This window comes from Polyergus mexicanus, unplaced genomic scaffold, assembly GCF_030449975.1.
Source record: "Polyergus mexicanus isolate NDT 795.1 unplaced genomic scaffold, iyPolMexi1.0 SCAF_7, whole genome shotgun sequence".
Lineage (NCBI taxonomy): Eukaryota > Metazoa > Arthropoda > Insecta > Hymenoptera > Formicidae > Polyergus > Polyergus mexicanus.
This window is the reverse complement of record NW_027223327.1, coordinates 6,428,679-6,487,653: the sequence shown is the minus strand read 5'-3', so window position 1 is coordinate 6,487,653 and position 58,975 is coordinate 6,428,679. Positions and strand designations below refer to the sequence as shown.

At 43.7% G+C, this 58,975-nt stretch overlaps 3 protein-coding genes across 3 annotated transcripts; 2 read left to right on the top strand and 1 right to left on the bottom strand.

Annotated features, from left to right (window-relative positions):
• Positions 1-392: 392 nt before the first annotated feature.
• LOC138934968 (uncharacterized) lies at positions 393-2,020 on the bottom strand. The gene is made up of 2 exons (XM_070299153.1): positions 1,284-2,020; positions 393-876 (listed from the first exon to the last, which is right to left on the bottom strand). Exons 1-2 carry the CDS (start codon positions 2,018-2,020, stop codon positions 393-395), a joined length of 1,221 nt encoding a protein of 406 aa, XP_070155254.1.
• Positions 2,021-21,516: 19,496 nt separating this feature from the next.
• On the top strand, positions 21,517-23,288 carry LOC138934967 (uncharacterized). Its single transcript, XM_070299151.1, has 2 exons — positions 21,517-21,646; positions 21,724-23,288. The coding sequence occupies exons 1-2, from the start codon at positions 21,517-21,519 to the stop codon at positions 23,286-23,288; spliced, it is 1,695 nt and encodes a 564-aa protein (XP_070155252.1).
• Positions 23,289-25,802: 2,514 nt separating this feature from the next.
• On the top strand, positions 25,803-26,396 carry LOC138934966 (uncharacterized). The gene has a single exon (XM_070299150.1). The coding sequence runs from the start codon at positions 25,803-25,805 to the stop codon at positions 26,394-26,396; it is 594 nt and encodes a 197-aa protein (XP_070155251.1).
• Positions 26,397-58,975: the final 32,579 nt, after the last annotated feature.

The window sequence follows — 58,975 nt, the reverse complement described above, 5'->3', positions numbered from 1 at the left end:
ACAGCACGTACCATATAAAAAGTAGAAATATGTTTATAATTATAAGCTTTTTCATCTTCTTTTTCTAATTATAAGCGATTACAGCAAGAAATCACAGTTGTAACAGCCTTTTCTTAAATCTTCTTCTTCTTCTTCTTCTATTATGACTTCAGACTTCCCAAGGAATTATCTATACGCCAATCACTAGTTATGCTGTAACTATCAATGAATCATATAAGTAAGTCTTTCCTCACGGCGAAGCCGTGCAATAGACGAAATATCCTAGTATTATTTGAGAAAGCCAATGTTGGTATGTCCAGTGTAATGTCCAAAGCGATTTTACGCAGCTGAGTGATAAGCAGGTTCGAGTCTTCGTGTAGGTTTGGGCAGTGGAAGAAGATATGGTTCATATCCTAGAAAAGGTGCCCGCATGAGCATTCCGCAGTGTCAGAAATGTTTTTGTCAAATAGATGGCCCTTCGCTGTCGTATGGTAAGATCTCAATCTTGAGATGAAGGTGACAATAGGTCTAGTAAGATCCTCCCTAATATTCTTGTCGTTATACCACGGTGGCGCGAGAACGTCACGCACGTGATTGAAATATCTTTTCCCTTTATGAAGACTCTCGGTAAGAATTATATGTGATGCTCTGTCCTTAGATATGGCTTTAAACTTGGAATAGAGGTTGGTGTAATGGCATTTGCTAAGAAGGAAAATATCAGGAAGGCGTAAGGACTCCTTGGCCAGAGTATCCGCCCTCTCGTTGCCGGGGATGCCCCTATGACTGGGGATCCAAAAGAGATGCACTATCAGAGCTTGTTTGAAACATTCAGAGAGCAAGCTCCTGATTTTAAGAATTCCATGGTGAGTTATACCGGTGGACACCGGATTGTCCAGGCTAGACAGTACACTTAAAGAATCCGAAAAAACTACAGCTCTTCTAGTTTTCCGCTTCAGAACAGTACCAATCGCGTTTTGAATGGCGAATGCTTCCGCCTCAAAGATGGTGCAATTATTGTTTATTCTTTCTTTATGCTCCAAGTCGAGCTCCGGAGAACACAGCAAATCTAGCTATGTCATCCGATTCTGACCGAGATCCATCGGTATAAAATGAGGCATCATATTTTAAAGAGGATGTGAGGCGTTGGAAGGAGGAGGCTGGGTCAATGTCCGCCGCAGCGCGATGCCCTAGATTGGCGAATGCTTCCGCCTCAAAGATGGTGCAATTATTGTTTATTCTTTCTTTATGCTCCAAGTCGAGCTCCGGAGAACACAGCAAATCTAGCTATGTCATCCGATTCTGACCGAGATCCATCGGTATAAAATGAGGCATCATATTTTAAAGAGGATGTGAGGCGTTGGAAGGAGGAGGCTGGGTCAATGTCCGCCGCAGCGCGATGCCCTAGATCCATGTTAATTGCAGGGTCTAAATGTCTGCATTCGTACGGGAATTCGAGGTAACCCGGCAGATGAAAAGTGTCCATCTGCTCAAAGAGCTCGGCATGTGCAAAAAAGGTGTCAACCAGGAGGCAAATGCTTTCTCTCTCGGCAACCGGCAGGTCGCAGAGATCCACCATCAACCGCCTCAATGGGTGAGAACGCCTAGCCATGACCTTCGCCAGGAATCTCAGAGTGAGGCCCCGCCAACGTGCCTCCAGCGGGAACTCTCCGTTGATATCCAGAAGCACATTAGTGGGAGTGGTGGACATAAGACCGGAGACTGCTCTTAAAGCCGCATATTGTAGGCGACTGATTTTCAAATAAAGGATTTCATCCAGAGGATTAAAGGACTGGCATCCCCATTCTAATAAAGGTCTAATAAAGCCTTTATAAACATTAAGTAAGTTGGTGGGATGAGCGCCCCATCTGATACCTGTCATAGCTTTGAGGATGTTTAGTCTTGGCATGACTCGATTCCTTACGTGGTTAATATGTGCCTTCCAGTTGAGTTCGGGATCCAACACGACACCCAAGAAGCACGTCGCCGGCGAAAACTGTATGTTGCCATTGCCAACCTTAAGCTGGAAATTATGTTTCTTCATGAGTATACGAAGGTTACGTGGCCTGAGTGTTGAGAAGATAACGTAGCTTGACTTGGAGGGGGAGATATCAAGCCCCAGGTTTACAAAAAATTGATATAACTTTTTCAATGCATCGTTCATATGATCCCTGACAGACTCCAGCAGACTATCCGAGCAATATATAGCAATATCGTCCGCATAGAACAATATATTCACAGTATCAGGCAAGACCCTGTGTGACAAGGCGATGTATAGATTGAACAATATAGGGCTTAGGAGCCTTGAGGCAGACCGATGGTGGTGTCACGACACTGTAAATTAATGCCCGCAGCGTAGCCAATAAGATGTCTACGGAAAATCAATGCTTTAATAAATTTAAGAATTTTTGGGGGAAGCCCATATCTCGAGAGAAGCATTGTTAATATCTCCGGTCGAACCCTATCAAAAGCTCCCTCAATATCAAGAAATGCAGCACCGGTAAATCTGCGAGCTTTATTAGAGATGTGTATGCTTGTAGTCAGCATGGAGATGCTATCCGTGCAGGAAAGCCCCCTCCTAAAGCCAAACTGAGAGCTGCAGAAAAGCGAGCCCCTCTCTGCCCACCATTCAATTCTTTTGTGGATCAGCTTTTCGAAAACTTTTAATAAGTTGTTAGCTAGCGATATAGGTCTTAGAGAGTCCTTACGGCCAGGCTTCGGTATAAAGACCACAAAATACTCGTTCCATTGATGCGGGTATATACCCTTGTTAAACATTAAATTAAAAATTTTTAGGATGAGAAAATGGAGTATTTCCGGGAATTTTTTGATTATTTTGTTAGATATAAGATCCGGATCAGGTGAGGTTTTTATTTTCAGCGTAGTAATACCTTCGAAATATTCTTGTTTAGTGAATGGGGTGAGGAGGAACTCCTTGCTTCCATTATAGCCCACGTTAGGGAGGCCCGACACGAAATCCCGGATATCAAGCGCGGGTTCCGGGGTTAAGGGGGCCAGCTTATTAAAGGCGTCAATGAAAACGCTCTCCGAGATATGAGAATGAGGCAGGTTGTTAGAGTTTCTATTTACGAAGGACCTGATATATTTCCATACGGTTGTGATAGGCGTATTAATATCTAAGGAAGAGCAAAACTCTCGAAAAGCGAGTTTCTTTTTCCTGTTAAAAAATTTTGATGAGTATTTCCTGTATTCTAGAAGCTCTGATAAGTTACTTAATGATGGCAATGACTTAAATTTTCTAAAGATCTGATTCTTTTTTAAAATTATCCCCCTGCACTCTTCGTCCCACCACGCGGCAGGAGGCTTTCCCCTAATGTTGTTGGAGGGAAGCTTTTTTGCGCCGGCAGTTAAAAGTGCTAGATGTATAGCATTGATTAGGCTATCGTAGGCGTTATCCATATCCTTGCCGAGATCATGAGTCTGCTCTACATATTTAGAGCATTCTAATTGAAAAACAGGCCAATCTACCTTAGATATGGTGAAGGAAGGCCGACCGTAAGAAGGCCTTGTATGATTACTGGCAACAGAAATCATGATAGGAAAGTGGTCGCTACCATAATTATCTTCGAGAACACACCAGGAACACCTTGAGACGATAGAAGGAGAGACCAAGGTTATGTCCAAAGCGGAGGCGGTTGAAAGATCAGCAGAAGCCCACGTATGGCTTCCGTCATTGAGACAGGAAAGTTCAGCCGATAAGATAGCACCTTCCAGCTTACGTCCCTCCACATCAGGACCCAACTGTTCCGGCGACCATAGGGCACTCCTCCCGTTAAAATCTCCACACACTACGATCGGATCATAATTAGACAAGCAGCGAAAAACAGATTGCCAGGCATATGCTTCGGTATGCAAGCAGTTACTACCACGCGGTGGACTGTAAAGTGAACATACAAAGATGAACCTATCTGGTCTAAGCCATACTTTACCCAGTATATACCCTATCTTATTGCGATTACAAATGAGATTCATATCGTTGTCAGCAATTTGTGTAAATCTAAATCTCTTATCAACGAGTATGGCCACGCCTCCTCCGAGACGATTTCGATCTCGTGAATACAAGTCAAAATTATTAACACAGGGACGAAGATGTTCATCCAGTCTCGTTTCGCAAAGAGAGGCAATGTTGACATTATGTTTGTCCAGGAGAAAAACAAGTTCTGGCATTCTCCTTTGCATAGAGCGACAATTCCATTGCAGGATATTAATATTCATACTATAAATTGTATAGAAAGGGGTGATGTTATGCCAGTTGTCAAGAGTAGAGGGTATTCCTCAGAAGAAGAGCCCCCATTTGTGACAAGATATCTGTCTGTATGTTTTCAGCCACAGCAAACTTCTTTTGGCAATCACGGATCCAATCATTTAAAATTTCAGAATTAGGAGCAGGTACGTTACGATCGCCGGCCCGAGAAACGAGGGTTGAAATAGTGGGGCTCTTACGGTTAACTGTTTTATTACTTGAACAGTTGTTACTGTTTATGTCCTGTTTGAAGTTACAGGAAGTAGGACGGAAAAACGTGGGTGGGGATTTAATTACTGAGAACTCGAGTCCACGACTCTTGTGTTGTGCTCCAACTTCTTGACTCTTACGGATAGTAGATGGCTTAGCGAGTAAGCCATCTGAAGGAAACTGAGGTTTGACAAAACTAGGGAAACGTTTCACATTAACCTCCGAAGAGGGTATAGAAGAATTGAAATAGCTAGCGTTATTATCTCTAGACACCGCTTCCGCGTATGACTTTGGAAGAGCGTATGGGAGAAATTCCCCTAAAGTGGGAAGAGGATGCGAGCGGGTATAATTATCCCCGGCTTGTTGTGATTGGGGATCTGCTCTCTCCAGCATTGACATGGCTTCGGACTGTGAAATGCCATGAAACGCCATGAGCTTTTTTATTCGCCTCTGTTTTTGGAAAATGGGGCAGGAATTGGATGATGCCTCATGCACAGTTTCGTTATCTGGCAATTTATGCCTTTTACAATTGATGCATGACGGACTTTCGACCGTACACGACTCGTTAACGTTATTGCTGCTCTCATGAGATGATACAAGCTTACCGCAACGCTGGCACACTGCATTCCTGTCCGGAATTCGACAGAACTTGGCAACATGCCCAAATCGCTGGCATCTTTGGCATCTTCTGACCTTCTCAATGAATGGTGTCAAAAAGCACCTCTTTCCCATGTATATAACGCTGGGCGGGACTGATAGTGTTCTGAAACGTACAACATATGTGTCAGACTCTATATATTTAGTTGAGGAAATATTCTTGTTGTCTCGAGTACGAATAGGTTTTTTGAGTCTAACAGCCTCGAAAGGAGGCTGCCATAGAATGTTCCACTCCGGTGGTGGACGGACATTTTTAATTAGATCCTCTGGAGAGTCATCGCCATCAACGCCTCTTATTATGAATTGCTTTATGACTTTATAATTAGGCACGTATGCTATCCATGTCTCGGAGGGAAATATGTTATTAGATTTTTCGTTGAAAGTATCACAGAATTTATTCGCCGCGTTGCCATCAGGGAACGCTACCGAGAATTTATTCTTCCCTATTGTTTTTAAGTCGAAAGCGGACAAGAAATTAGCAATATGTCTATTTATACGTTTACCAAAAGCGATTATGCCGTACGTTCCGTTATTGGATGATAGGTTAGCGTTGAAAGTGTTATTGTCAAGGTTATCTATGTTATCTATCTTATCCTGTTTTTGTGTTGTTGTTTGTCTCGATGGCATCGGAATGTCGAGCCTGAGAGGGGGGAGGAGGCCTGGGGAGCATTTTTTCCATATGGATTATGAAAGGAGATTTAACATTTAGACCATACTTATTTTGCAAACGAGAGTCTGCAATACGAACAGAATCCAAAGAGGATCTCTTGGGAGGGAGAGGACTTCTTAATGCAGAAGGCTGGCTCCTCTTACGATTGCGATATATTATTTCGCGAAGTTGTTCTGCAACCTCATCTTCATGGCTCGTCCCTATGGACTGGGAAGCGTTTCGCGGAACGTTTTCAGGAGGACCATCTTCCTCCACCTCCATGTTTATGTGTATTATGTGTTGTAGATCTCGTATAATGTGCGTATGTGCGAATTAGTACGCAGTTTTCATCCTAGGACAATGGCCGAGGCCACACTTACGCGGCAATGTTAGATATTTCAGACCGGAAAGCTCGCTCGCACCAAACTATACATGCCCCGTCCAAGGGACGGGAAACCTTCAGCAGAATATCACACTCTCGGGACCAAACGATGGCCCGCAAATCTCCAAAGTAGCAAACTTTTGATTAGCACTAAGTCACAATGTTCTCTCGCCGAAAGAACAGACGGAAGTCCTCCTTTTCTTAAATATATCAACAGTCAGAATGTATGAATATTCAGATGCGATACGCTTGATCGAAATGTGCGCGAAAGAACTGTGCGCAAAAGAAATGTGCGCGAAAGAAATGTGCGCGAAAGAAATGTGCGCGAAAGAAATGTGCGCGAAAGAATTGTGCGCGAAAGAACTGTGCGCGAAAAAAATGTGCGCGAAAGAACTGTGCGCGAAAGAACTGTGCGCAAAAGAAACGTGCGCGAAAGAAATGTGCGCGAAAGAAATATGCGCGAAAGAACTGTGCGCGAAAGAAATGTGCGCAAAATAACTGTGCGCAAAAGAACTGTGCGCGAAAGAAATGTGCGCAAAAGAAATGTGTGCAAAAGAACTGTGCGCAAAAGAACTGTGTGCAAACGAACAGTAACAAACATTTATTTACCAAATGAAATTAATAATAAATGTCAAAAAATTTCAAAATTATACATGCATACATGCGTGTGTATGTATTTTAAATTATACAAAAATATGTGTTGTGTGCAAAAGCAACGTGTCCAATTGAACGGTGCGCAAATAACATGTGTCTAAACGAACCGTGCGCAATTGAAATGTGTCCAATCGAACGGTGCGCAACTTTATGTGTCTAATATCACAATGTGCAATTGCAACGTGTCCAATTGTACTGTGCGCAAGTGAAGGCTTCTCAGTCTTTACCATTAATATTACGCGGACAATCTTGATCATTAATTAATAGTAGTCACAATAACTACCAAACGGGCAATCTTTATTCCTTTACGCGAGCAATATCTCTAACAACCGCGAGTGTCAAAACGAGTATCAATAATTATTATAATATTGAATAGCCACGCAGTCGGCAGAAATATATACGAAGAAGCGAGAGGCGAGTCTCGAGACCGAAACTCGACTCTAGACACGCGCACGTTAAGATATCCGTTATCGCGATACGCGACGCGAGCGAAAGTGCGGGAACATTGTAATCAAGCCAAGTCACGAATAAAATAGATATTAATATATTTATTTAAATGCAAAGGTGTTGCTTCTAAACAAATAAAGACAGTGAAGTTCTCGGGCGGAGCCCGAATTCCTAAATTCCTTCCGGCAAACGATCCCAACTACCGTGCCTCTCCGGAGGCACAACACATGATATGCTATCTATAACAAAGATATGATTCATCACTGAAAATAAGAAAGATCTATTACTTCTTGGACTATTGCTAGGAATATCATTAAACTGCATTCTTGTCTTATTTCGAAGTATTTGAATACACAATATTTACTGAAATTGTGATGTATCTAATTGAAGCTCAAAGAAGAATTTATCTCAAATGAAAATTACAATTAATTTAACTTTATATTTAACTGATGAGTTTTCTTACTTCCTGATTACATTACGTTGTGTCTGTTACGTGTGCAATGACACCGACCGGAAAAGAAGATTTGGAGAATTTACAGTCAAGTTTGACTCTTTAAAAATAAAAAATTAATTATTACGCTGTGTCATTACGAGAGGTTAGGAAATCTGTCATAATAACTATGTCCAAGGCAAAGATACAAAATGGTATAATAAACTTATTAATTATTATTTATGGATAGCACGTACCATGTAAAAAGTAGAAATATGTTTATAATTATAAGCTTTTCATCTTCTTTTTCTAATTATAAGCGATTACAGCAAATCTGACAGCAAGAAATCACAGTTGTAACAGCCTTTTCTTAAATATATCAACAGTCAGAATGTATGAATATTCTTCTTCTTCTTCTATTTTTTGGCAAGGAACAGAGTATATCTCCTTTCATGCTGCCAGAGAGCCATCTCAACTTAGTTTATAAGAAGGAGAGCACTGCGCATGCGCGCCAAAGTAAGGCTCCGATTCGTCGAGTCAGATTGAAATGTTATTCGAGCGCAGAAAGGAAACAATAGGAGCGAAAATTTTATAGGACGGAAATTTTAAAAGCTCAAAGATGTCATAGGGGGGAGGAATTCCAAGGCCTCGCTCGATGGCAGAGAGGAGCGAGCCACGCTGTGCGGAGAGCAGCGGACAGGACCAAAGGACATGGCCAATATCCTGTTGGGGAGCCCCGCAATCGCATGCAGGGGAATCCACAATGTTGCACCTAAAAAGACTATAGTTTAGATTATAATGATTAGAACGAATTCGTGCGACAGTCACCACCCCAACGCGATCAAGAGAATGACTGCAAAACCATGCATTAGGCGAAAAAGATGGATACAATCCAAAGTACTGGGAGCCCTTCCGACCCGCCTGGGAAGCAAGAAAGTCCCCTGTCTTAATATATCTATCTCGAGCAAGTGAGTAGAAGTCCGTATGGGGAGGGAGATACTCCGAAGACTCACCCTCCCTCACAGCCCGCCCAGCAAGGAGATCCGCCGTTTCGTTACCCAGGATACCCACATGCGCGGGGATCCATATTAAAATAACATCAATGTCCTGGAGAGAGGCCGACCTCAGCTTATTTTTGAGAACAAGGACGAGATAGTTATAATCTCTGTCGATTCTGCCGGAAGAGATGACGTCTATCACATTGCGGGAGTTCGAGAATATCGTCACCTTGTTGATACCATTTTCGAGGATGTATTCCATTGCATGGATGATGGCCATGCATTCACGTGAAAATACAGAGGAGCTGCAGTCAGCCCTAAACATTTTTTGAATGTGGAGAGACGGCGAAAAGACTCCAATGCCAACACAGTCCCCAGGTTCCTTCTTCCTCACAGAAGCATCCGTGAAGATTAGGTGTCTACCATCAATTAGATGGGGCAAGGACGACTGAAAAGTAAGCTGGGGAAACGGAGCCCGGCGAATCCCCTCCACCACAAGAGGAGGGGTGACCTCGGAAGTTGGAAGTGAAAAATAAGGTTTCATAAGAGAAAAGATGCTTAGGAACCTTAGAAAAAGAGGCGATTCTACGCTTGTATTCTTTATTCAGGCAAAAGGCTCTATACAGAAGAAATCTGTTGAACAGGTTATATTTGTTATTGTTAAAAAGAGCGGCCTGAAGGTCATAGAGCTTTTCAATAAGAAGATTGTCCCTAAGTGCAAAAGATCGAAAAATATCCCCTCCGATGGTGCACCACCTTGCCGTGGTGGAGGGGCTCCCCTTCCGGTCTTGGAAGGGGTCTAAGAGGGCACCACACATCTCGATCGTCGCGAGAATATGTTTTATTTTTATTTATTTTGGATGTATGTGTTGTGGAATGGATTGGGGTATTGTGGGGGGTTATTGAGGGGTTTATGGGGTTTTTATGGGGGGTTGTGTGGGATTGTGGGGGGTGTATGGGTTATGGGTGTGGGATGTATGTTTGTTAGGGAAGGGGTGATCGAGTGAGGTGGCGAGGTAGGTAACCTCTACAAAAAATCCCGGGTAGGCCGAGCTCGTCAGGCGTGGTGAAGCCAATCGGCCTAGGTGAAGGAAAACACCGAAATCAAACCATCTTTCCTTGATACGCAATGGACAGTACAACGAAGGATAATACGTTTACTGCCGCAGTGGGCTTCGGATCCCACAGCGACCGGCGGGGGGGGATACAGTCCCGGTTCTCCCTTCGTCGTCATCCAACGACGGGCCACCAGGGGTGTTGCCGACGAGCACCCCTGGCGAGCGGACTATCGCCGATGATAGAGAGGTGAGGGTGGTCGTGCGGAGGATCGACTGGCCGGGCCCGGCTTCATCAAAGTCGGGGTCCCGGTCGCGCTCGGTCACGTCTGCGAGGGCGCACCCGTATAGTCGGGACGAGGCGGGTCGGGGCCAGAGCCTCACCCACCAAGATGGCGGGAAGGTGGAAGGTGCGTCGCGGGGGGGCAGCAATCGCTCCACCCCCGTCTCCTCCTCCAGGACCTCGCTGGCCAGCGAGGGTACGGAGGACCACGCGTCTCCCGAAGAGGACGCAATGGAGGTGGACGACCTCCCAAAGAAGAGGGGACGCGGGAGACCGCCCACCACGGGCGAGTTCGTAGGCCTCCGCGAGAAACGCGAGGAGGAGGCCGCCCGCAAGCAGGAGAAGGAGAGGGAGCGTAGGGCCCAGAAAGCCCTATCGGAGGATGCTCCCCTCCCTCCGCCAAATAGGGGCCTTCGGGCCTATGAAGCGGAATGCGCCGAAGAGGTTTGGAATGCCCCGACCCCGGATATCGCGGCGCGGAGTATGGAGCAGACGGCTGCCATAGACCGTATCGCCGTCTGCTCCGGAAATCTGCAGGGCTCTCTCCAGAAGAGGCTCAGGGAGGCCGCGGCCCTTGTCAGGGTAACGGCCAGCACCCTGGCGGAGAGAGCCCAACAGAACGAGGCGAAAGGGGAGCTAGCGGCCCTCCGCAGGGACATAAAGTCCCTCGGAGACCGCAATGCGGATCTCCAACGGGAGATCCGCGAGCTAAAGGAGAAGCTCGACGCGACTCGTCGCGCGAAGCCCCCCTCCCGGCTAGAACTTCCCGGTTCGCCCGGGGGGTCTCCCCGCAAAAGGCGGGGGGTTCCCCGGGTGAAGTTGGTGGAGGAGCTGGACGTTCCAATTAGACTGGAACGTCCAGCCGCGGGAAGGGGACAGAGGTCCCCATCGCCGGGGAGGGTTATGGGACGGGGGTCCCCAACGTCTTCGGGGAGGGGGGGGGGGGTATGGGACGTATGTCCCCAACGTTGGCGGGTGGCCGGGGTAATGCGGCGATGAGGCCCCCTTTGAGGGGTACCTCTGCGCCGCTCTCCGAGAGCTACCCGCCGGGAGTGGTCGGCGAGGACGAGCGAGCTTGGTATCGGTGGTACACCGATCAGATCGCCGCCCTTGTCGACCTGCGGGCGGCAATAGGCCGGGGTGGGCCCCATGGACCCACCGCAACAGCCGGCCGCCCGCCTGGAGGGGTCTTCCCACCTCTCCCCCCTACCGGCGCTGTAGCACCGGGTCGGGGGGGGAAGAGGAGGAAGAAGAAAAAAGGGCGTAGCACGGGGGGAAGGGGGCTCTAAGCCCCCCCCCTCTCCCTGCCCCGCGAGGCCCGCCGGCAAGAGCGGGAGGACGGGGGGGATGCCTCCCCCGGCGACTCCCGGCCGGCAAGGCCCATGCAGGAGGTCCATCCTCCCCCCCCCACACGTACCCGGCCAGGGCGAGCCCTGGTCTAAGGTGGTGGGGCGGAGGGAACGGACGGCTAGGGCGAGGGCCGCACAACAGGCCCAACCCCTAGCCAAGAAGGGAGCTGCCAGGCAGGCGCCTCCTCCCCGACAAGCCGGGGGGACGCGCCAGAGGCAGCGACCTAATGGGCGTCGGGGAGGAGACGCCTCTAGGTGCAGAGTGCCCCGTTCGGCTGCGGTAACGATTACCTGCGCCGACGGGGCATATCAGGAGACGATGACCGTGGCCCGGAGGGAGATCGACCTCCCCAAGTTGGGGATAGACTCCCTCCGCGTCCGTGAAGCCGCCACGGGGGCCATGGTCATCGAGCTCACCGGGTCGGGTGAGAAGGACGGGCCGACGGCGGCACAGAGGGCCGACGCCCTCTACGCGGACCTTTGCCGGGTATTTGCCGGCAAAGAGGAGGTCCGACTCGCCCGACCTGTCAGGAAGGCGGAGCTGCGGCTCCGCGGCCTCGACCGCTCCCTTACGGCCGCCGGCATAGCGGCGGCCGTCGCCGGGGGAGGAGGCTGTGCGGCGGAGGAAGTGCGGGTGGGAGACATTAAGTTCCCCACCCGCGGCTTGGGCACTGCATGGATGCAGTGCCCTTTGAGGGCCGCCAACAAAGTGGCGGCAGCCCGGGCCATCCAAGTTGGATGGTCCCGGGCACAGGTGGAGCTGCTGGACAAACGCCCTCTCCAGTGTTTTAGATGCCTGGAGAAGGGACATGTCCAGCAGCACTGCAGCAGCCCCATAGATAGACGGGGCTGCTGCTACAGGTGCGGCAAACCGGGACACCTGGCGCGGGACTGCGCCGATAATGTCAGGTGCCCGGTTTGTTCCGGACTGGGTCGTCCGGCCGACCATAGGGTGGGAAGTGCGAGGTGCACCCCCCCTAAAAAACGGCCGGACCGACGACGAGAGACGCTCCCGGCGGCGAGTGCCGCGGCGGGATCTCGGCCGGCAGAACCGGCCGAGGGTACCGCAGTACCCTCCGACACTCGCAAACGCGGGGCGGAGGATAGCGGGGCCTCCTCGGAGGCCCCTAAGGAGAAGAGGCCACCAAAGGCCCGGTCTGCAGCCGCCACCCTACCCGCCCCTATGGCGGAGGTGGAGATGGCGGAACCGGGGGGCGTCAAATAATGCCCCCTCCCCTTAGGCATACTGCAGGCCAACCTGAACCACGCCCGCCGGGCGCAAGACCTGTTCTTGCACAGCCTGGCGGAGCGTGGTTTCGGGTTGGGGATCGCGGCGGAGCCATATTATGTCCCGGAAGCCAATCCATGCTGGATCGGCGACCGGGCAGGCTCCGTCGCGATCACGTGGAGGAATGACCCCACACTCCCGCCTTGCACACCGGTCGAGGCCGGGGCGGGAGTGGTGGTGGTCAGGTGGGGGCCCATCTCCGTGCTGGGGGTTTACATCTCCCCCAGCGTGGGCCTCGCCCAGTTTGAGGCGTTCTTGGACGGGGTGTCGGCATGCTTCCGCCGACAGATGCCCCGTCCCATTATTGTGGCCGGGGACTTCAACGCAAAGTCAACGCGTTGGGGCTCCCGGTTCACGAACGCCAGGGGCGAGGCCCTACAGGATTGGGCGGCGGCACTCGGCCTGTGTCTTATAAACACAGGGTCGAGGAGCACCCTAGTGCGGTGGGAATCGGTCCTGGACCTTACGTGGGCCACCCCCTCCGCCGCACGAATGATAGTAAGTTGGCGGGTGGCAGAGTGCGAGACGCTCTCCGACCACCTCTATATAGAGGTGGTCCTAAATGCCACCCGCCACGGGGTGCTCAGTCGCGCCCAAGACCGGGGAGATGCCCGGCCGAAGAGATGGGCCCTCAAGAAGATGAGCCCGGACAGGCTGATCGCAGCCGTCCTTGCGGCCGACTGGCCGTGTCCCGGGGGGGAAGGGCGGGGGATTAATGAAGAAGTTGAATGGTTCCGGGGCGCGCTCAGCGACGCTTGCGACTTCGCGATGCCCCGGATCAACCCCCGCCCGCGAAGGGCGGCGTACTGGTGGAGCGAGGAGATCGCCGAACTCAGGCGAATCTCCGTCGCCGCCAGACGCCGTTTCACCCGGGCCCGGCGTCGACCCGACGCCGAGAGGACGGCAGAGGCGTATGGGGCGTTCCGTGCCGCTAGGAACGACCTCAGCGCCGCGATCAGGAGGGCCAAGGCCCGAGCATGGGACGAGCTCCTGCGCTCCTTGGACGCAGACCCATGGGGGCGCCCGTATAAGCTTGTTATGAACAAGCTGAAAGCTTGGGCGCCCCCCGCGACGGAAACTCTGGAACCCCAAGTCCTCGATAATATCCTGGGGACCCTCTTCCCATCCGAGGGTCCCCCTTTTGACGCGGGTGGTCGCCAAGACGCGACCATCCCGTGGTCGGAGGACTTGGAGGTTTCGGAGGAAGAGATGGCCGAGGTGATCCGGCGGTTGAGACTCCGGGGCAACAAGGCCCCAGGTCCCGACGGGATCCCCGGCCGGGTCTGGGTCCTGGCTTTGGCCCAACTGTCCGGGCGCCTGAGGCGGCTGTTTAACAGCTGCCTCAGGGAGGGCATATTCCCCCCAGCATGGGTGAGGGCCAGATTGGTCCTCATCCCGAAGGGGGGCAAGCCCAGCAACGTCCCTTCTGCATACAGGCCTATCTGCCTGTTGGACGAGTCGGGGAAACTCTTGGAGAGAGTGTTGGCGAACCGTCTCGTCCAACACCTGTCCCGGGGAGAGATGGACCTCCACCGAGACCAGTATGGATTCCGCGGGGGGCGATCGACCGTTGACGCGATCTTGCGCGTCCGGTCCCTCGCGGAGTCCATTATGGAGGAGGGCAGGGTGGTACTTGCGGTGTCGTTAGACATCCGCAACGCATTTAACACCCTGCCCTGGAGTATGGTGGGGAAGGCCGTGAACACCTTCGGCCTTCCCCCCTACATGGTGGAGGTCCTGAGAAGCTATTTCCGGGACAGGTGGCTGGAGTACCCCAACAACCGGGTACTCCTAAGCAGAAGGGGCGTATATTGCGGGGTTCCACAGGGGTCCGTGTTGGGCCCCACCCTGTGGAACCTCGCCTATAATAGGGTGCTGGGTATTGCCCTCCCCCCCGGCTGCAGTGTCGTCTGTTACGCCGACGACACTTTGCTGTTGGCCGGGGGAGAGAGCTGGGGGGCTGCGGTTCATATCGCCAACGTCGGGGTAGCGTGCGCTGTCCGCGCGATCCGTGGCATGGGCCTGCAGGTAGCGCCTCATAAGACCGAGGCGCTATTCATGCATAGGGGGGAGCATGGGGCTCCCCCCGCCGAGGCCCAGGTCATGGTGGGTGACGTCTCCGTCCGGGTGGGAGACAGGTTAAAATACCTTGGTCTCTACCTGGACGCGGCCTGGAGTTTTGGCGCGCACTTTGAGCTTCTGGCCCCCAGGGCGGAGTCGGTGGCACTTAGCCTCGGCCGACTCTTGCCCAATCTCGGGGGTCCGGATGGCCGGGTGCGGCGCCTATACGCGAACACCATCCGGGCGGTGGCCCTTTACGGGTCACCGGTGTGGGCGGACGCCCTGGTGGCCAATCGGCGCGGCAGCATGCTGCTGCGCAGAGTATTTAGGAGGGTGGCCATCAGGGTAGTCCGAGGTTATAGGACGGTGTCGCACACGGCGGCCTCATTATTGGCGGGGATGCCGCCCGTCGAGCTCTACGCAGATATGTACGCGCACGTTTACGCGCGTACGCGAGAGCTCGGCGGGCTCGGCGTGGTTTTGACCCCTAAGGTCAAGGCCGCCGTGAGACTCCAGGCTAGGCGACGCGCTCTGGAGAGGTGGGACGAACACCTCTCCAACCCCCAAGATACATCGGGGAGGCGCGTCGTCGAGGCCATCCGCCCTCATTTGATCAAGTGGGTCACACGGGCGGGTGGCGAGATGTCGTACCGTGCGACACAGGTATTTACGGGCCACGGGTGTTTCGGCTCGTACCTGTGTCGCATCGGTAAAGAGGACAGCGCACGCTGCCACCATTGTACGGGGGGGGGGGACGAGGACACGGCGCAGCACACGCTGGAGGTGTGCCCAGCGTGGGCAGAAGAGCGCCGTGTTCTCGTCAACGTAATAGGGGATATTGACTTCTCGCTCTCGAGCATCGTAGCGGCTATGCTCGAGAGCGAGGAGTCCTGGAGGGCGGTCTCCTCCTTCTGTGAAGCAGTTATGCTCCAGAAGGAGGAGGCCGAAAGGGAGCGAGAGCGGCTTCCCGGAGAACACCCGGGGGGCCGCAATCGCGCCCGACGGGCCCCCGGAGGTGGGCCGATGGGAGCCGGGGCAGCACAAGCCTCCGGGCATCCCAGAAACCCACCCCAGCAAAGGGGGGGCGCACGCAGGGGGAGGGGACGTGGTCGCAACCGTCCCCATCGAACTCCCCCAGCGATGCGCGGGGCCCGGACAACTCGGGGGGACGTCCGCTATTTCGTCGCGGACGTCTCACCCCGAACTGGGCCCGGTGGTCGGAACCCAGGTGGGGTACCTGGGCCCGACCACGCCCTCCCCGGGAATAACACCGGGATGGCGGCGAGAGGGGCGGTGGTCCCCCTCTCGCCAAGATAGGATGATGTCCCCATCAACAACGGGGACACTGGGGGAGACAGAAACCGCTCCCCCAGCGGGCACGGCCCGTGGGCGGGGGGTCTCTCTGATGTAGTGCATACGCCAGTTTCCAGAGAGGCCCCCTGAAACGCCCGAGATAGGCCACCCGGAGGGGTTTTAGTGGGTAGTCCCCGGCCGTTTGTTTAGGCCGGGGGTAGTCCCACATAACCCCGCCTCGAACCCCATCGAGGCGGGGTATGCGTAAAGGCATTTCCCCTCCGTTAAAAAAAAAAAAAAAAAGATCGAAAAATAAATTTCGATGTCAAAAAAGTAAAACGATGTTTAATTGGGCTAATGCCCGACTCCGCATAAACCACATTAGTAGGGGTAGTCTGTCTCAGGCCCATACAGTGACGAAGGGCCCTACGCTGAGTCCTCTTCAAGAGTTCCACTAGACCAGAATTATGCAAGGGAAATATAAAAGAGCCATATTCAATAGAGCCCCGAACAAGAGCTTTAAAAACGCAGAGCATGGTTCTGGGGTCCGCTCCCCACCACACTCTCCTCAGCGACTTCAAGATGTTGGAAAGTTTCCCACATTTATTCACCAGATAAAGGGCGTGAATTTTGCCGCTGAGAGCGGGATCAAGATAAATGCCAAGGAACTTGTGCGATTGGACCGAACCAATAGCAATGCCGTTCAGCTCGATTGAAAAACTCAAGGGATTGACTCTTTTTTTGGTAAATACCATGAGGGCTGACTTAGACGGGGAGACAGACAAACCTCTAGCAAGAACCGCGACAGGCCATCAACCGATCTTTCCAAGGATCTGAGGGCGATCCCGGGATCAGAGGATCAGTATAGAGCGCAATGTCGTCCGCGAACTGAACGATCCGACAGTCGCGAGGGAGATACTGTTTACAGCCAGAGACGTACAAGTTAAATAAAAGAGGGCTCAATATGGAGCCCTGTGGAACTCCCTTATCCGAAACAAAGTGAGGGGAAATCTCGCCGTTAAAGACAAATTGGATATTTCTATAATTAACTAGTTGACATATGAACCAGCAAATTTTCGGGAGGAGTCCCAAGTCAACGAGATCCCTGACCAAAATATTAGGGACGACATTATCAAACGCCCCCTGGACATCCAGAAACACACACGCCATTGATCGTCCCGAGACAAACCCACCATAAACATCAGTCGTCAAGACACCCAAGTTGTCCGAACACGACCTCCCTCTACGGAATCCGAATTGAAAAGGGGGGAGAATCCCCGAGGATTCCACCCACCAGTCCAAACGAGTCAAAATAAGCTTCTCCAGAACCTTCAGAAGGCAAGAGGTGAGAGAAATAGGCCGATATTTTCCCGGGGTGGATTTTGGGATGAGAAAGACCAAAGAGTGATGCCACGAAGCCGGGAAGAGACCATCCTCCAGGAGTTCATTAAAGATGTCAAGAAGAATCATATTGTAGTCAATTTGGTCCGGAGAGGAGCGTATTTTTGCATTTCGAATCACTGACAGAAGTTCCCCGAGGGTGAAGGGACTGTCAAACATCCTGCAGGAGTAACCAGGATGGAAGTCACCAAGAGAAGAGTAGACCCTACGAAGAGCGGATGGAGGACATAAGGAGTTGATGGAGAGTCGAATCTCCTCTAAAATGCGGCAGTTAAAACTAGGGGAAGGAGTAACAATGCCCAAGTGACGATTTTTAAATCGCTTGATGATAACTTTCCAGATGTAGGTGACAGCGGTGTTAGGATTAAGGTTTTGACAAAAGTCTCTCCATCCTTTTCTTTTTTCAGATTTTAAAATGCGTCTAGAAATAGCTTCCTGTTTTTTAAAAGCAAGAAAATTAGAATATGAGGGAGACCTCTTGAAAGTAGAGAGAAGCTCACGTCTAAGGTCAACCGCCGCCTGGCAAGAGTCATTCTACCAGGGGGCCGGCAAGATGGTCCGTTTTTTGTGGTGACGAGAGGGTTCCTCAGAGGAACCTCTCCCCGCTTTCCGAGGCAGACAGCTCCTCAAGTGGCGGATAAAAATCTCATATCTATTTTCTGCGTTTAACGCAGGGCTGTTTAAAGATTCATTAAGGGCGCACAGGCCATCACTCAAGCTCTCGGTGAATTGCTCCCTTCCAGCCGCGGGCAGTCTAATTCTATAGGAGAAAAATTTCCTCTTTATAACGTGGCAGTTAAATCTAATTTCCGTCGGAAAGTGGTCACTAAGATGACTATCGTCGAGCACACTCCACTCGCACAAGTCGATGACAGAGGAGGACACAAAAGCAAGGTCTATCGCCGACCTTGCCTGATTCGGCCGAGTCAAAAAAGTGGGGGACCCATTATTTATGCAAGTAAAGGACGCGGACAGGGCCGAAGAGAGAAGAGCATTGCCCTCCCTATCAGACTGGCCACATCCCCACTCACGGTGATGAGCATTAAAGTCTCCCACAAGAATAGTATGAGGAAAAGAGTCACAGAAGGCAAAAAGTGAATCGTACTCACGGTCAGAGAGGGGCTCATGGGGGTGCCTATAAATGGAGACGACAGTCAGATCAAGGTTATCAAAATGAATGGTGACCGCCATGCACTCCAAACCTCCGCTAAACCGGACACCAACCTCCACAAGACTATACGGAACAGGCCTGCGGACGGCCAGGAGCAAACCTCCGCTATTTTGTGTTAAAGAGTCCGTTCGGAATACATTAAAATTAGAAATGTTCAAGTAGGAGTCGGGGCTGAGCCAGATCTCGGACAGGGCTAAAACATCAAACTCCTGGAACAAGGTGTAGGAAGGATCAATTTTATTCATCAGAGAGTGACAATTCCATTGAAGGATCCTTAGAGGATGATGCTGAGAAAGACGACTTCGTGCCGAACTAGACATTTGAGGGCACGGGATTAGAGGCTGGGCCTCGCGAATTCAATGATTGGAGGAGTGAGTTAAGAAACTCGGCAACGGAGTCATACAGGCCCAACAGCCTAAGGATGGGAGCGAATTTTTCCATTAGGACATTAAAAAGACCAAAGAGCTGGTCACACAGTTCTGGATTGAGATTAGAATCAAAATTAGAGGGATGAGAGGAAGGAGGATACGGGGCAGAAAAATGAGGACTGTGAAAATCGGCCTTCTCATCCGTAGAGAAAGGGAGCCTTCCATGGGGGATATGAGGAGGGAGTTGTGATTAGGGGGAAAGCTAAATATTCGTTCAGATTTATTTTTTTTGGAAGGAGCGAGGGTGGGAAGAGGCGCTGCCGTTGTTATTATTATAGTCTTTAGTGCAACATTTTGGATTTGAATAGGATAGAGACGGAGTTGAGAAAGGAGAAGGGAGAGGAGGGGGAGGAGGAAGAGAAGGAGGCGCCGCGGAAGCAATTCTTTGAGATGGAGCTTTTGAGTGAAGAACGCTCGAGAATGATAACGGAAAGGAGGGGGAGGGCAACGAGGAAGGGTGAGGGTGAGAGGACGAGGGAGGGAAAGGAGGATTGTACAAAGACGGAAATTCGCCGATATTAAATGAAGAGCCAGGAGTCTTGCTTGCTGAGCAACCCCGAATACGACCTCTAGCCTCCGCAAGAGGAATATTGTCGTACGCCGCAAGTTCTCTAATCCTTCTCTGAATATTGTATTCCGGACAGCTCAAACTAGTGGTTCTGTGAGGACCCTTGCAGTTTATACAGAAGGGCGGCCCGTCCTTTTTAGGGCATGATGTAGGGTCCTCATGCGCCCTTTCCCCGCAATGCTGACAACGGGGATGTCCCTTACATTGGGCCTTTAAGTGCCCATAACGAAGACATGTGAAGCAGAGAGAAGTTTTTGTAACGAAAGGCTCGACAGAATGTCTAACCATAAACAAATATATATGTCCAGGGAGCGATTGGCCCTTGAAAGTAATTAAAACGGTCTTACAAGGTATCAATGTAGACTCCTGACCATCAGAGGAGGAGGACTGCGAGACGTCCGTGCTCCTCCACCTTCTGTTGAGACTCTTTACGGAGATGACCACAACACCACTGTCAATGCCCCTGCGAATCTTCTCGTCGGGCAAATCGAGAGGAACATTATGAATAATGCCCTTCCTTGTTGTTCTGAAAAGAGGAATATAAGCATTGTATCTTTTTGTTTTGAGGATGGGATTAGAAATCAGGCTGTTTGCCGCCTCTCGAGACTTAAATTGTATGCTTATCTTAGAAAAACCAATTTTTTTAATTTCTAGAATGTCTTTTTTCGAAATAAAATAGAGAAAGCGACCAACCACGATAGGGTCGATTGAAGACGTGGAATTTTCCGCAGATTGAATAATAACATCGAAGGGGCCCTGCGAGGTTCTATCATATTTATTTATATATGAAAGAGACGAAAGGTCATACTCACTTCCATTAGCGAGGGAGTCACAAACATGTTTACCTGAGCTCGAGTCATCCGCCCCCCCCCGTTCCGTCGCTACCACCTACTGTATAAGGCAAATTCCTTTCCATTTTATTGCGCTTATTAGGAATATTACATTTAATGGACTTATAATTTAAAATATCACAGGCTTCCTTGGGCGGAACGGATCCCCCGGTCAAAACATGAAAGTCGGACTGAGAATTAGATGCAACATTGTTGGCAGATTCGGATTCAGTTTCCATAACATCGTCAGATTCGGGAGGGAAGGGGAGAAGGGAAGACGCAATAGAGTCAAGTCTGTCCTCGTCATTAGCAGATTGCAAGTCATTAATTACTAAAGAAGCAGTTGCTAAAAGCTTTGGTTTAAGCGAAGTACCATCCTTAGGGTCCTGGGTCGGCATAATAGCAGGAAGAATCGCCTGGCCGGAAAACCGGCCGGCGGCAATGGCGGGTTACCACGCACCACAAAAGCGCAAAAGCACGCAAATAATAAATAGATAAAGTAAAAGATGATAGTTCACAATCAGATTCGAGCAACACAACATGCAGCACTCTTCGTTCGTCCACTCGCAATCAACGCGACACTTCACTACCTGTCATACGAGATGATCCGTCCGCGATCGCACGCGACTCCAGACCAACTTGACTTCGTATGAATATTCAGATGCGATACGCTTGATCGAAATGTGCGCAAAAAAAATGTGCGTAAAAGAAATGTGCGCAAAAAAAATGTGCGCGAAAGAAATGTGCGCGAAAGAACTGTGCGCGAAAGAACTGTGCGCGAAAGAAACGTGCGCGAAAGAAATGTGCGCGAAAGAACTGTGCGTAAAAGAACTGTGCGCAAAAGAAATGTGCGCAAAAGAACTGTGCGCGAAAGAAATGTGCGCAAAAGAACTGTGTGTAAACGAACAGTAATAAACGTTTATTTATCAAATGAAATTAATAATAAATGTCAAAAAATTTCAAAATTATGCATGCATACATGCGTGTGTATGTATTTTAAATTATACAAAAATATGTGTTGTGTCCAAAAGCAACGTGTCCAATTGAACGGTGCGCAAATAACATGTGTCTAAACGAACCGTGCGCAATTGAAATGTGTCCAATCGAACGGTGCGCAACTTTATGTGTCTAATATCACAGTGTGCAATTGCAACGTGTCCAATTGTACTGTGCGCAAGTGAAGGCTTCTCGTCAATCAAGCCGCTCGATCATTCAAATCGCTGGGGCGGCCAGTTGATCAATGGGACGACTGGTTTGTGCATCTACTCTTGAAAAAGCTCGATGCTTCCACCAAACTCTTATGAGAGTCATCCTTGAACTCTACTCAAGAGTTTCCGCGTTTCGGAGAACTCACAGAGTTTCTGCAAAATCGGGTACGCGCGCTTGAGGCCGCCGGCTCGAAACAACACCTGATTGCAATCGGTTCACCTCCTCCGTCAAAGAAGCACCAACGAAGATCGGATGTGTATGCTCACGCGACTGCCGCATCTTCCAAGTCGTGGGACTCACGAAGCTCGTGCCCGCTATGTCAAGAGCTACACGCTCTCCGAGCATGCGCGAAATTTAAGGCTTACCCAGTAGAGCAACGGCGCGATTGCATACGAAAAAGGCGGGCATGCTTTAACTGCCTCGGATCGGATCACAACGCCTCTTCGTGTCCGTCGGCAAATCGGTGTCGCCAGTGTCAATCGAAACACCATACCCTACTCCACTTCAAAGATGATGCCACTGCAAGGGCCACCGCGACGGCAGACGGAACGCCGGATCACGAGGATGGCATAATGACCCCGGAGTCGTCGACGACAAAGGCCTTCAACTCGACGATCTCGGTTTTGTCAAGCTCAACAAGAGGTTGCGTTCTGCTAGCCACCGCCCGCGTCGTGCTGATGGGAGAGTCGGGCCGCTCGGTCAACGTCCGAGCCCTACTGGATTCCGGTTCTGAGGCGTCCTTTGTCTCCGAGCGAGCCGCTCAATTACTGAAGCTAGCGCGGAGGAGGGTGCGAGTCGCCGTGTCGGGCTTGCAGGGTGCTGCAACGGGAACAGCTTCGCATACAGTATCGGTCATGATCGGTACTCACCGATCGCCATCCGTGAGAATCGCGGAGCCACGAGCATTAGTGTTACCCAAACTCACGTCTCTAATTCCAGGGCATCGATTTGCCGTAAGAAACTGGCCACATCTAAAAGGGCTCGACCTTGCTGACCCGGAATTCGCCGTGCCGGCGGCAGTCGACTGTGTGCTGGGAGCAGACATATACGGCCTACTGTGCGAAAGCGGACATCGGATAGGACCCCCGGGATCACCGTCAGCTCACCAGATGATATTTGGCTGGGTCCTCATGGGCCCGGTCTCCGACATACGACCAAAGTCCGACACCAGTGTATCGTCCCTCCATATCACAACCTTCCACGACCTCAATCAGGATCTACAACGGTTTTGGAGGTTGGATGAGGTTCCCGAAGGACGGATCTTGACCTCCGAGGAAAAAGCCTGTGAAGATCTCTTCGTAAAAACTCACACCCGAGATGCTTCCGGCCGGTACATAGCGCGACTTCCCCGCAAGAAAGACCCGTCGAATCTTCTCGGGGCCTCGCGGCCCAGCGCGTTCCGATTACTTCAGAGTAATGAACGTCGGTTTTGCCGTGATGAGACGCTGCGACATCAGTACCGTGAGTTCATGTTCTCGTACATATCCTTGAGCCATATGGAAGTGATCCCCCGAGGAGACAGCCAAACAGCCGAGTCATTTTACATGCCCCATCACGCGGTCATTAAACACTCGGATAGTTCGGACAAAATTCGAGTCGTATTTAATGCTTCGTATCGAAGTTCAACGGGCGTCTCCCTGAACGATTTGCTGGTGCCTGGACCGAAGCTACAATCGGAACTATAGCTTGTTCTCACGAGGTGGCGCATGTCCCAGTTTGCTTTCAGCACAGACATCGTCAAGATGTTTCGCCAGATTCGCATTCATCCCGACGACGCAGACTTGCAGCGAGTCCTATGGCGGGCGGAATCAGAAGCTGAAGTTCGAGACTACAGGCTTACCACAGTTACTTACGGGACCGCTCCGGCCCCGTATCTCGCTCTCCGCACTCTCCTGCAGCTGGCTCGGGATGAAGGAAACAGATTCCCGCTGGGCGCAAACGTTCTTCAGTCTCATACTTATGTCGACGATGTACTGGCTGGAGAAGACTCTTTAGCAGGCGCCCTCGAGATGAGGCAGCATGGACCTCCTCGCCGCAGGTTTTCACCTCAGCAAATAGGCAGGCAACCACGACGATTTGGCCCCAACAGGTAACCCAGCAGATTGTCTAGTTTCAGGCGGGGCGGCGGTTAGTACCTTGGGGGTGCTCTGGTCTACCCAGGCCGACACGCTGGCTTTGCGCGTGATTCCGACTCCTCCTTGGCTACCTGCACCAAGAGAATGATATTATCAGATGTGGCTAAGTTTTTCGATCCGCTTGGATGGGCGGCCCCGGTCATAATTGTCGCCAAGGTTTACATCCAGTACCTCTGGACGACGGGCCTGGACTGGGACCAGCCACTTCCCGACGGACTCCGCCAGAGATGGGTACGCTACGCGTCGGACCTACCGACTTTAGACGAGTGGCCTTCACTTGGACACAGTACAATTGGACACGGTGCAAATGGACACGTTACAAATGGAGGGAGTGGTGCACTTGGACACAGTATAATTGGACACGGTGCAAATGGACACGTTACAAATGGACACGAGATTTTGCACACGGTTCAATTGGACACAGTGCATTTGGACACAGTAATTTTGGATACAGTAGCTTTTGGACACATAAGAAAATACGCATCGTTTACTTGGACACCGCTCAATTGGACACTGTTCATTTGGACACCGTTCGTTTGGACACCGTTCATTTGCCCACCGTTCGTTTGGACACCGTTCATTTGCCCACTGTTCGTTTGGACACCGTTCATTTGCCCACCGTTCGTTTGGACACCGTTCATTTGCCCACCGTTCGTTTGGACATCGTTCATTTGTACACAGAAACATGCGCACTGTTTGTTTGAATATGTAACAGATGGAGAGAAATAAAAATCATTTTGGGAAAATATAATCAGTATTCTTATAACACTTTATACTGGTAAATCTATGTAAAATATGAAATCGTGAAAAGGAGATACATTTGAAGGTTATAATATCTGTCAAAATAAAATATATTCATACGTATATATCTCTGATACTGATGTCATTAATTTTACATTGCTTTTAGCACTTTGTTTAGCCTTTCGCATATTTGGATGTCATGCATGGATACAGTGGGTTCCGCCCCCCCCTGCGGGGGGGCTCCACTTCCGGAAGATATAACCTAACCCAAACCTATTTCTTATTTAAAACAAAAATTTGGTGTGGATTACGTCGTATAATTTAAATCAAATTTTGGTGTCCAAACGAACGGTGTCCAAACGAACGGTGGGCAAATGAACGGTGTCCAAACGAACGGTGGGCAAATGAACGGTGTCCAAACGAACAGTGGGCAAATGAACGGTGTCCAAACGAACGGTGGGCAAATGAACGGTGTCCAAACGAACGGTGGGCAAATAACGGTGTCCAAACGAACGGTGTCCAAATAAACGGTGCGCATCTTTCTGTGTCCAAACGAACGGTGTCCAAATGAACAGTGTCCAATTGAGCGGTGTCCAAGTAAACGATGCGTATTTTCTTATGTGTCCAAAAGCTACTGTATCCAAAATTACTGTGTCCAAATGCACTGTGTCCAATTGAACCGTGTGCAAAATCTCGTGTCCATTTGTAACGTGTCCATTTGCACCGTGTCCATTTATACTGTGTCCAAGTGCACCACTCCCACTTTAGACGGCCTCCGTATTTCACGATGGACAGGGTCGACCAAAGAGGGCCCCATCCAATTACATGGGTTCTTGGATGCCTCGAGTCGAGCCTATGCTGCAAGCGTCTATCTACGGTCGAGCACACCACGAGGGGATCGGGTCGTGCGGTTGATCGCGGCTCGAACCAGGGTGGCGCTAATCAAACCAGTCTCGATCCCGAGACTGGAGCTCTGCGGTGCTCTGCTGCTGGCCCGTTTGCTGACCGCCATCGCACGGGGCCTCGGCCTCCAGAACGACGCCATGCACGCGTGGTCTGATGCTAAGGTAGCGCTGGCATGGATAAGAGCCCACCCGTCAAGATGGCAGCCATTCGTGGCCAATCGGGTCGCCAAGATTCAAGAAGTGGTGACTCCCAATCGCTGGCCTTCGTCTCTACGGCCGAGAATCCGGCGGATGCGGCCACGCGTGGCCTCAAGCCGCTGGAGCTAGCTGAGACTCCGCTGTGGTGGAAGGAGCCCTGTTGGCTGAGGAGCCCCGCAGCGGAGTGGCCCGCGAGGAAGATACCTGCCATACCAAGTTGATGGAGGAACGTTCGGTTGCGCTGACCTCCGTCACCCGCGAAGTGAAGATAAATGAAGTCCTGCTCCGGTTCTCATCGTTCACGCGTCTCATTCAAGTTACTTCATTTTGTCTTAGGTTTTTACGCAGACTCAGACAGGAGGACGTGGACCCAGCAGGCTGCCTCTCCGTTGCGGAGTTGGAGCGATGCCGTCTCCGCTGGCTGCGAATCGCGCAACAACAGGACTTCTCCGAGGAGCTCCGACTCCTCTCTCGCGGGAAGCGTCTTCCTCGCCGTTCCCCGCTCCTGGCATTACAATCGATCGTGAACCAGGACGGGTTGCTTCGGGTGGGAGGCCGTCTACAGGGTGCTCTGCTACCCTACGAGGAGGCGCATCCGGTGATTCTCGACAAATCAAATCATCTATCGCTTCTCCTGGTCCGAGACGCTCATAAGCGGTCCTTGCAAGCGGGCCCTCAGTTGACCCGCAGTATATTGGTACGGCGTTACTGGATCATTCGATCAAACTCGTTAATCCGGGACGTTATTCATCACTGCGATGTGCGCGCTTCCGAAACCGCACTGGCCATCAACAAATGGCACACTTGCCGGTAGTTCGAGTCCGAGCAAGCCGTCCGTTCCTTTCATCTGGGGTCGATTACGCTGGCCCACTTCAGCTTCGCACCACCAAGGGTCGAGGGCACAAATCCTACAAAGGATATATCTGCCTATTCGTGTACATGGCGTCAAAGTTTTTTTTTATGAGAATATAACTAATGAGGTAGAAAAAGACCAATGCAAACATGTCAGAATACTCCCAATCCCCTACTGGAGTAAGGGCCCGTTTATGTTCCTGTTGTGGCATGTGGATTGACTGTCAATCTGTAGAAGAATTCAAACGGATCATGCTGTTAACATGTATGGTAGCATTTCAGCCTTACGAAGACACGATTATTATTTTACCAGAGTTTCGACTATCAGTTAAAGAAGCAAGGCAAACTTTCGAAAAATTTATATCCGTACGAGGACCTATAATTCAAGAATTGGAGATTTCGGCAACTTCTTGCAAGAAAGAGCATCGAGACACCATTGAGATGACTGAATCCAGTGATGATAAGAATTTAACTGTTATTCATCGGTGGATAAAATCTCTAATAAGTATAGTCAAACCTAAGGATTTTGAGCAAACTGGAACTGAAATAAATGCCTTTTATTTACCTAATTTTGTTGATCAGATTGAAAGGATAGCTAAAGAATTTCCGCTCTGGACTGCTGCTATTGTACCAAACAAAAAGAGACATGCATCGTCAGCATATATGGAGGGATAATTTGCCGATTTAAAGGATAAAGTTTTCAAAGATTTCCCAAAACCAATAACTGTAAATCGTCTCTTAAGAGTACACGTAGATGATTTGATTGGTGCTGCAAATTTATTCGCTCCAATTTTGAAACACTTCAATATGCAAAGATTACGTGTATCATCCACAGAATCTAGTTGTCCACAGAATCTAGTCAAAAGTGAAGAACATCACAATAAGTTAAACTGCACAAATCCCAACATGGAATCTACTTCAAGCTTTCAGACTCTAAAGGTTTATAATAAAATCAATGATTCAGATTTGAAATCCCGTGAATTATGGAGAGGATTAGTCAATGAAAATGATGTTTTATTCGAAATTGATTAGAAGGAAACTTCAGTTAAACAGAGAAATGTGGAAACTTTGAATGATCAAGCTAAAATAATTGTGAACTCATCACACAACGGAAATATCCATCAAATTGACAATTCAAAATGGAGCAAATCAGACAAAGATGTTGATTGCGCGTACATAGTTTTACCAATTACCAACAATTATCCAATAAACACGATTCTGAGTTTGAGGGTAAAACTAAAGATTTACAAAATCCTTTTTTTCAAAATTATTGAATTTAAAAAGCAAAGATATGCTTGAGCTTATTGATGATAATCTATTTTTGGATACTCAAGGAGATCAGCCATTCTCTGTTGATAGCTCTTCATCAGTTCCTATAATTCCTGCTTTCTTAAGTACACCACTACTCGACCATTCATATGCAAATTTGACAAATCCAAATGAGCAAGAATCATTGATTGGAGAAAACAACAGGGCAGATGCTCACAAAGACAAAAAAAAGGACAAGATAAACACGATTAGTAATGATAAACCTGAAGCATCACCAAGTTATTACTTTAAACCATACCCAGAAATAAAGGTTATTAACCAAATGAAAGTGCCACTAAAAAAAGGATTTTTGCTACCAAATGGCCTAATATCAAAGCCAGTGAAATTCGAAAGGAAAACGGTATTTGTTGAAAATACATGTGGATTTGATTCAATTATTCAAATTCTCCATTTCAGTGCACTAGATGATCCAGTTTATTGCTCAAAAGTTCAATTATCTTCGAATGAGACATTGCAATTGGTTAATGCTTTTATGAAAAAAGGACCAACAAATGATATTTTTCTCCAACGGTTTTTGATTCTCCGAAAATTTTATCAAATTATTCAACGAACAGATATGGCAACATCACTCGATCCATATTTTATAAATGCAGAAAATAATATCGGGACAATTTGGAGTGAATTGTTTGAATCCGAACCAAGTTTATATAAAACATACGACTGTAATAATTGCAATTTCGAACCAAAGAACATTCTATTTCTTTCTGTGAATCATAGAACAATTGGAAGAAATGGATTTGGAGCGTTAGAAAAAACTATCCAATTTCATTCACATATTTACAAAATTCGATGTCCCAAAAAGAAATGTAACGGAATTGCTGCGGAGATTAATTGGCCTAATTTCCACATTTTTTATTGAACTTGACATAAGACCACAAATCCAAATGACTGCTGGAATGAAATGTACTCTAGGCGATTTTCCGATTATTTTGAATTTGGAGAAAAAATATAGGTATGTACAGACCGTAACATTAATTAATTAGAAAAAGCGTTATAATTAATTACTCTTTCAATTTTCAGATTAGCAGGTGTCATTGGTTATACCCCTGATCATTTCGTTGCTTATTGTCGAAGAATTACAAGTCGTTGGCTATTGTGCAATAATCTCAAAACTGTGATTGAATCATGCAATGATAAAACTACGATTACTCCTCATGGGATTATTTATATAACGCAATGATTGTGATGGATAGATTTCCCACAGACATCTTTGTTATTCGATCTTAGATTCAATTCAAATGTAATTTAAATAACTATATTTTTTATATAAAATTATAACTGTTATTATGCTAAATTGTATAAATAACGACATTTGATTTTATATATATATATATCCATATGTTAACATTATATTACATTTTACTATAATTTGTTCTAGGATTTGGAAAAAGATGTTTTCTATCTGTGGGATTTGTATTTCCAATACCTCCATTTTCTATTAAGAAGGCTCGGAATATCTTACAATCTTACTTTATTTTCTTATAACATATCTTTAGCTAATGCAAACTCAAATAAACGTAAGTAAATTGTCTTTATTATCAATAATTTTATAAATATTGCTCGCGTTTCGGTTAGCGAACTCGGCTGATCGTCGAGTATAGCCGTTGAGGTATTCGGCCGAATTCTTGGTTTTTGCATGTTTTGCTCGGGACATGGAATTCCGAGGTGTTCGACACGTAGATGTGGTCCCCCTCGGTGCCCGCGGGTAGCGGGAACGAAGGGTTCCGCAGCCGGAATATTCCGCGAGCTTTGGTGCTTGATACTTCGAAGTGAAAACTCGAACAGTGCGGACCATAATTCGATACGCTTAGGAATAAATAGTTTCAATGCTAAAGGCTGTGTGTGACCGGTACGACTTCCGGATCAGAGCGCCTTTCGCGCCGTTATAGTTGTGCGCCTCCGAGTAGGAAGTGAACTTGCGCTCCTTGTGACCTTGCGGGGCCTTCGGCCGCGCTGAAAGCGACTCAGTGAGTGAACATTAAGAACAAATAGATTGTGTCAGTGCAATAACTAATGCTCGAGAGATCAATCCAATTCCGATTCATTTCCCGAGAGGGGGGAATCTCTAACCGAGGAGGTTCCCATCGGCGAAACCCCCCAAACAAATATCAATAACTGTATTAATTTATTATGTAGTAAATTATTAATATTAATAATTCAATAATTCAATTAATCATAATAATATCTACAAAATCATTAATTAGGAAGATTAACTACTAATAGATTAAATACTAATCTGATATCCATCTAAAAAAACAGATAAAGATATAAAATTTTTTTACAGAACAATAATTAGAAAGATTAAAATACAAATAATTTTTATTTAAATTAAAATTAGAATCTCAAAATTAAAACTCTACCTTCCATAAAAAATATCTGTATGTTTCTATTTTTAAGCGAAAAAACCGAAATCTTGGTCAAGATCTAAAATATCAATGAACAACATAGCTCCCAGATCTGCGGTCGGTGCCAACAGAGAACATTGATCGGTTTGCAAATCCTTCCGAGAGTGATGATATTGATCTCTTAATAACTTGATGAAGATTTAAAGAAAAGAAAGTAACATTCATTGTATACAAAAATATCCAAAAAATTTTTTTATTATTGTGTAATAATAATGAATAATTTAGTTTTTTAGAAAAATGGTCTATATCTATATTATGGCCCATATTTAGAACGCGCTTATAAAGATGTTAGCGCGTTGTAAGCGCGTTCTGAATACGAACCAATATGTACAAGGTAATCTACGTATGTCTTAATTTGTGATAAGAGATCAAAGAAGAGCTATATCTAGATATTTCTATGAAAATTTAACATATTTAATATATGAATACGTTTGTAATACTAATGAGAACAGTACTGAAATTTATATTTAGTAATGAAATACTTAGTTTTATATAAAATGTCTATTATATGTCTAAAGCAATTTATGTATGTCTTTATTTGTGATAAGAGATCTAAGAAGAGCTTATATCTAGATATTTCTATGAGAATTTAACATATTTAATATATGAATACATTTGTAATACTAATGAGAACAGTACTGAAATTTATATTTAGTAATGAAATACTTAGTTTTATATAAAAATCTATTAAATTTAAAAAAGGAAGATATTACATTGTGTGTATTTCCTTATTAGTTTTATTAAAATTCATCCGCACAGGTTTCGATAAGAAAAATACTTCAATCTTTTCTTATCGCCACACAATAAAATTTGCATATCACCAATATGTATTTTTGCATAATTTGTGCATGAAGCCATTAAGTATTATAGGTATATTTATAAAAAAATTATAAAAATTCAGTAAAATAATAAAATCTACGTCGTCAATTCCGACGACGTCATACGTAATATAATGTTATAGAGTTGAATCTTGTTCATTTTGCTTGCTCTTAAGGACCAGCGCACATGAAAATATTTTATTGAGTCTTATATTTTAGAAATAAAAGACTCTGATTGGTTGAATTCTTTATGCCGCGTGCATAACGCATAATGCATTTTTTTGAATACACAAATTTATTTAAATTACAAAAAAGTGACTTTCCCAAATAAAAATATTAATGAATATGTTATTCCCAAATGATTTCTAATCGATTCCGTTCATAATATTGTAACGCGGTTACTTTTCGCGAGTGCGCGGATGAGGTCGGTCGGGATCAGGGCTCGTGAAAAGGTGAGACACACGAAAAGATTTAATTAAAAGGTATCGTCTTTATTTGCCTCTTTTGGCAATGGTCGATTTACAATAGTGAGCGCGCGGCGGATGATGCAACGCGCTAGATGTAATGCGCGTTCGTTATTCGGTGCGCGATGTTCAATATATCGAACCGCTTACGATATTCGTACGGCAAAGCCGTGTTTATTTTGACGGTACGCGAAACGCGCAAGAAATTGGGCGCGGTCGTTCGGCGTGTGTTTATTTTGACGGCGCGCGAGACGCGCAAGAAATCGGGCGCGGTCGGTCGGCGCGTGTTCGGCAAGGCCGTGTTTATTTTGGCGGCGCGCGGAATATAATGGAATATTAGACGACAGGTATTTCGGCGCGGTGATTATAATTCGCAAGTATCAAAACGGCTTTGATCGTTGTCGCGGGTTTATGCGCGTATTCCCAGTGGTAGAGGGAATGCGATCGGAGATCGAGTACCCTCGACCGGACGGAGAACTCTCCGTCCCTGCTTCCGTTCGCGGAGTCGAAGATAGCGCGGCGGAGTCGAGAAAACTCGACGGGGCAGCGAACTCGCAAACCCACGGTCCGACTGGCTGAAGCGGTCGGATAAGAGACCGTAATCTAGGAGAGCGGCGAACACTCCGCTCTCGTCGAGTTGGTCGGATTTGTCAGGATTTCGGAAACTGCACGGAAACCGAGAATGCTCGGCGGAGGCTATGAACACGTCAACCTCGCGTTCCGTCGTTGCTGCGAATTTCAGGATCGGTTCTGGTACTGTATCTCGGAGCGTACTGCTCGAGTGGATTCAGGAATCGTTCTGCTAATGAGATGCCGAAACGCTGTCTTTTTATACCCGAGCGTCTATCGGTAATTGCGTCGTTCGCCCCCGGGTGGGGATAACGACGCGTTGTTTTCGGCGGGTAATTACGGTAAACGCGTCGCTTCCCCTGGGCAAAACGACGCGGCGTTTCGGCGGGTGACGCTCGGGATCTTCCGGCAGCGTTCGGCTATGCTCGGTCTTCGGCGTAACGGCGGCCGTATAACGGCCGTACGGTTGTTTATTGCAACCGCGGTAATTTAGGTATTAAAAAGGGCGCTCGGCGCCTCTGCCACTGCCCGGCTGGTGTTCGCCCGGCGGCAGACTTCCGGCTGGCTACGTGCCGGGTAACGATGGGGGGTGCATCGTTACAATATTTATTAAACATAATTAAGATCTGCTAACTTGACGCTCGATAAATTTTTATTATTACAAAAAAAATATTCTTTCCTAAATGTTAAAATGATTTTCCTAAACTTCCCCAAACGATTCCTAAATTATATAATATAAAATAATTAGAAAATATTTAATTTCTCTGCTAATTCTACGGCGGTGACTTTGCCTCTCCTATTCTGCACAATTACCAAAAAGGGTTAGGTTATATTTTCTGTCTCTATATTATTACCCAAATGTTAACTTTAAATATCTCAGAAATTATAAGAGACCGCCGGTTAAGTTATAAGGAAAAGTTACTCAAGGTCATGTCCTTGACAACATATATCAAGATCAAAGTCATCGGTGTAACCTAATATGCATATTTACCATCCTTTTTAACAATCACAACGTTGATTTTTACTAAAATTATGTCTATTATGTCTATTAGTTTGTTAAAAAGGTTAACTTCCATTATGTTTCTTGTTGTTGTAGTTTCAAAACTTAAGGCTAATTATTATTTTATTGTTTCTCTATTAAGATTTTAATATGCCTTTATTAAAATTTATATATATCCCATACAGACACACATACAGCATATTCTAAAGACATTCTAAAGTGTTTTATTTTCGCAAAACATTGATTTGAAATTTTGACTACATATAATATATAATTTTTGCAGTTTTCTATCGCATTACTTATTCTTGTAATTTATTCAAGTTTTATATGACAGTCTGTTACGCACATAGTGGAGACAGGTAAACAAAACATTACAAACATTTAACATAACATTTTCTTCACACGTTTTGTCTGTGGAGATATTTAACATTGAATGTAAGTATAATATTTATAATCTTTATGTTTGAAGCAATTTATCGCATTGATTATTTGCTCCATATTTTATAATCTTTGTGCTTATATGTGATGTCTTATTGTACAAAAAAATGTTCTTTAGAAAAACTTTTCTAGATTGTTAAACTACCTTGTTATGTACAAAATATTCTAACATCTATTGCAAAAATGTCCTAACAAATTATGGCGTAATCAAAAAAATATAAAAAAAGAAATATTTTTTGTATAAGTATAATTTTTTTAATAAGTATAATACTATTCTTATGTATATGGAATATTATTAGGTGTACAACTTTGCTTCCGCAGTTTTTTTTCCGAAATTCGAGGCTTTATTGTAAAAAACTGGTTATTGCTTGTTGAGTCACTCCCAATGATCGTGCCAATTCTTTTTGACTTTGACTCGAGTCTTCATTAAGTAATGCCTCCAATTCTGCATCTTCGAAAACCTTCTCTCTTCCACCGCTATGCCGGTCTTCGACGTGAAAATCACCGTTCTTGAAGCGTTGAAACCACTCACGACACGTTCTTTCACTAATAGCGGCTTCACCATAAGTATTTGAGAGCATTCGATGAGCCTCAGCCGCAGATTTCTTCATATTGAAGCAGAAAATTAAAACCGCAAATGACGAGAATTTGGCTCATAAACTGACATTTTCAATCGAGAATAACTTTATGATGCAGACACAAATCGACTAATGTTTGTATGGGGTTATGTTGACAGATGCCCAAGTTTATTGCATGACGTCTATGATCTATTTATTTCGACCACTACTTACCGCTAAAGCCATCTATAGGAAAACGGCGGAAGCAAAGTTGTACACCTAATACTATAAGAAATTTTTTAATGCATACCCAATCAGCCAGGTCTGTTCTAACAGATATTGCCAAGTGCTTGCTACAAATTATTGTCAGCAAAAAAGCTACAAAGAACCCCGCACTAATCATATGGAAAATCTGTCCCGGTCAAATCAATTGGTTTTTACATATGTTGTAGTTGTTTTACATATGTTGCTTATGACCTACTGAACAAAAGATGTAATGGGCACAAAGCTCAATAATGGACAGTTATCGAGTTATAACCAGTCAAACATGAAAAATTCGGGCTGCCGAATAGTCAAATCTCGGAAGGTATTGATTTTTTTGAAAAATGTTTGAAACAAACATAGTAGGGTTTTACAAAATCTGTTAGTTGGTGACATTATTTGTGAATTTTGAATGACCTTGAAAAGCTCCGTGAACAAAAATCTTTATGTGTCACAGCAGAGATAAGGACCCCACGGTTCGTCACTCCCGTAGTATTTTTTGACTCCAAATCCTCTCTGCTGTGTGTGTGTATGTGTGGGTTAATAAAATAAATGATCTTATTGTATATTACTCATTATTTGGATCCTGCTGTGGTGGTCTCTGAGCGGCATCTAATATTGTGTTCAATAATGATGAAGAGGCATAACGAACATTGGGCTGGTGTCGTGCATATCCTAAATACAACAATACGCTGGTTACATGTGCACATGTACCCACAGTCCGTGCGCCTGACTCACAGGTGCAGTAATAACCAAAAATCGCCTGCCTCTCATCATCTATATTATCTGCATCTCTTATGTTGTAAGCTATAAATATTTGATGTTTTGTAGCATTACGGAATCGTGAATTGAGCGCTCTACACATAACTCTACGCTCATAACCAGAGATGGTAAATCGTGTACATTAGTTCTCAAGAAGTTTTAGTAGAAAAAAGGTTCATCAAAAATATTTTGAAAACGTCTCGAATTTAGCTACACGAATATAATAAAAAATAGGCATTTTTGTTCACGGAGCCTTTCAAGGTCATTCAAAATTCACAAATAATGTCATCAACTAACAGATTTTGTAAAACCCTACTATGTTTGTTTCAAACATTTTTCAAAAAAATCAATACCTTCCGAGATTTGACTATTCGGCAGTCCGAATTTTTCATGTTTGACTGGTTATAACTCGATAACTGTCCATTATTGAGCTTTGTGCCTATTACAGGCACTTTTGTTCAGTAGGTCATAAACTACAACATATGTAAAAACCAATTGATTTGACCGGGACAGATTTTCTATATGATTAGTGCGGGGTTCTTTGGTACAAGAGTTGTTATTACCGATTAAGCTGGCAGATTGCCAGCAAGAATCAAGCAAAGCTTGCTAACATAACTACACAGCAAATTGGCGGCAGAAATCGAGCAAAGCTTGCTGACATGACTGACATCAGATTGTCGGCAAAAACTGAGCAGGATCTAGAGTGCGCAATCTGATGGCAAATTGGCAGCAAAAACCGAACAAAATCTGCAGCTTATTACAAAGTATTATAAAATAGTTCAATCGCTAATCGCTTTGCGGCGCGTTATTCATTATCTATACCCGTATTCAAATTCTTGTCATGAGTGTATATAAAGCCTACAAAATGCTAATAATATTATAATATATATATTTCTATCAGTTCAATTTTTGACACAATTCTTATACAGAAAATTCAGATATTGAATTGATTTTTTGCAAATCGGACAGATAATTGTTCGATTTTCACTTATTCAAACAATTTCTGTCCAAAAAGATCTTTAATTTTATAAATTAAGTTATTTGAATTTACCTATATGTTTTAACATATTAATATATGATTTTATATAATGTCTAATTATCTAATGGTCATTTTATGACCAAAACTTATCATCATTTTATTACTTAGGGTCAAGGCTTTAAATCTATTTAAATATATGCTTTTATATGAATGGCCAAAAGCTGCAGAATTTGTTCGGTTTTTGCTGACAATCTGTTATCAGATTGTCTTGCGCAGATCTTGCTCGATTTTTGCCATCAATTTGACGTCAAATCATGTCAAGCTTTGCTCGGTTTTTGCCGTCAATTTGCTGTCAGGTTATGTCAACAAGCTTTGTCACCAAAACACAAGCTTAATACGGACACAGATGGCACTGGATTTGTTACCAAGTTTTGAGCGAACCTGATGCCAATTTGGCAACAATTTGTTATCAAATTGCTTACTGGGTATATTTTCTTTTTGCAGAAAGAGATTTTAATAAAAATAGGCGGGGATTACTTTACGCGATGGCGATAACAGAACTAGATTTTAAAAACATTACGGTGGAGTGGGTCCGTTTCACTCGGGAACGAAAAAATGAAGAAAAAAAACAGAAAAGAGAACAATCAAGCAGATAAACAGAGCAAACAAACATGAAATATTTTATAATATTATTTAATATTATGATAGTTATTATTATTAAGTATAGTATATTATTAAGTAAGTTGTAATAATTATTTGTTTATAGTTTTTTAATTTTAATGTTTAATTTTAATGTTTATAAGAGATCTGTTTTGTACATATTATGACTTATTGGACTTGTTTTGGAGTCTTTATATTAAGGCTCCTGAGTAGTCGCCGTGAAACTCCAAATTGACGGTGGCGACATGGGAATAAAAATGCTGCGGTAGGAATAAGGCCAATATTCATAGTCCGTTCTTATATTCAAAATCGTATTAAGTACAGTCTTAAGATGCTAAGCGGCCATTTTATTGGTTGAACAAGATCTTAAGACGACCCAAGACCACACGTAAGACGATCTTGAATATAAGAACGGACTATGAATACCGGCCTAAGACCTCTGTCCAATTTATCATATAAGTGAACTGGAATTTATTTGTAACTTTCGGTTGGATTTTTTAGCTCACGCGTACTGCTCACTACTCCCCTCGCTCTTTAGCAACACATCACCGCATCGTAAATCGTAACTAAGGAGTGCATCACTTAGTTTCAGGAACGTGCGTATCACAAATGTGACAGCACAATACTCTGGTAACCATAAAACATAAATATTTTAAATTGTTATAGAACGTACATGTAATTAATAATAGAAAAATAATTATTTTTATTGTTAATATAAAATAAAATATTGAATATAAAATTTTAATGAGAACCTCTACTACTAGAGGACTAGAGTATTGTGCTCTTATATTTATGATACGCACGTTCCTGTGACTAGCAGGGGAGAACGCGACTTTAGGGTCACCGAATTGAAAAAGGCTTTTATAGTGTAGTACTCTATTAGAAGAATACTTGAGCAAAGGGATAGAGCGCAATGCTCAGCCATTTCCAAGAAAATGATTTAAACAATATAGCTTTCCTTATATCTGGCTCCATTATATTAATTAGCGAAAAGGTGGTGTAGCTCGCGCATTAAGCGCGTAGCTATCACGCATCCAACCCGAGTTCAATTCTTGTCCTTGCCACTCTTTTTCTCATTCTTTTTTCGTATAATCTAGCAACGAATATTTATTCATGTAAAATAAAATTAATTTCACTAACAATTTTTTTTTAATTTTGTTATAGCCCGAGAAAGCTATATACGAATTATTAGATACATATTATTTTAGAGAGATGTTATTTTATACAATAAGATATTGCTCGACGTGTAACGCGAATACAGATCACGTTACGAACGTTGACCGAACGAAGCGCTGACAACGCGAGCCACGCGCGAAGCCCGAGCGACCGCGCAATCACCCATTACAAAAACGCGGAAACCAAGGCACGCGGAATAAGGATGTTGCAAAAATGCAACGTAGAAGTCCTATCGAAAAGCAGAAAGGAAATTGCGAAAATGCAAGCAAAGAAGTCCTACTTAGAACTCCTTAGCTTGTATCCGGATCTTGCCGCAAAATCGAGCGACACGACACATGGTCCTGTCGCTAAACGATCCCCTCCTGGGAAACCAAGGGGAGACAATAAAAAGACCCATCGCTAACGAGCGGCGGGCAGTCTTTACCATTAATATTACGCGGGCCGTAACGCTAATAGTCGCGAGTAGTCACACTTAGTGAAAATCGTGAAGATCGAGAAACGAGTCTCGCGACGTAAACCCGACTCCAAACACGCGTCCGCGAGTGTCAGATAACGCGATACGCGACACGAGTAGATGATAGACACGAGGACGAATTATAATTAAGACCATTTGTAGTGAATAAAAGTTTTATTGAATATAAAAAGTGTCCAGAATTTCGGGTAACCCGCCAGACGTATCCCAGATTCCTAAATCTAAATCCGGCAACGATCCCGAAAATTACCGTGACTCACCCGAGGCATAACAAAATTGGTGGCAGCGGTGGGATATGCCGGAGGACGTCAGCGAATTCATCCCGCTAATACCTGAAAAAGACACAACTGTATTCGAAAACGGGCACGCCAGCTACAAATCGAGTTAAAGTTGACGGACGGAAGCAGCCAAGCCTTCCCCAAGACCTGCAAAGCACCTCGAGTGTAAACAGGGCAGGCACGCCAGCACACGTAAAACGTAAGCTGACGGAAACCACAAGTAAAGCAAGGACAACAGAACGAGCATCGCCGCAACAGCTGTAGCAGAAACGTGAGCCGCCAAGCCTCACCTACGATAATTCTACGGACAACGCACCGACGCCGGACAACGACCGCCGTACGACGAGCATCGTCAGCCGTATCAGCCGCCGAGCGAAGGACTGCAGCGTCAGCAACCTACTAACACAGCGAGCGATCATGCGAGCCGTCATAATATTGTAAGTCCGAAAAAATTTAATAATTAATTGCGTGAATGTCGGAAGGTTCGAATATACCGAAACCGATAGCGAACCGATCGTGGTTACTGAGCGAACCAGCCCGACGAGCGATTCAATTAAGATTAACACCGCGAGAAAATATTTATAACTCGCGAAAAAACTTAGAAACGCAATACTCGAGCGAAAGCGAGCCCGAGTTACCGGAAAACGTCGTCACAGAACGCGAATTTCCGTTTAACAATTTTGACGAAAGCCTACTCCCGCGTAATACGACTGACCCCACTGACGACACTCAACGCGAGACTAGACGTACGCGACCGTATATTAGTAGAACTCCAAGTAGAGTATCCCTACGGCGCGAATTTTCATTAACTTCCTACGAAAGCGATCTATTCGATCCGGAAGAAATTTATAGCCAACAAGAAAGTAATATGGCCGAATCGCGAAATCCGCAAGAAAACACTCCCGCGAACCTGCCACAAAGCGCGGTAGACGAGGAAATAGAAAGAATGCGACGATCCATTCACCAAATAAACCGAAATATAGTGGAGGCTGATCACACACCGCCCCATGAAACAAACCGCGAAGAAAAAGGAGATTATACACAGATAATCCACATTTTAAATGAAATACGCGCGGACATCCATTCGTTAAACATACGAGTAACGCGATTAGAGAGCGCGGACGCGCAATTACCCCGCCATACAGACATTAACAGGGAAAACGATAATAATGCGTTTGAAACAACATATGGGCGAACGGGACGCGATATCAGAAATCGACGAAGCGTCGCCCCGAATTATCTACCGTTAAAGGAAGCGATAATAATGATCCCCGAGTTCGACGGAACCTCGCGACATAAACTGCAAGAATTTTTAAACGCGTGCAAATACGCTGTTCAGAACATAAACCCCGCAGACGAAGAATCGTTAATTCAAGCAATCTTATTTACAAAATTAAAAGGGAAAGCGATGCAGGACTTTGAGACGCGAGATATACAAACGTTCGACGAATTAAAGCAGCAACTCGAGACTTGTTACCAGTCGAAACAAAGCACGACACATTTACAGATCGAATTCAATTCGCTAAAACAAAAGCCGAATGAAACTGCGTACGCTTTCGGACAACGCGTTGATCTACTAGCGATGAAATTATACGATTCGATGATCGAAGGACAAGAGCATTCCGCATTATCCAAACGCACGATTCAACAGACAATCCAGGCGCAGGCATTAATAAATTTCCAAATCGGGTTACACGACGAATTACAAGTGCTCGTACGCGCGCAGCGATATCCGACGCTCCAAGAAGCGATAACGGGCGCGAGCGCCGAAGAAAAACTCAGACCGGGAACAGCGAGAACGAGTGGTTTTGTTAATAAAAATTAAACCGAATTTAGTTACTCGCGAAATAGTCGAAATCCGACACCGCAATGCTTTAAATGCGGAAAAAACGGACATTTCGGACGCGATTGCCGTAGCAGCCGATACGCGCTCCCGAAGCCGGAAAAACCCTCGCGAATAAACGCGATAAATAAATACTGCTCGCATTGCAAAAGAACAGGACACAGCCGCGACGAATGCTGGAGTCTAAAAGGAAAACCGAAAAACAATACAAATAAACTAAAAGTCGGAAATCAGCAAAAAACGCGCGACGAAAATATACGCGATCGAAAGAAACCGCGACAACAAAACAGAAACGCCGATAGCGCAAGTAGCAGCAGCGAAGACGAGCAGGAAGAAGCGAGAAAGAGACAACCGCGACCTGCATCTGAGTTTCGCGTTACGTATATTAAAGATATGCCACGCGCAAAGAAAAAGACGGACTTATTGCTAATAACATTACCAATGCGACAAGCGAAAAACGAAAAAATACAGATGTTGTACGATTCAGGATCGACCATCTCACTAATAAAATTGAAACATTTAAAGGACGACGCATTGATACACGAAGATAAAATCGCGCTCACAGACATAACCGGACATAAAATACACACCATCGGAAAAATGTACGCCACAATCAAGATAGAAAACCATAAGGTAAAACATGCATTTTACGTGGTAAAGGACGACATTCCGATCGAATATGAAGGAATACTAGGAATTGATTTCCTTCGACAACATTCGGTATCTTGCGATTATAATAAAAGTCAATTAAAAATAGGAAACGCCGTACTAAAATTCCATTCGCTTAACAAAACGATTCTAAAACCGCGCAGCGAGACCATCGTAAAAGCGACAACAAATCAAAATCGAATAGGAATAGTACGAGCAGAAGAAACAGCTCCAGGAATTTACCTTGGAAACTGCTTAGTAGAACCAAAAAATTACACGTGTCCCGTTAGTATTATAAATACAACCGATATGGAAGTCGAGATACAGACGCCAAACGTCACCCTCGAAGACATAGAACGCGATATCGAATCTAAAATACATACGGTGGAAGCAAGAAAAAATTTTAAGTATACTAACTCGAGACACGGACAAATATGACAACTACTACGCACGCAACATTTAAATACGGAAGAAAAACAGGCACTCCTACGGATATGCGAAGAATATTACGATACATTTCAGTTGGACGGAGAACCACTGACGTGCACCGCGACGATAGAGCACGAGATAAACACGCGCGCCGACACCTCGCCGGTGAACACGAGACCGTATCGTCTTCCCGAGAAGCACAAGACGGAAGTAAATAAACAAGTGCAAGAAATGCTAGAAAATGGCATAATCAGAACAAGCGCGAGTCAATGGAACGCACCCTTATTGGTGGTACCAAAAAAGGCCGACGCATCCGGAAAACCTAAGCTCCGAGTAGTAGTAGATTTTCGGAAGCTAAACGATTTAACAATAGGCGATTCATTTCCACTGCCCAATATCACCGATATACTGGACCAGCTAGGAAACGCTAAATATTTTACTACACTAGACTTAGCGTCAGGATATCACCAGATACCGATGGCTGAGCAAGATAAACAAAAAACAGCTTTTTCAACGCCCTACGGACACTATGAATTTAATAGAATGCCGTTTGGATTGAAAAATGCGCCAGCAACATTCCAGAGATTGATGAATTCAATTCTAACAGGAATGCAAGGACTTAAATGTCTAGTTTATTTAGACGACATCGTCATATACGGATCGAGCCTAGAGGACCACAATAGAAGACTCAAGGAAGTACTACAGAGACCCCGAGAAAATAATCTAAAATTGCAACCAGATAAATGTGAGTTTTTGCGCAAAGAAGTAATTTATCTAGGTCACATTATTTCGGAGAATGGAATATCTCCGGATTCGTCAAAGCTAATCGCAATAAAAGAGTTTCCGACGCCGAAGAAAGTAAAAGATATACAATCTTTCATAGGACTAGCCGGATACTACAGAAAATTCATAGAAGATTTTTCAAAAATAGCCAAGCCACTAACGAAATTAACAAAGAAAACGAAAAAATTCGAGTGGACAATGGAACAGCAAAATGCTCTTGAAATATTAAAAGAAAAATTAATGACTGCGCCAGTGCTAACGTATCCAGATTTCAATCAAGAATTCATAGTGACCACCGATGCTTCCGACTATGCAATCGGAGCAGTATTGTCACAAGGAAAAGTAGGTAATGACCGACCAATTGCTTACGCCAGCAGAATTTTATCGCGAGCGGAGCAGAATTACAATACAACAGAGAAGGAATTACTAGCAATTGTATGGGCTGTAAAACATTTTAGGCCATACATATACGGTACGAAATTTAAAATCGTAACCGACCACAAACCATTAATCTGGTTATTTAATGTGAATGATCCCGGATCAAGATTAATCCGATGGAGATTAAAACTCGAAGAATATGATTATGAAATCATTCATAAGGCCGGACGAGCGAACGCGAACGCCGATGCACTGAGCCGCAATGTAACAAGAGAAGCGCACAAAATAGAAGAGGAAGAACGAGAAATCCTCGCAATAGAAGAAGAAACAAACTCCGACGAAGAAAAAATATATACAGAGGAAGACAAGAAACAGATATTGTATGAATATCATGATGCACCCACAGGAGAACATCAAGGAGTTGAACGCACGATAAAAAGAATCCGCCTAAATTATAATTGGCCAGGAATAACGAAAGATGTAGAAAAATACATCGCAAAATGCGAATTGTGCCAGAAAAATAAATTATTGCGAAAAAATAAAGTACCGTTAATAATTACGGATACGCCTACTAAACCTTTCGAAAAATGCGCGTTAGATATTGTAGGACCGTTAACAGTTACAACAAACGGAAATAAATATCTCTTAACATTCCAAGACAATTTAACGAAATTCAGTAAAGCGATACCGATTCCAAACCAAGAAGCGAACACGGTCAGTAAAGAATTCGTTACAAAAATTGTACTTGAACATGGAATACCGGAAAAAATTTTAACGGATCAAGGCACAAATTTCCTCAGCGACATATTTAAAAATACATGTAAATTATTAAAAATAAATAAAATACAAACAACTGCCTATCATCCGGAAAGTAATGGCGCGTTAGAACGATCGCATCGAACATTAGCAGAATATTTAAGACACTACATAAACGAAGACCAGACAGACTGGGACGAATGGATACCGTTCGCAATGTTCACATATAATACGACGCCACACACAGCTACGGGGTATACACCCTTCGAATTAGTCTACGGGCACCAAGCGGATTTACCTACGTCACTAACGAAACCGCCTAAACCAACATATAATTATGACGATTACGCGCAAGAATTGAAAGAAAGACTAAGGGCAACGAATCAGCTCGCAAAAGAGCATATCAAAGAAGAAAAATTCAAAGCCAAAAAACAATACGACAAAAGTACTAGAGAAATAAAATTTAAAGTCGGAGACAAGGTATTAGTACACGACGAGACGCTCCGACGCGGACGATCTAAGAAACTTGAATCCCTATGGACCGGACCGTACGTAATAATTGAGAAAAATTCGGACGTGAATTATACAATTAAGAAAGGAAGAAAAGCGGTGCGCATGCATACAAACAAATTAAAGCAATTTATAGAAAATTAAAATAAAAAAAACTTACCTATTCGTTGCTGGAACGACCGACCATTCGCATCCGATATAAAGCGCGACGCATCTGCGCCATCGCACGACCTCGTTCTTCGAATTCACGGAGTGAAGGACGGAGATGAAAATCAAAAACGCGCCCTCGAATGCGTATAGGCATCTCCAACCAAAGTCGTCGTAATAAGGGAATAAATCCATCGGGAGGCTCATAACGAGGCACCCAAAAATCACTATCGAACCCGTCGTCCACCTCATTCATATCTGTTTCTTGAGGCTCAATAACCAGCACTTCACCATCATTGTCGATATCTTCCTCCGAAGAGGGAAAATAGCGAGATCGATCTTTTATATTAGCACAAACCATGCTAGTGGTATACTCAGTAAAACACGACTGAATAAAAAACCACACGACGCTAAAAGCCAGCAAGAAGAAACCTAATAAAATGAGAACCGATAAGACGGTTATATGAAACATTTAATATGAAATTACAGGATATTCGTCAGCTGGAACAGTCGACAGGCCGAGAGTCGCACGGGACAACATGAAACGGATTCACCTTACAAAATTCAAGAATTCCTACACAATCCCGGCATATATTTCGAAAAAATCGGGCAATTACAGCAAGCGACCAAAGCGTGGAAATTAGTCATTAAATTAGATATAACAACACTAAACGACAAAGTATGGCAAATAAATCAATACATCCAACAAACCAACGAGATGTGCGAACAAATAAAGTCGGAATTCCACCATAAACGCACTTGTGATAATTTAAAGGAAATCGTAACAAACGAGTCGAAACAATTAACGAAATTGATCACTCTAATAAATACGCTATATAAGACACGGACGAACGGACGTAGAGGTCTCATCGACGGAATAGGCGGAATAGCGAAAACATTGTTCGGTACAATGGACGCGAATGATAGAGAATTAATAAACGAACAATTAAATCTCCTACAAAATAATCAGCAAACCATTCAACACGTCGCGAAAAATCAAATAAAAATCTTAAATAGTACGATAGTACACCTAGATAAACTAGAAAATATATTAGACCATAACGGTAAATTATTAAATCATTATGTTCGAGAATATAGTAACCGCGAAGAAATAACCGAACATTTTACGGCAATCATCGCGATGATAACAGATTTAATTCGAGATGCGAAAGATGTAATAGAATATCTTACGCATGTACGCAAGGGCATTATGCATCCCGTACTAACACCTATTAGCGACATTATAACACATTTAAAAGAAGCAGCTATCCAATTACCTCACGGTTTATATTTCCCTTTCGAAATTCGAAACGACGAATGGCTAGCATTAGAAGAATATATTAAAATAACTGCATACTGTGAAGGATCAATCATATTTACTGTATTGCGATTCCCACTAATCTCACAACCAGTATATGATATAATAAAAGTAACCCCATTACCTACTTACGATCATAAAAATATATTTACGCACGCGGAAATAAATCACGAAATAATCGTAGTTAATAGAGAAGGATTAACGTATATCATAATAACGGAGGACGACTTAAAAAAGTGTATCCAAATAAATTCCAGATACATATCTGAGAAAACACAACCAATACACCGTATTAATCCAAACGCGCCGTGCGAAATACAAATGTACTTGCAACCACAAAACCAAAACGAGGCTTGCAAAAGTAAACATGTAATTGCGACAGAAACGATATGGATATCGTTGCAACAGCCACTTACTTGGCTATACTCAACTGTACGCGAACAATCAATAATAATTCAATGCGAAAATTATAACGAGATTAGAAAAGTAATTAAAGGTACAGGGCAAATTACCCTCCAAAATAAATGTAAATTAATAACAACAGAAATGACGATCCAATCAAAAGAAGTCATACAAGGTAACGAAATAGAAACGTATTTACCGGAAATTAATATTACATTTATACGAGACAATACAGACATACTAGACACGAAACAATAGAATATCGTACAGCATTCAGAATTAACAGAATTAAGAAATAAATTGAAAGATATAAACAATGATTTACAGGACAATAATGACAAATTTTTTACGAAAAAACAATTCGTATATCCTATGGCGACGAGTGGAATAACCACAATAATTATAATAATATTAATAATTTATATAATTGTAAAAAATAAAAAGAAATATACAAAACGACCGTCAGTCAGGATATACGAAGAAGACGAACCACGTATGTCCTACAGATTCCCAAAACCCATACTAAAACGAAGTCTAAGTACACGATTTTAGATAAGTATAGGAATAATAAGAAACGATTATATCTCATATTGTATACGGGAAAAATGTTGTACATTAGAATAAGAAAAAAATAATTTTAAAATAAGTTTGTTTTGCGAAAAACGTCACTTTTACACCTCCGTTTTTCTTTTTTTTTACGGGGGAGGGATGTTATAGCCCGAGAAGGCTATATACGAATTATTAGATACATATTATTTTAGAGAGATATTATTTTATACAATAAGATATTGCTCGACGTGTAACGCGAATACAGATCACGTTACGAACGTTGACCGAACGAAGCGCTGACAACGCGAGCCACGCGCGAAGCCCGAGCGACCGCGCAATCACCCATTACGAAAACACGGAAACCAAGGCACGCGGAATAAGGATGTTGCGAAAATGCAACGTAGAAGTCCTACCGAAAAGCAGAAAGGAAATTGCGAAAATGCAAGCAAAGAAGTCCTACTTAGAACTCCTTAGCTTGCATCCGGTTCTTGCCGCAAAATCGAGCGACACGACACATGGTCCTGTCGCTAAACGATCCCCTCCTGGGAAACCAAGGGGAGACAATAAAAAGACCCATCGCTAACGAGCGGCGGGCAGTCTTTACCATTAATATTACGCGGGCCGTAACGCTAATAGTCGCGAGTAGTCACACTTAGTGAAAATCGTGAAGATCGAGAAGCGAGTCTCGCGACGTAAACCCGACTCCAAACACGCGTCCGCGAGTGTCAGATAACGCGATACGCGACACGAGTAGATGATAGACACGAGGACGAATTATAATTAAGACCATTTGTAGTGAATAAAAGTTTTATTGAATATAAAAAGTGTCCAGAATTTCGGGTAACCCGCCAGACGTATCCCAGATTCCTAAATCTAAATCCGGCAACGATCCCAAAAATTACCGTGCCTCACCCGAGGCATAACAATTTGCACTTTTGGAAGGGAATTTTCTTTTAATTTATTCACGAAACTGGGCATAATTTTTGTTAAACTTACAACCTTATTATTTTATACATTTTACTCGATATAAAATGAAGCAAATGAAATGCCACTATTTGAACATAGGTATAATTTAATACAAAATTACAAACAAATGTTCAAAACTTATTCATCCTTGTTATCACTAACATCAACATCTCTACAGATCGGTTACAACTATTCGAATGATAATTACTTGTTGTAATTTTGTATTAAATTATAACTATGTCCAAATAGCGGCGTTTTATTTGCTTCATTTTATATCGGATAGAATATATAAAATAATAAGATTATAAGTTTAACAAAAATTATGCTCAATCTTGTAAATAAATTAAAAGAAAATTGCCTTCCGAAAGAGCAAATTAAAAAAAATTTAGTTAAATTAACTTTATTTTACATGAATAAATATTCGTTGCTATTAGATATGTATAAAAAAGAATGAGAAAAAAAGTGCCACGAACAAGAATTGAACCCGGGTCTGATGCGTGATAGTCACCCGCTTTAATGCTACGCCACCTTCTCGCTAATCGATCTAACAGAGCTGTATATAAGAAAAGCCATATTATTTAAATCAATTTTTTTTTGGAAATGGCTGAGCATTGCGCCCTTCCTTTGCTTAAGTATTTTTCTAATAGAGTACTACATTATATAAAAGATATATAAAAGATATGGGCTGCGGTCGGGAAGACGCTAGAAATGCTTCGAAGCGTTTGATTGATCAATCAGGACAAAAAGAGTAAAGATTTTTTTATTCTGATTGGTTGATGCAATGCTTCGAAGCATCTCTAGCATCTTCTCGACCGCAGCCATATACTATATATACGTTACGTGTTAGCTACAAGTTACCAGCATGTTACGGTAACATTGTTACCCATATGTCAGAATTTTTATGCAGCGCCTCACGTTGAAAATCGATGAACTATGAGGCGTGAAAAGTGACGTTTTGACAGCCCAAATTATTCTTGCGTGCTATTTCGTAATTATTCACTTTGCTAATGCTGTGATGTGTAACGTATTTATGAAACTTATAAAATTGTTCGAAAACTAAGCTTAGCAAATTAAGTATTATGTAAAAAAAACATTTTCCATTTCTTTCGACAGCTGTCAAATGACTAGGCTTACTTTGACACTCATTTTACGATTATTTATTAATTGTCAAAGGAGAAGCTTAGTTTTCGGACAATTTTAAGAGTATATTAAAGCGATCTGTAGTCTCGTTTCTTTAAAATATCTTTTTATTTAAAAATGGCACGCGCAAGAATTTTCAGCGTGTCATTTCTCTCTTCTGACGTCATCATACCAATATGGCCGCGGCGACTACTCAGGAGCCTTAAGAGGATGCCGGATTACCGACAGAATGCGAATATTAGTAGGAATGCAAAATCTTTTTGTTGATTATAGATATCAACAAATCCTTTTCCACAATTAAGGTACATATAATAACGGAGTGCGGAATTTAACATATTATTGCGTCCCTGCGGGTCGTCTGTGACCGTTATTCCTGAATCTGCTGTACCCGTCTCCGGGAGAACGTTGCTAAGGGTTGTTGTTAAACAACGGCGTTCATCTGGAGAGAGATCGGCTATCTTAGAGTCTCGCGACGGATGCCATTCCGGGCGGACGTATTCGAGATTACGATAACCGTTATTGTTCTGTGTTCCTTGTATAATAGTGTTCTGTGTTGTTATATTAAAGTTCCTTTCGTTCTTTCAAAGGAGTGTTAATTATTTACTTGCGGTACGCGAGTGTCGGTTGTGTCACGCGGATTCGAGTTATATCGATTTCGATCCGCGGACGCAACATTTTGGGGGCTCGTCCGGGATACAACGGAGTGGACGATTTTCTGGAGAATTGTGTGTTTTTTCGTCTATAAAAAATGGAGATGAAACAGGAAAATTCGCCGACGGCAGGAGTTACGATGAGAAAGAGGAGTCGTCTGACTTTAACGGCGGCTACGACATCGGGACCATCATTGGAAACGGTTACGCTTCAGTCAGCGATGCGTAAGATCCGTGAGCTACGCGAGGAGCGATTGCAGCAGCAGCGAGCCGATTTTGAGAGGCAATTGCGCCAACACGATGAGCAACAAGCTATATTTGAGGCACAACTGCGCCAACGCGACGAAGCGTTACGTGGATTCGTCTGCTGGATGATAACAACCAGCTAAGTCGCTCTATTAACAGAAATTTTATGCCTAATGTTACGCCTAATTTTGAGAGAGACGCGCGTAATTCAATTAATATTAATACGGAATTAGGCTTTAAATTAAAGCCGGATATTTTTGACGAGACTGTTCCGCTAAGGGAGTTCTTCTCACAGTTCGAGTTAATCGCGCGAGCAAATAGGTGGAGTGATGCTGCGAAAAGCATCGCTCTCATATCATCATATCGTGCGGTATTGGAGTGTGTCGTTAATATTGAAAATCTCGATTAAAGGCAGATTTAAATCACATCCGAAACCCGATTTATGGTTTATGTTACTTGATATTTATTAATTTTCTTTTTGTTTTTTTTCTTAAAGAATTGAAGAAGATGTTTTATAGAATCTTCTTTCGAAATTTGTTCTTCAAAGACCATCATTGAAGACTCTGTCTCTCCCCGGTTTTTGACCGTGGTTTTCCCGTGGGATGAAGGGCGAATGCCGAGACAGGGACTTGAGGTGTCCTCTTAGAAGGACGGTCGGTCCACGGGTGTTACCACCCTCTTGTCCGAAGATTCGCTCCCTTATGTTGAGATGCAGAGATGCGGCAGCATTGGATATTTCCGGAAATCAGGCGAAGAACGGGGGACAGCTACTGCAATTTCAAGATTTATCAAAGTCGATTGGGTTCTGGATTTTGACGGTGTACAGTAACCTGCAGCAGCAGCTCAGGGTAGGGCAGGAAACCGTTTTTGTACCCTGGAGTCGACATTGGATATTCTTGTCAAGCGGGTTCGATGGCAGTATCCTGTATATTCCTGGAGGGTGTGTGATTGAGGCCGATAAATAATGGCGCTCGGTAACATGTAGCAGCAGCTCAGGGTAGAGCAGGAAGTCATTAAGGCATCCTGGAGTCAACGCCTTGGAAGAAGAGGACAACGATCAACCCATTTAATTTAGAAGAGCCCTTCTACCATTGATTGTCGGGACGACAATTTTGAAGAGGGGGATTAGTGTTGCGTCCCTGCGGGTCGTCTGTGACCGTTATTCCTGAATCTGCTGTACCCGTCTCCGGGAGAACGTTGCTAAGAGTTATTGTTAAACAACGGCGTTCATCTGGAGAGAGATCGGCCATCTTAGAGTCTCGCGACGGATGCCATTCCGGGCGGACGTATTCGAGATTACAATAACCGTTATTGTTTTGTGTTCCTTGTATAATAGTGTTCTGTGTTGTTACATTAAAGTTCCTTTCGTTCTTTCAAAGGAGTGTTGTGGCGGCCTACAGCAACCACAAAATAACGGCAGCGCGATATTTGCGAAATAATTATCGTTTCTCGCAAGCGCTCGCCCGTCCGCGCGTAGTGCGGGAGACGCCGCTAGTCGGCGCAAGATGCTCGGGCTAACAAGAAAGTGAAAAGCAGTCCGGCGGGCATATAGCGCGTCCGCGCGTAGTTGCGGGCAGCACCGCTAGGCGGCGCAAGGGGCCCGAGCCAACCTGCAAGTGAAAAGCCGTCTGGCCGAAATATAGGTCAGACCCCCTGCGGAGAAAAGAACGACAAGTCACGAAGAAAGTTATAGGCGCCAGTCGCCTACTTCCGAGCGCAAGTCGCTAACTCTCGACGGACAAAGAAAATTCTTGGCGCCAGTCGCCTACCTTGCAGCGCAAGGCGCTTTAAACGTTGGCAAGCAATACGGCGCCAATCGCCGCACCACCATCCACGACGCCACGGATAAGGAATACGGTTCCGCTACCCACGGTAGCCGAAATCGCTATCCGTCGAAGGACGCGCCCAACGCCACTCCACAAGGTGGTCAAGAGGAGGAAAGTGGAAAAGAGCCCGCTAAACACAAGCAGCTCCCGACTATTAGGCGTCAGATCGCCAACCACCTCCGGCGCCCGGCCGCCATCGGCATCAGGCGCTCGAGCGCCATCTGCCTCCGGCGCTCGTCCGCCATCAATCGGCACCAAGCCGCCAGCGTCACCCGGCGCTCGTCCGCCATCAGTCGGCGCCCAGCCGCCAGTGTCACCCAGCGCCCGTACGACATCAGGCGCACGGTCGCCGTCTTCCCTTGGGACCTGCTCCCCGACGATTGCCGGTAGCTGCTCCCCAATCACGGTCAGTGACGGATCACTGTCGCCTATTGGGGCTGATTCACCGGTGGTCTCCGGCCGCTGGCCACCATTCAGTGGCCACGCCAAGGAGAACGTACGCTCCGGCGCCCAGTCAACCAGCGACTCCCACGCAGAGAGGAAACAGCGAAGTAAGGACCGGCTTCAGGCTCTATTCGGCGCTAGCCCGCCAAAGCTGATTGCCGGGCATTCCGGCCCGGAAACCAAGAGGGACCGTCTGATCTCCTTGCCGCGATTAGAGCGAATCTTGGCGTCCCCAGCAAAGACGTGGAAAATACCGCCGCTGATTTCGCCTATCAAAATCTTGCCTCTGAAGGAGTACTCAAAGCAGAGAACGTGTGGGACACAGACTAGCCCAATTCCGTGTCCTGGCCTTAAGAGGACGGCCGACGCGTCGACCCAAACGAAGAGACGCGGGGGCACACAGAAGCCCATGTGCAATAACAATAACCATTATGCGTACAATCGTAACTTGCGCTACTGATGTATAAGGAGAAATAAATACACCTTATGTTTGAAAGCCGACTCATTCATTCGTCTACCTACCAGTAGGATAAGTTGGGTAATATCCTACCGCGAATCCTAAAGCGATAGATCTCCTATCCCATGCCCGTACCCATAAGTATTAATTATTTACTTGCGGTACGCGAGTGTCGGTTGTGTCACGCGGATTCGAGTTATATCGATTTCGATCCGTGGACGCAACAATCTCATATGAAAAGTTAAAAAAAAAGAGAAAATTACAGTTTTGTTATCGGCTTCTGCCGTCAACATTTACTTAATATAACAAATTTGTAATCTGTACGTGCCTAATCAGTAAATCCCGTGTGCGCCGCTGCACACTTCACAGCGCGCGGCTCACTGACGTGCGCCCGGCTAAAGGTCGGCGCTGATTGGCCAGAATTTACTCAATAATAACTCTTTTATTAAGTGTTATAGAAAAAAAAGGTAAAGGGCTTTTCTTCTCGATTTTATCTGCTCTACCTGCACACAACCGGTGATGCAATATATAAATTTTATAATAATTTATATATATTAATCTAACGTGAAAGATTATGGATAAAGGGAGCCTCACGAGCGAGACTTCGGAACTTTCTGATGTTTGTCATCTCGCTTGCTCCTCGTTCTTTAATGTATTCTTTCTCATCCCCATTATTATTTTCTTTTATTTCTTCGACTTTTATTCTTTTTATTCTCGTCTTCCTACATAATAATACATTAATTTATTCGTCTTTATTTTATACAACATAAATGAGATATTGTGTATGTCATAAATAGAAAAAGTATTTAATTATGTGTATTTTTGTATGTACATGTGTTGTATTTAACTATAGTTAAATAGAAAAAGAAAATAACTTGTGTATCTCATTTATGATGTATCAAATAAACATAAATAAATAAATTTATTTATTTTCATGTAGGGAGACGAGAATAGAAAGAATAAAAGTTGAGCAAATAAAATAATATAATAATGGGAATAAAAGAATACAATAATGAACGAGCAGAAAGAAAGAGAGAGAGAGAGAGAGAGAGAAGCGCGAGTGAACGCGTAAGTGAATATGCGAGGAGCATGAAGCTAAGCGATACGTAATACATAGCGAGCGAGCGATTAGAAAGAGACAGAGCGTATGATCGAGAGAAAAAAGATACTGCAATAATGTTAGTGCGTACATGTATATTACTCTCACACGCATGAAAGAGACAAAGATAGTACGATTATGTCTGTCCTTGTCATGTAAGATTGCAGCTCCGTCTATCGCGACATCACGCAACTAATCTACTGCTCTGTTTAACTCTTTTGGCTCAATCTCGCACGCACACATATGCATAAAAGCATTTCGAGTGAAAATCTTTTTTAGTAGACTAATAAACTTATTTCTAAGAGTTCACTAATATTCCTTCATATTATCCCAAGGCGGGGAGCTATATCTTGTGCACGAACAAACTGCAGAACTTTTATATTAAATAAATATTGTTACGACTTGACGCAAGAAATCGATAACAAAACTGTAATTGTTTAACTTTTCTTTGATTTGTTATATGAAATATAGCTCCCCGCCTTTGTTATTATCAATACTTTAACTGTGGAAAAGGATTTATCAATCTGTGTAGCCAAAAAAAGGATTTTCACTTGAAACGACTTTCGCGTTTTGTCGGTAATTTTGGATCCCCTTAAGAATATAAGTGTTGTAATTCTAAAATATATCACAAATAATCATGAAAAACTGATAATAAAATGATAATATTATTTGTATAATACCTTGTTTACAAATTAATTTTGAGTTGACGTCGTTTTCTAATCGAATTGTATCATTAACTTTATCAAATGGTTAATCTGCGATTGTATCAAGCAAATTTTCTTCACCATATTAAGATCTAAAAATAATAAAATGTTTTTATTATATCAGTTCAATATAATTGAAATGAATTGTTAAAAATTATATATACTTATAAGAATCATCTGTTTTTTTTCTATGCACAATTCTTTATTTGTAGTTTTTTGTAATTTTCTCTTAAAATAAACAAGATAAAAACACAAGAAATATACAGATTCATAGTGTATTGTGATCAATCGGAAGAAAAGATTTATTTGCTAATCATATGTATTTCATAGTATGATAAGAATAACAAGTTACAAGAGATTCCAAGAAATCTAAACAAGTTTCATGTTACAATTGCAAAGAATTATCATTCAGATATTGAATATTGTGTGAATTGTCGAGATGACATTGTAAATATTGAAATAAGAACTTCTCGATACTGTTCTTACTGTATTTTAAAAATGCCTCAATTAAATTCAGAAAAAAACGTAGCTCACGTAATCATACTTATGTTTATATGTACCTCTCTCTCTCTCTCTCTCTTTCTGTTCCTTTCTCTACACGAATTATAGACAATTTACAATTAAAATACTTCTTACAATTTTTTTCATTTTTATCAACTCGCCTAATGTCAATACTTCGGCACTTCCAGTTTTTGTTGCTTTCCGACTTGAATGTTACAATATATAACCAAATTTTTTTTATATATATATCTACATAGCAAAGCATAAGGAATCACAGATTCTTTGATGAATGTGAAGTCAATTTTGTTTCCTTTATCGGAAATTTGATAAAAAATCAGTCGCTAACGTAATAATCCTTCCTCGATCTCAAATATCCTGCTAAATAAATGTATAATAAATGTATAAAAACATTCTGTCTTTGATAAAACTTTGAATAAAATCCAAAAAATAAAAATTTGAAACTTTGGAACACATACTTTGCTAGGAAATATAGCTAAAATAATGAGTATCACCAATAATATAATAAATAAACACATTTAAATAAAAAGATGCGGTTTCATAAAAATATGTACACGCACGCACGCACGCTCGTACACAGAGGGTGTTTCAAAAATAAGTGGCCAAACTTTAAGAGCATATTCTACTCACTACAAGGGTAAAAAATAGTCATAAACATGGGTCCGAAAATGCTTTTTTTCAAAGTTATAAACATTTTTTATTTACAGACTTTAAGAAAATTTGAAACTATAAGAAAATTTCATTATAGAAATTGCTGGAAATGATTTCCTTCCATATTAATGCATACCTTGCATCGATGTGCCATAGATTGTCAAAGACATTCAAAAACTCCCGGAGTATTTCATATTTTGCCACGCACGAAGCAATATTATGATTTCGGAGTACTTCCACAATAACACAGAAGTATCATAAATAAGTTTTAAGATGTCCCCATAAATAAAATTTCTTGTTTACTTCTAATAGAAAGTGAATAGAAGGACAATTTATGAAACATCGATGCGAGGCATGTTGTCCGATATAAATAAAAAGTGTTTATAACTTGAAAAGGAAGCGTTTCCAGATTCATGTGTTTACATAACTTCTTTTCATCCTTATAGTGGAGTAGAATATGCTCTTAAAGTTTGGCTACCTATTTCTGAAACAATCTGCATATATATACATATTTTTATGAAATCACATCTTTATATATATACATCATCTTTATATAATATATCATATTTATATATAAACATCTTTTATATATATATATATATATATATATATATATATATATACCCAGCAAGCAAAATGATGCAAACTTTGCAGCAAACCCGAGCATGCCTTTACAGCAAAATTGTAACAAGGTGTGTCCGGAAAAAGCTTAGCTTTTGCTGGCAAGGCTTGTCGCAATAGTGTGATGCACATTTTACGCAAATAATAGAGCAAACCTTGTCGTGCACGGCATGACAGCAAATTTGTCGCAAGAACAGGACAAACCTTGCTGTGCACGGGATAACAGCAAATTTGTGGCAAGAACAGGACAAACCTTGCTGTGCACGGGATGACAGCAAATTTGTGGCAAGAATAAGGCAAACCTTGCCGTGTACGGCATGGTAACAAAATGGCAAGAATAGAGCAAACCTTGCCGTGCACGGGATGACAGCAAATTTGTGACAAGAATAGGGCAAACCTTGCCGTGTACGGCATAATAGCAAATTTGTGATCATTCTCTGTATAGGATGATACAGAAACTCTGAGAAACGATAAATCTAGCAGAGAAGAATATTTTTTGTGAAGCAATCCCTCATGTTTTCTGGCGCGTCGTTTAAGAATATGTGACCGAGCAGACAAGAGTCTTAGGTGGCATTTATTATAATTATGAGATGATGATAATATATGAATAATTGAAAATGAATTTATAATATAATGAATATATGAATTTTATATATATATTTACATTTTAAGTAAACAATAAACGGATGATTTAAACTTTTTTAGACATTTATCTGTCCGATCTAAGAGAGACAATCAGTCAAATATCTTAATTCCCTATGTTTGGGATTGTATTAGTAATTGAACTGATTGAAATAATTATATTTTTAATCTTCTGTCAGTTGCTTTTTGCAAGCTTTATATACTTCTCATGACTAAAAATCAAATACGAGATGGATGCATATAGCGCGTCGCATAACGATGAACAAGCGAACTATCGGCTGAATACTATATTTTTGTAAAGTTTGTAATAAAATAAAGTTGTGAATTTGCTGTCATGTCATGCATGACAAGGTTTGCTCTGTTATTTGCGTGAATTTTGCATCTCGTTATGCCAGAGTATACTTTGTTCTGTTCTTTTCGTAAATATGTTATCATATTGTGTACAATAAGGTTTGCTCTGTTCTTGTCGTAAATTTGCTATTATAGCGTGTATAACAAAATTTGCTATTAATTGATGTAAAGTTTGTGTTACATCGTGAATAGCATCATACGTGTTCTTCTTTGCGTAAAATTTACGAGCAAGCCTTTTTCTATTATTGGGTTGAGTAAAAAGTCGTTGCGTATTTTTTGTATGTTTTTCAAAGTCATTTATTTATATAAAGAACAAAGATCAATCAATGATATATTTTCCGTTTTGTTCGATGACCTTTTGCTATCTTTCGGTGAACTTCATAATTCCCCGTTCGTAGAAGGACCTGTCTTTATTGGCGAAAAACTGAACAAGGTGCTGATTTACCGCCTCATCTGAATTTAACGTTATTCCACGCAAGAAGTTTTGAAGAGAGCGAAACAAGTGGAAGTCTGACGGCGCAAGGTCAGGCGAGTATGCTGGGTGGGGCAACACATCCCATCCAAGCTCCAATAATTTTTGACGGGTCGCCAAAGATGTGTGTGGTCTCGCGTTGCCGTGATGGAACACAACTCCTTTACGATTGATGAGCTCCTGGATGACAGATTCGTTCAAACTGTCCAATTGCCGACAGTACACATCCGAATTGATTGTTCGGTTCCTTGGTAGGAGCCCAAAAAACACCACACCCTTCCAATCCCACTACGCTGAGAACATAACCTTCCTCTGATGAAGTTCTGCTTTTGAAGTCGTTTGAGGCGAATCATCACGTCGGGACCAAGACCGTTTGCGTTGCACATTGTTGTAAACAATCCACTTCTCATCACCAGTTATCATTCGTTTAAAAAAAGGATCGTTTTCTTCACGTTTCATGAGCATATCGCAGATGTTTATACGCGCCGTCAAATGAACTTCTTTGAGTTCATGAGGAATCCAAATATCGAGCTTGCTTACGTATCCCAGCTTCTTTAGGTAGACGTGAACACTTTTTTGACTGATCTTCAATGTTTCTGCAATCTCTCGTGTCGTGTAACGTGGGTTTGACTTGATCAATGCCTTTATTTTATCGTCATCAACCTCGGTGGGCCTTCCTGACCGAGGAGCATCTTTGAGATCAAAATCACCAGCGCGGAATTTCTTGAACCAGTTTTGGCACTGACGTTCTTGTAGAGCATCGTCACCGTAAACTTTACGCAATTTTTCACAAGCTTGACGCGCGTTCTTCCCTTTACGGAAGTAAAACAGTAAAATATGGCGAAAATGCACAGTTTGGTCTTTCATCTTCAACTTGTTGTAAAATCTCCAAAACTCAACCAAATCGCTCAATTTTTTTTTAGAATGAAGCTTAAACCGTCAGCTGTTAAACGATATATGACAAACATATGTATGAATGACTCTAGTACTGCCAAAACTGAACTAATGCCATCTGTTGCAAAAATACGCAATGACTTTTTACTCAACCCAATATTTACAGCATCGTGAGACAAAAAATTTTGCCGTCAATTTGCTTCAAACTATTTGACAAATCAAAACAAGACAAATGTTTGCTAGACAATTGTTGTCAAAATTAAAGCATACCTTGTCGCAAAGCTTTGGCAAAACGTGATTTTAACATTCTTGGCTATCTGGGTATATATATATATATATATATATATATATATATATATATATATATATATATATATACAGGATGTCCCATTTTAATATCCTTACGCAAATATCACAAAAACCAAGCCCGGAAGAGAAAAATGTTTCAGACAAAAGTTGTTTGGTTTCGAGGGGGTCATAAGATGGTACTATTGATTTGACCTTGGAAAATCATTTAAAGGTCATGTAAAGGTCAACTTTAAAACCTTAAATGGAAACCCCCATTTTTTATTTAGTATTCTTGTAGCTGACATCGAGAGCTTTCCAAAACACTATAATAAAGTATTTTTCATTAAGTACTTTTTGAGTTATTTTATATTTTATTCTGACATATTTTGATATAAAAAATTAAATATTTCGTAAAATATTCAGTTTTCGATAATCTTACCGTAATACTTCTATGTACAGAATAATAAGACAAATTAATTAGTGCCAAAAAAAAACAAATAATTGTTTAAAAAAATACATTGTAATTAATTTTCTTAAAAACAATTTTTTTTATACTAATTGATTTGTCTCATTATTCTGTACATAGAAGTATTACGCTAAGATTATCGAAAACAGTACTCTGCGTTGATACCACTGCTT

What these genes read in the sequence shown, in the direction of transcription:
- LOC138934966 (XM_070299150.1), top strand. Translation starts at nt 25,803, where the DNA reads ATGGAGGAACGTTCGGTTGCGCTGACCTCCGTCACCCGCGAAGTGAAG.
- LOC138934968 (XM_070299153.1), bottom strand. Translation starts at nt 2,020, where the DNA reads ATGAAGAAACATAATTTCCAGCTTAAGGTTGGCAATGGCAACATACAG. An exon ending in TTTTATACCGATGGATCTCG is followed by an intron (nt 877 to 1,283) that starts GTCAGAATCGGA and finishes TGTACTGTCTAG; the next exon opens with CCTGGACAATCCGGTGTCCA.
- LOC138934967 (XM_070299151.1), top strand. Translation starts at nt 21,517, where the DNA reads ATGTGTCTAATATCACAGTGTGCAATTGCAACGTGTCCAATTGTACTG. An exon ending in GTTGATCAATGGGACGACTG is followed by an intron (nt 21,647 to 21,723) that starts GTTTGTGCATCT and finishes ACTCTACTCAAG; the next exon opens with AGTTTCCGCGTTTCGGAGAA.